The sequence below is a fragment of the Hemibagrus wyckioides genome, linkage group LG08 (genome assembly GCF_019097595.1).
Source record: "Hemibagrus wyckioides isolate EC202008001 linkage group LG08, SWU_Hwy_1.0, whole genome shotgun sequence".
Lineage (NCBI taxonomy): Eukaryota > Metazoa > Chordata > Actinopteri > Siluriformes > Bagridae > Hemibagrus > Hemibagrus wyckioides.
Window position 1 is genome coordinate 18,547,199 of NC_080717.1, and position 51,246 is coordinate 18,598,444.

The 51,246-nt window shown below is 38.4% G+C and overlaps 1 protein-coding gene across 1 annotated transcript; it reads left to right on the forward strand.

The window, feature by feature from the left end:
• Positions 1-1,942: 1,942 nt before the first annotated feature.
• kctd8 (potassium channel tetramerization domain containing 8) lies at positions 1,943-23,912 on the forward strand. The gene is made up of 2 exons (XM_058398048.1): positions 1,943-3,118; positions 20,661-23,912. The coding sequence occupies exons 1-2, from the start codon at positions 2,314-2,316 to the stop codon at positions 21,176-21,178; spliced, it is 1,323 nt and encodes a 440-aa protein (XP_058254031.1). The 5' UTR covers positions 1,943-2,313; the 3' UTR covers positions 21,179-23,912.
• The last annotated feature ends 27,334 nt before the right edge of the window (positions 23,913-51,246 follow it).

Genomic DNA, 51,246 nt, shown 5'->3' on the forward strand with positions numbered 1-51,246 from the left:
AGCTGTGAGAGGGTCAGCCCCTTGCTTTAACTCCAAATGTAAGTAGTGAGAGTGTGGCATGCACAATGGAGTGTGAGAGAGCTGATTGACTGGAGATTGGATGTGTGAAAGGAGGACAATCATCTGGCATAGAAGTGGTGATCACATTCAGTCCTATGATCATACAGTGAACCTGACCAGGGTTGCTTTACTCTCTCCTTTGCTGACAGAATCACTTCATCTTATGCATATAAAGCTATGAGCTATAGATACACCCCCATCTATCTCCCTCCACCTGATTAAATTCACAAAGGATGTGGTAATTAGTGCATCAGTTGAGTGAGGTGTGTAAGAGTGGGGCAACAATTAACAGTGCAGGTGGAGGAGTGCTGATTTAAAATCACCGCAGTATCAGGAGGAGAACAAGAGGGAGGGATAGAGAAATATTTATAGATTCATTCAAAACCTTTCAACATGCTTTTTGTAATATTGATGCCAAGGACAAACTTGCTATTAAAGAGATGTCAGACCATAAGTCGGTAATTAATACCAAGGTGCTTGGTGTGCATGTACGTATTCACTGTCAGAGATTCAGGTCAATTGTCATGCTAGATGTCCTTGCCTATGGACTGAGTCGACACACTGGTTATATTCCAGCAGGAGCCTTGAGGGAATCATTAAGCCTGATCAGTCAACATATTCTCAATTCCAAGGCAGATACTGACCAATGTGTATCACCGTTATTAAAAACGCTGACAGTGTATTGAGCGTTACAATCATCTTGGCACGATTACTACTCTGTGAGTTAACACAGCCTGAGGAGGAGGTAGTGATTAGCAGTTAAAAAAAAAAAAAAGCTTATTATTCCCCCTGTGGAGCATTATCAGACAGGGTAGAATTGCTAATGTGACTCTGATAAATGACACTGAAGTTATTAGTTTTTTATATGGAAAGGTTATGAATGTTCTGATCCAGAACTGGGTATTGAGGCGTCAGGCCTGAACATGGACCTGAAACACCTAACTGATCTGATTTATGTTATTTTCTCATCAAATCCACTGACATATATTATTAAGTAGCATGGTATGTAAGAGAATATCAGCATTTCATCAGTATGTAGTGTTGCTGATAGTCAGAGATGTATTATCAGTATAGAAAAGTGTGATATGTGCCTGGACTCACCAATGCCTGCGAAGTTTATGGAATGAAACAGTTGTGAATCTTAAGGCACCAGCATGAATTTGTAAGAAATTTTAAATAATGAATGTGTTGATCTCTCTGGGAGTCATTAGTGAGATGTTGTGATGTTTACTGTGTTACCTGGTTACAAGGCTCAGGTAGGAGACAGCTTCATGTTGTTATTGTTGCTACAAATAGTAGAACTCTTATATAATAATAATAATCTAATTCAATTGTAAAAGAAGAGAGCCATCTTTAGTGATATGGAAACTTAGATATTGATTTAATTGCATTTGTACATCAGTATTATTTCACTGGTCCAAACCTGGTTCAATGCAGTACACTTTTTGTTGTGACTGTCCATTAGATGGAGCTGTGGTATACTAGAAGCTGTGTGTGTGTGTGTGTGTGTGTGTTTTGTAATGGATTGGCATAGACAATGTGAGAAGCACAGCTAATCTGTCTTTATTCCCCAGAGAATATCAAATTACATGCCTGTTTTTATCACTCCTGTGCCAGAACATGAATAGGAATTCAGCCTGACAACACACCAGCTTTGTGGCAGAGGCTGTCATTTTGCCCTACTTCTACAAACAGACCCTAATGTACGGAAGTCTACTATTAATATTAATCAGGATTTGTGTGATTTTTATTAGTGCTTTTTTTCCCCCAGAAGCTTTACTAATACACTGATGCACCACTGCTCCTTTAAAAGGCAGAGCCATTTGGCTGCTCCTCCCCCTGAACTGTGAATGATGTCATTGTGGCTTCCCCAGACCATGGACAAATGATGTGAAGCCTCTCAGTGAGGCTTTACTCTCTCCCTCTCCCTCTCCCCGTGCCTCTCCCTGTGCCTCTCTCTTCCTCTCTGTTTCTCACTCCTGTGCTTTCTATCTTGAGTTGCTGCAGCTGAAGCAACTTGGCTACCTTCTCTCCATCTCTCTTTTAACTGTCTCTCTCAGCAGAGATGTAGCCCTCTCCATCTCAAACTTTCATACTTCTTTGCTGATGAAGTGCTGAAGCCCTTTCTGAGCTCCATCTTCTCCCAGTCCACTTCAGTCCTCTGCTACTCCATGGATCTCCTCAGTCCTGCTCTCTGACCTTCTGCGTTCTTTCTGCTGTAGCTCTTCTCCTCCTGCTTCTCCAGTCTGGACCATGGCCATGAAGGAGACGGTGCTGCCCATCAGCGAGGTGTGCAGCCCCTTTCCAGAGGTGATCGAGCTGAATGTTGGTGGACAAGTGTATGTGACCAAGCGCACCACCCTGCTCAGCTTTCCCGACACCACACTTCATGCCATGTTTGCACGGCGGGCACCTGGTGAGCTGCCCCGAGATAGCCGTGGCCGCTTCTTCATCGACCGTGATGGTTTCCTGTTCCGCTACGTCCTGGACTTTTTGCGTGACCGGCACGTAGTTTTGCCCGAGCACTTCCCTGAGCGTGAACGCCTGCAGCGTGAAGCTGAGCACTTCCAGCTGAATGAGCTGTTGAGGCTGCTGGGTCCACCACGTATTGCGAAGCAGGGCTCACTCAATGATGAAGGCTGCCACAGTGACATCGAGGAGAGCTCTCAGAGCAGTGAGCTGCCTGGACGCACCCCAAGCCTGGATAAAAGGTCAGGGTTCATCACCCTTGGCTACCGTGGCTCCTATACCACAGTGAGGGACAACCAAGCAGATGCCAAGTTCCGGCGTGTGGCAAGGATCATGGTGTGTGGGCGCATCGCTCTGGCCAAAGAGGTTTTTGGTGAAAGTCTGAACGAGAGCCGTGACCCAGACCGGCCACCTGAGAAATACACTTCCCGCTTCTACCTGAAGTTCACCTATCTAGAGCAGGCCTTCGACAGACTGAGTGAGGCCGGCTTTCATATGGTGGCTTGCAATTCCACAGGGACATCTGCCTTTGTTAACCACTACAGAGACGATAAGATTTGGAGTAGCTACACTGAATACATCTTCTTCAGTAAGTAATAAAGAATTCCTTTGCCAAACATCACAAGCTCTCCTCTCTCTTTTATTTAGTTCTTCACCATGCTTCATCTTTCACATATTGGTACACCTCTCTTTTTACTTTCTATACATTTCTGTGTAAATCCTCTCACTATTCTGCCCATCTTTTTATTTCTCATATATTTCATGTTTAGCACACACCTAGGATGCTAACAAGTTTTCCACCATGCAAATGCATGTGATAATTAGAGTATTTTTGCCAAAGGCTTGAATGAATGAATGTGGATACAAGCCCAAAATTGCATTAGTAGTGTTACCTTGCACTCTAACCAATACTGGTTTTGTGCAATAGTTTGCTCATTACAGCGCTTCCCCTCAGGTATCAAATCAATCAGGTGTGTATGGTGGTGGTGGTGGCGGTGGCATTGCTGGTGGCTTCAGGGGGGGATTGTAATTGTTCATTTTTTTTCATGAAATCAGTTATGTGTTACCATATCCAACTTGATGTTACTACCTAGCAACCACAAACTGTGTTATATTAGTGCCCTCGCTCTCTCTCTCTCTCTCTCTCTCTCTCTCTCTCTCTCTCTCTCTCTCTCTCTCTCTCTCTCTCTCTCGCTCTCTCTCTCTATCTCTATCTCTCTCTCTCTCTCCTTCCCCTGTTCGCTCAGGCCTAACCCAAACTAAAAAAAAACAAAAACACACTTCTAGTATTTTTGTGTGTAGTACATGGTTTGTAAGCACAGCGGATCCAAGCCTGAGTTGATGTTTGACTGAGAGTGAATTGCAGTTCTGTGGTTAAATCTGTGCTGTCAAGCTCTGCAGGATTCAAAGTGTTTCAACAGAGCTGTGTGTCCATATAAAGATATGTGTGTGGGGGGAATTACGGATTGTGTGTGTGTGTGTTGGTCTGCGAGAGTGTGTACGGAGATAAGGCTCAGTGTATGAATAGGCAGCATGGAGGAAACGCACAGATAAAAGGTGCAAGTGATTGACTAGAAGGAGGCATGGCTGTGGTTTTAAGAAAGTTAATAGAACTTCCATGTTAATCCCACCACTGCACAGCACAGATAACCAGACCGTGTGTGTCTTTAGTGTTACATCATGAAGTTACAACATGAGTAAAATCACAAGCATTTTTCTTTCACATAAACACACTCCGCCACTTTCTTTCTGTCGTGCTCAGTCACTCTTTTCTGAGCCTCCAAATAGAGCCTCATTCAAGGCCCCTCACACCCATTACCCTCTCTCCACCTCTGTCAGTCTGCATTGTGAAGGTTCAGTACACTTTATGCAGTCTCAGAGGCAGCACATGGAGTGGAATAAAAAAGAGGAGAGCAGTCACGGTGGTAGAGAGTAGAGGTTTGAAAACATAGGGTCAAGGAGCCCAGTCTCTAATAGAAAAATGGAGGAAACAGCCCTAAAATGGGAAGGCATCGGAGATGGAAGAGGAAGAGAGCGCTAACTAAACATTGCAAGAAGAGAAGTAGACTAGAGACAGCTGGAGTTAAGGGACTGAGAGACTATAGCAGTAGATGGGAAAAAGGGAGTGAGAGAGAGAGAGAAAGTATTTTGGGGAGAGCGGTCACTGGGGGCCATGTGAGTGCTACGCTGTGGACAGCCTTGTCATCTGAGTTTTAAATGATGGGTGTGCCTCATGGGGAGCCCTTTCCCTGCTCCCTTACTCCCTCCTCATCCATACCCGATTAGCATAATGATGGCTGTCCAGGGAGCTCTGAGGAAGGGCACTGACTTGTTTCGGCATGTCAGAGATGGTTACAGCACAGGGAAATGGGTAAATATTCAAAATTGCTGCCTAATGGGGGTCACAGGAACATTAATGTACAGGAACTGAAGCTGGATAATCAACCAGAGTGGCCAGTTTAAAGATTAATTCATATTAGGGACGGACATTGTAATAATATTGTCATAAATCATTCATTATTCTAAATTATAATGCCAAATTATAACACTTTGAGAAGACAGGTATTGCCAGTACAGACCCATTCTATTTTAGTAAGTAGTCTAAGCAATGATTGTCAGACTGAATGATAAAATATATTGTTGTCAGTCCATTGCCATTTTATTTAATTAGACAATAAATGAACTGTTTTGCTGTTTCTCACAGCTAAATATCATGATTTATGAAATATCAATGAATAGTATTGTGATATTTTTGCTATGTTGCCCATGCTCATACAAATGAATTATTAAGCAAACCCAGGTCTTGCACATTTCTGTACATTTTTTGTGTAGTTTCTTCATGTCTTAAGGCAGTGTATTGCATATTCTCCTTAATCTCCTGGCTTTACCCAATTTACACTTGTTTTAAATGGTTTAAATATGTGTCCATCTGCTATCTTGTTAATGCTCTCTTTATTCTTTATTCTAATGCTACTGCACCAGTACTGGCTGGACAGTAAGCCTGAAAAATCCCTCACTGCTTGAAGTTTAGCTAAATTAATACCAGACATGAGTTTGCACTCTTGTGGAAAATACAGTGCCTCATAATAAAGCTTTTTTTTCTAATAGTTTACACTTACAATTACACTTCAATATACAATTTGATAATTAAGGCCTTACACTTCTGTGCAATATTGTATATTATGTTATATTGTTGTATATTATATTATGTTATTTTACAGTTTACTCTCTTTATTTATTTATTCTTAATTCTTCTTAATTTCAATTCCTTACAGTGTTCTGTTTAAATGTCCTAATTTCTGTCTAAATTTCTTTGTATTTTATACAAGGACAATACAACACAATACCTTTCTTACTTTAACTTAATAGCACATGACCAAATTCATACCTCTGAGTTACCTAGGTTTGATTTACTGTAAGTAGAGCACAAACGTTAATTGCAAAAGACCAACAATCACTACATTTTGTATAAAATGTCTGCACTTACCCTAGCTTTCAAGTGCAGCACTCTGAATAGGTAGCAGTAATGTTCATGCAGCTTTAAATGTGCATTACGGTTTCAATTATTGGTAGCTTTTAGGGGGGACTGAAAGATCTGCCAATCATCACAGAGAGAAGCTGAGCTTCGTAGTGGAATAAAATACATCTACTTTATATGCAAAAGTACTCTTGATCGGCTTATTGCAGCAGTTGGTCCGAGCATGATAAAAAAAATTTACATGAGTAATGCAGTCCTGCTGTTCAACATTTCCTTGTGGCATTTTTTAACTGAATATCTGGGGCAGCTGTGCAATTGGCGTTATACTGCATATATCCGAAAGGTCATCTTTAGATGCAAAGACAGGTGCCAAGCATCTGTTAGCTTAGGCACTGCATATTTGTTAGGAGTGTGTATTCGTGAGTGAGTGTGTAATAGGGTGGGCCTTTCCCCAGTGGCATATCGTCATGTCTCATTATTATTCCACTGAATGAGTGACTGATATGCATGGGTGAGCGCTTCGTCTCTGTGGGTGAACGTAAACTCTGATTGCATCTCTGTCAGCGAGGAGATGGCACAGACACATACACAGGAGGCTGACAAATAAATCCTTGTCATCTGCCAGACGTACTCATCCTCCAGGTACCTTCACACACCCTTATGATTAAGACAGCAGTTGTTCTTCCAGTTTCATCCCGGGTGGTGGGAGCTGGGTCCTCATCAGCCGTAACTGTCCACAAAAGTAAATGACCGTGCCTGTTTTCATCACACTCACTGCTGGAGTGCTTTTGTCAACATCTCCTACCTGACAAAACAAATTGAAATGTATGAAGAATGTTGACGATGAATCGTTTCATTCGCCACCAAAAAAAAGGAATGGTGGCTGTTTAGAACTTCAGTCACAACAACATTCATGTCATACCAACCTAAATGATAGCAGAAATTAGAACAAACAGCTCAATTCTTTTGTAACTGTGATCTTAAGATCCAGAAGCATGGGTCGGTCAAGGCTTAGTGAATATAAAAAAAGAAGAATCAATCATCCTTGATAAAGAGCATTAATGGAAGGTGTGAACACTTGATATAGAGGCTAAGTTATTTATAGACATAAGTAGTGTATTGACATATCCATTAAATGCAGTCTGGACATCATCCTCTTCACAGCATATCAGTGCTATAGTGTGTATAGTGTGTAGTGATGATGCCAGGACTATCTGCTTGCCTGCTGCGAAGATTTTTCATTCAATTTTATATTGGTTACAGAATGATAAAATTATATGCATTTCTTTTCCCCAAGCTGCAGTGTTGGCTGAGCTCTAGTACAGGCAGAAGGGTCCATAAAATAGCTTGATTGCCTGTTTCACAAAATATAGACCCTTTCATCAGAAATGATTGTTTTGATAAAAACAAGGTCACATTCATTATTCTATTCATATATCTGTCTATGTTTTGCAAAAGTCTTTGCCTATGGAACTATGAATATTTTTCTATCTGGATGCACATAATAAAAAGTTCCAGGGGTATAAATTCCACAGCATAGTATGTTGTTTAACAAAACAGCTGAAACATAGTTATAGTATAGGATAGTTAAGACTGTTGATGCGGGTCACATACGACTGAAAACGTGCAAACGTAATTTGTCCACCTAAGGACAATATAATGGACAATCAGGTGCATATACATTTAACTAAAGCTTGCTTTATATATTATTTAATGATTCCTCAGAGGTTTTTCTTTCTCACACGGCAATTTAGGCATAATGAAATAGTGTTCCACCGTTTTTTATACATGGTTCATGTCCTCCTTTATATTAGATGTTATTCAATGCAAAATGTAATTTATATGCATCCAAATGGGTCATATAATATCTTTAAAATGTTTTCCGCAATTAGCAGGAAAGAACTGTAACTGTATCTGATATTGATTTTGTATCAGCAATTTTTATTTATTTATTTATTTCGGTTTTTAAATGCTTCTCCCGAGGCACTACATAACGATAGCACAAAATGAATACAGTACAGTAATCCATGTTTATTTATAATGTGTGTATGTGTGTAAAATTAGCACATCCGTACCCATGATTATATTTATATGATCTTCATTCATTCCGTTCAGTTTTATTATAGTTTCAGCAACAGGCGTTGACAATGAAGCTTTAGAAAAATGCAGATGAGTTAGATCTTCAGTGAGCAAGCCAGACGTGATCATGGCCTACCTGAGATGACTATTCAGTGCTGTAAAGGTCATTAGTAGTATTTACAGTGTACACAGTGTTTTTGTAGATTTTTATTCCACCCACGTGAAAAATAATAATAAAACCGGCCATTGTTCGCTCAACCTTTTCACACTATCCAGAATTTTTAGCAGATTCAAAGCGCAACCATATGGCGAGTAGTTACTCTAAACTTCCGTATACTCTGCGTTACATCTTCCACTGTTGTTGGCTTGACCACAGTCTGAAACGCGAGTTAAAAATCAATGTCTGTGTGCAGTATTTGATGTAAGTTACACTTGTGTGTCCAAACAATTCAGCAGCCTGTTGTGTGTTGTGCTGGCAGTCTTGTAACCAGAAATCAATTCAGGGGTTGGTTGATGAAATATACAACATAAAATCATGATTGTTGGTAAGCGTGATGCGCTCATGTAGTAAGAGCGATGATAACAGTAATGTGTTATTTAATCACAATTAATTATGTAAGGCCCAATTTACAATCTTTCCATATTAATAGCGTCATAAAACACCTTTATGACTGTTCTGCTGGAAAAGATTCAAATAACATCTTAATAATGGAGGAAAATTAAGCCTTATATTATAAAACTTGATCTCCGTATCTCTGTGCTGTAATAATGTAGTTATCTGTCTAGTAGCTTTCAAACAGAAACAGGAAGAACACATAATTGCAATTAGCTGATCCTGTTTCTCATTACAGCAGCTGGCATTAAATAAATAAATAAATAAATAAGGGAGGCATTGTATTCATTAAAAATACATCATAATAATTATGTTATTTCCTACTAGTGCATAAACCTAAATAAATATATAAATATATATATATATATATGTATAGTTTCTGTCAGGCCTTGGTGTTAAAAAGAATATGTTAAGTGTGTGTGTATGTGTGTGTGCGTGCATGTGTGTGTGTGTGTGTGTGTGTGTGTATTTTCTGTCTAATATTTTCAATTTTGACTTTGAACAATAGTCATAAAGACATCCTTCACTGTGATAAATTTATAATCACACTTTCCAGCATCACCCAGATGAGGATGGGTTCCAAATGTTTCTTATTAATATCATCTTGAAGAGTTTTTCCTTGCCAGTCGCCCCTGCCATGCTGATTGGGAATAAAATTATACATTTAAAATGTATATCCCAAATTTAGGTATATCTGTAAAGCTGCTTTGTGACAATATCCATTGTAAATGTAGAATTGAATTGTTCCTAATTATCTTTGTACTGAATAAGAAATCTAGGACTATTTTCATTGTCTTTTATAACAGATCAACTGATCTAACAACACTAAGAGCCTTTCTAAAGTTTGTAATCATGTCAGTGTATTTCGACACCATTTATGATCGAACCTGGTCTGTTTTTCTAAGGGTGATTATTATACCAGGATGATAGTTAACCCCTCCCCCCTTCCTTAATGATTTTCATCCTGCTAAAATTTGTGACTAGGTTGAGTGCAAAAACTGCCTGGAAATACCTTATCACTCAGAGGCCAGAGCACCACCATGAAACAGTAATCACCCGTTGTTATTTAGTGTTAGTATAAAGTAGTGTTATTGAAGACATAAGAAAGCATATTTTGAGTTAGTGTGATGGCTAAAAAGAGGCTGACTTATTTTGAAAGCTCTGGTCTAAAGTTTCTGTAGGTTCATCATCATAAAAAGAGAACAAGCCTCTTTTATTGCCACACATATATTACAGCACAGTGGAATTTCTTTTCTTCACATATCCCAGCTTCCGAGGTTGGGGTCAGAGCACAGGGGTAGCTATGATGCACCACTCTTAGAGCAGAGAGGGCTAAGAACCCACTCAATTACCCAACAGTGGCAGTTTAGCAGTGCTGGGGCTTGAACCGCAACCTTCTGATCAACATCCCAAAGCCTTAGCTGCTTGAGCCAAGAGTTAATAAGATTCGCTGAATCTCATGCAGAGAACCTAATAAAGTGGTAAATCTGTACCCAATGCATTTAGGCACATTTCTATAAACTGATATGCCATTTTTATATTATATGATGATTTATTATCATGGCATATTAGTGAATTATTAAATATCTTTTTTAACATTAAAATCTTTTTGCTTTTGCTGTTCACTATACAATTATTGTTCTCATTGAGAAAGTAGGAAGCATCAGATGGGAAAAGTGTTGAGAGAGAGAGAGAGAGAAAAAATGTCAGTGTCAAGGTAGTTAGATGCATCAGCATGATTCCATCACACCAGATGCTATAAACAGTCTATGATCTGGCATTCAGGTTCCACTTTGTAGGCCTGCTTTTAGTAACAATTTAAATTTCTGAGAATTTCAGTGGACAGGGCTTGAGCAAGGATGTGCTGCTGATACATTAATCATGCATACTGACCCCATAGAGAATGTGTTCACCCAGTACTCTAGGACCTGTCAGCATGTGACATCTGATTGCTCATCCATGGAATCTACTTGGTACTTGTACGCCACCATGGTACTCATCAGCATTCAAACAGAGATGGATGTGCTTTTCTAACCGTGGAACAAAATGACAGAGTGCCATCAAGCAGATAACAAGCCTGCAAGTTTCCTCCTGCAATTTTGTGCTGTAAGTTTTATCAGTTAAACAAAGTTTGCAATTATTTCATTCATTTAGATAAGCAGTGCTGGCAGAAAGGCAGGGACTGGTAATGAAATGGCTGTGCAAAACAAATATTCTTAGCTGTGGATTGTATGTTTTCCATTTTGTTTCTCCAGGTTATTCCAAATAGCAAAAGAAGATTAAACAGGACAGTAGGTGATGAGGTAATGCTAACAATAGTGGACTATCTCTATTTTAGATTACATCTCTCTTCTAGATTAAAATCTTATATGTATTATGATTGTAAAAGAGTCAAACGTCAAGCCAAGAAGCTTTTATAGTCATTTGGACCGTATATAGCTGATGCAGTACATAGTGAAATGAAACGTTCCTACAGGACCACAGTGCTACATTAAGACATAGAGCTAGATAAGACAACGCAGAACTATGGGTTAAAAAGTAAAATTAACCTATTTACATAAAGTGCATGTGTGCAACCTTGTTTAAATGGTGTAAGTCTGTTAGGGTTAGGGTTTAGGGTTAGGGTTAGGGTTAGACAGATACATAAAAAAAGCACTGACCAATATACAGTCTGTGTGGTTCTTAGTGCAAATAAGGATGTTTTGTTTTGTAAACATAGAGGGTTTATTGAAAGAATTATGTATGCTAATCTAAAAATACAAGTTATATTTTACTGACATTCTTCATTGCCGGATTTTTAACCACTGTGTGGTTCTTCATCATTATGTTTTGAACCTCTAGGGCAGCTTTCATTCTCAACTAATGGATATTTCCTGTGTGCTAATTCCTGTACCAAGTACCAAGAGCAACTATGACCTCACACATGTAGTGAGTGTGGGTAAGCGTTGACTCGTATTATTGGTGACAGTATTTCTAGTTTTTACCTTATTACTATTCTAGCCACATTTGACTGTGTCATTAGAACAGACACGTGGCCTATAATTTCAGTTCATAATTTCTGCTCAGCAGCAGCAGTGAATGTGGTGCCGACTAGTATTAAGGCTGCCTGTTCAAAATAAAGCTGTAATCAACACTTGACGATTGATGAGCAGATAATTCACTTTCTAATACATCTACCCAAGAGAGGGACTGGGCTACTCTACAATTAACCAGTTTAATTAAAGATCTCTTATGTGCATTTGAAAGTGCATTGAAGCTGCATCGGATTAAAGATCAGCCATACAACCTGCAGTGACTGATGCAAAAGCCCTTGAGTTGCGATCAATGCTTCTCGCAGTGTGACCAGTGGCTTCACTAGTGGTAAAGTCTAATGAGGTTTTGTGCATTAATACATGCATACAGACAAATATAAAAAGAGCTGACATGCTGGTTTGAAAAGTTTATGATAACCTGTTGAGTATACTTTAGATCTTAATGAGATAATGCCCACAACAGGATATGCAATGGATACAGAGATCATACAGGCAGCACTCCCTAGCTGTGGGATCCATAGCAACAGGATGTAGTAAATTACAGAAAGTGCTAGGAGATCCTGGCATTATTTCTGAAAAGATGAGGTTAATGGTGGATTTGTTTTCCTCTCTGCATCTGTATACGATCTACAAGCAAAATGACTCCCCATAGGGTTGCAAAATTGCTTTGATTCGTTATTGCTACGGTCAACAAACTGTTATCATATTAATCACTGACAAAGGCAACACAGCTTTTGAGGCTTGTAATATAGAAATATTCACACAAATATACAATTATTAAGAAATGACTAAGTGAAACGAAGTCTAATTTCAAATTAACATGCGTGGGCTAAATTGGACTCGGTATCTTTAGTGTTAATTAACTGAAAAAGGGCAGATGGAACAATGCTAGAATCCATTTATCCACACTACAATGCCTTATTAGATGGAGGAATGGCTTTACAGATTTGAACAGAACGGTCCTAGGTGAGCCAAAACTGTAGCTTGGAGAAATATAAAGGCAGGGTTGGTACAAGCGCAAAAGGTTAGTGATGTAATCTTTTTTCAACATGGGCACAATTTTTGGTCTTTGTACATTCCAAGATAGAAAAGAAATTTCGCTCTAAGGTTCTTCTTATATATTTTATCTTCTACTAAGTTCTGCTATACAGACTTGTGGCTTACCTTTATACTCATTGTCACATCCAAAAGCCACAAAAACTTTCACACACCTTGAGAATCCTTTCTGTCTTGAAGATGGCACATTTTCAGCCTGATTGGGAAAAGAGCCTCAATCTGACAGCTAAATGATTAGCTCATCTATTAATGCAATACAAAAAAAAAGCAATTAGATGACTCTATTCAATAATTTATACTGCAATGCTTGTCTAAATTCCTTTTAAGGTATGGATACATTTCTGTGTGTTTATTTGTTAGCCCGAAATAGCCTGAGGGGGTCATTTGTTATGCAAATGACCTCTTCATCTCAGATGTCTTTTGTTTGCTAAATGGTGTCTAATCTCTACTCATATATATGTTTACGGCTGCCAACAAAAATTCTTCAATTATGACTCAAACCAGCTCTTCAGATAATTGCTATTTTCTACCATTTAATTTGATCTGTGAAAATAATAGTGTTTAAACTGTAACAATACATAAGAAACTGCAGGTATTCAAAAACCTCATTTGTATGCTACTTTGTAAAGAAAAAAATACATAAAATCACAAGAAAGCAAAAAGACTTTGGTTGTATGTCTGGGTATCTGTTAGTTATGTTCTTGTTTTTCTCTAAAGCTTATCTTGTTAGGGTTATTTATTTGTTCATTAACAGCTAATCCAATAAAACTCAAGTTGGCTGGTGCTTAATCTTTTGTACTTATTGTCTATTCAACAAATCATTGTAAAAGTTATTGATACAAAGTTCTCAGTAGTTTATAGGTGGTTGTACCGTGATTCTAAGCCACTTCCTTCATTTCTATTCATTTTTCATTTGAAGTAATTCTATGTTGAAGCCTACTATAGAGAATTTCTCACATTTACAGATGTTATTATTGTATTTCAGAAGTTTTTCTGTGACAAACTTTTCATAGTGGGTAGAATTTAGTCCATATTTCCAGGTGCGAGTGCATTAAGCGGTTCACCACAGGTGAGCTGAAAAAAGACAACATAATTGAGTGTTGCGCTGGGCTTTAAAAGAGAGAATGCGAGGCCTCAATCAGTATCTGTCTTAATATAAAAGAATCAGGAGATGGAAATGATACTCAGCAGTGCAGAAGAGGAAATGAGAGTCGTTAAAGGACAGCATTTCCTAGTTTAGCCCAGGCGTGAATGTGGCCACAGATGGAGCTTTCTATGGGTTTGATTACTGTGAAAGCATGAGAGAACACATTATGTTTACACAGTTTTGCTGCACACTATTTATAGGACACAGTTTTGGCCCTTAGAGAGAATTATTCTGTTAAGGACATCTGCTGCTCCTAAGCACAGGTGATCGGCCTGCAGCACACCATTAGACATGACATAAGAGTAATACACTAAACAATGATTTAATATATAAAACATTCCATTAAAATAGGCAAACATTTATATGTATACATGTGTAGTATGCTAAAGTATGTTTTTTTGCTATATTCAACTGCTATTGAAAGGTCCAAGAGTAATAAATATCCCTCCAATCGACCTAGAGACATTTCAGCATGGATTGTCCTAGATACGTATCAGTAAATGGTCTCATGGTCTCAAATTAGCTCCATCGTAGATTTAAAATTTACAGTCTACTTTCAGATGAATCAATGCCATGGAGATCAGCATGTTTATACATTTACATTTCTTCATATTTTCATATTCATGTGTCTCTCAGAGAAATTACCACTATATTGAAATATATCTGATTTCTTTCTCATTTTTTTCATTTTTCTTTCCTCTTTTGTTTTTTTTCCCTCAAGGTTTCATAAGAAACGTTTTCTGCATTATAGGTATCTCATTTCACCTACCTCTAACCCCCGTATCTAGTAATTTAGGGCTTTTATGTCTCCAGACTAGCTGTGGTGAAAATGATGAGCAGCTTAGTATTCAGATGGAATAGCATTCTGTGTTTTCATTTCTTCTTGTGGTCTGATTTAGACAAACGGTGAAAGCATTCTGGCCCTCACTACGGTGCCAGATATTTCAGTCGTCAGTTAAGATTCAAAACGGTGCATTGACTTAATTTATGCTAGACAATGATCATATTGTTGGATTGATTCCATGTTTGTAGCGCGACAGTATTAATAAGCAGTGCCTCTACTGTCCTGCTGTCAGCATACTGATACAGGCACAGCAGGACAAAAAGCTAGCAGCTTTTCTCAGGATTTTTTATTTTTTTTTGGAAAGTGTTCTAAATAGCACCTCTGTCGAGGCTAATTGGACTTCTCACAGAGATTAGATGGGCGCTAATTCTGTGCCTGCCCGCTAACACATTTCTGACAGCTGTGCCGATAATTACCATTTTCATTAGTCATTATCATTCTCTTAGTGGATTAGAGAGTTTGTTTTTCATATTCTGCGTTAACAACTAGGGCTGTAGAATTCAAATCCAGTCTCGGTATGGTCTTGCTTTCGACCACATTTGTGAAAGGAATGTTCAATCCTCTACTGTCTAAAACATTTTCGCTAATTATATGAAACTGATGTATAGGTTTGACCTCAAAAAGAATTCAATGGTTTTCAGTTTCTGTCTTGATTCAGTTGGACTTGATCTTGACTTGCCCTTTAGATTTATTTGGACTCGACCATGGAGGTATTAACCTATCAACAAGGAATTTGTTTTCTGCTCATCATGCTTGGTTTATACCAAGTTTAGGCTTTTCTTTAAAAGTAATGGACAATTTGACTACAGATGTAAACTCACCATAGTATTTTTTACAAGTCTGATGTGTAAAAGAACATCTGTTAACAGGTTCTAAAGGATGCATCCATCCCCTAATATTTTGTTTATGCTAAGTGATCCGAACAGTTTATGAGTATGATCCTATAGCCAGGAGTCCGAAATAGCAGATCTGAATGCATCACACACGCCACCGTTGAGCAGACTGACTCTGACCAATCACAGAGCCTGTGAGCTTATTTATACAAAATAGCTAACATTCTCCTCCAGATGTGTTCTGTCACCCAGTAATGTTACATGAGCAACAGTTTAGAAAGCTGAGGTGGTGTGAAAGGAAGCTCATGTTAGCCTTCACAGCCTCAACACATCTAGAGGGTGGGAATTGGCAAGAGGAACGTTGGGAGAATATTAAAACAACACAGTTAAAGCTGGCTTAATAAAGGTGTCAGCCATAATCCATAACACTAAATTTAAGCCTAGTTAAGCATGTGGTAAAAGGTAAGATGTAAGATTTCAAATTAATTCTTAGAAGATCTTAAAACTGTAGGATTTATGTCTTTTGTCTAGAAACGCATTTAAATTGAGCTCTGTAAATGTGTGGGAATGATGTGAATGTTTCAATAATGTGAATGGATCAATAAATTGCATTTGCCCTGGGTTATCATGCTTGAGACAAAATCCAACCAAAATCCAAGTGCTTGATAATAAGAAACTGAGAAAATAAATCAATATTCATTTAATGTCTTGAAATAAGTTTACTTCATTTTCCATTGATACTAGAATTGAAAACTCTAGAAATCAGTTTGATGTTTGGTGAACAAAACAAAGAGCGTGGTGTGAATATACAGGTGAATTTGATATGTTTGGCTAGCTCTACATTTCTGTATGCTCATATGGAGTAGATTTTCAGCTGTACATGATTCCTCTATCCCTTGGTATGACTTTGTCCCCGTGGACAAATGTGCATTGCACAGCACTGAGAGATAAATGGTGTGTGTGTGAGAGAGAGAGAGAGAGAGAGAGAGAGAGACAGCTGCTCAACAGCGACTGAGGCATGGACATTTATACTAATGGAGACAATAAAGCTAAGAGAAGTTATATGTTATGTTACCTCTGAGGTTTAAAGTTCAAACTCACTCTGTGTTTGCTAAGAGAAGACTCAGTAAATGAAAGCTAATGGCAAAAATTTCACACTGAAAGCAGATTAACCCCTCACTTTTTGTTCACATTAAGGGTCTGTCTACGTAGCATATGATCAAAATCTTACAGTGTGTGTATTACAAATGTAATTGCGATGCTATGTACCTCTCTGCATACTAGAATGTGTTTTAGTGTCCTTTGTTGGCTTCTTTATTTATTGTACACTGATCGGGCATAACATAATGACCACATCCCTAATATTGGGTTGGTCCCCATTTGGCTGCCAAAACAGGGCTCCTGAATGTGTGCTGTAGTATTTGGCACCAAGATGTTATCAGCAGAACCTTTAAATCCTGTAAGTTGCAAGGTGGGGTCTACCAGGGATTGGACTTGTTTGTCCAGCACATCCCACAGATGCTTGATTGGATTGAGATCTGGGGAATTTGGAGGCCAAGTCAACACCTTAAACTTGTTGTTGTGCTCATCAAACCATTCCTGAACCATATTTGCCTTGTGACACATGTGGTAGGTGTCAAAGTAGCGTCCACATGGATGGCAGGATCCAAGGTTTCCCAGGAGAACATTGCCCAAAGCATGACAGCTTGCCTTCTTCCCATAGTGCATCCTGGTGCCATGTGTTCCCCTGGTAAGCCCCACGCACCCAGGCATCCATGTGATGTAAAAGAAAATGTGATAAATCAGACCAGGCCACTTTCTTCCATTGTTCGGTGATCCAGTTCTGATTCTCACATGCCCATTGTTGGTGCCTTTGGTGGTGCACAGGGGTCAGCATTGGCATCCTGACTGGTCTGCATCTATGCAGCCCCATACTCAACAAACTGTGATGCACTGTGCATTCTGACACCTTTCTATCAGAACCAGCATTAACTTCTTCAGCAATTTGAGCAACAGTAGCTCATCTGTTAGCAAACGGGCCAGCCTTCTCAACCTACATGCTTCAATGAGTCTTGCCCCCCCCATGACCCTGTTGGTTAACCACTGTTCCTTCCTTGGACCACTTTTGATAGATACTGACCACTTGATAGATACTGAACACCCCACAAGAGCTACAGTTTTGGAGATGCTCTGATCCAGTGGTCTAACCATCACAATTTGGCCCTTGTCAAACTCGCTCAAATCCTTACGCTTGTCCATTTTTCCTGCTTCTAACACATCAACTTTGAGTACAAAATGTTCACTTGCTGCCTAATATATCCCACTCACTAACAGGAGGAGATAATCAGTGTTATTCACTTCACCTGTCACTGTTCATAATGTTATGCAGATCAGCGTTTGTGGATACATGAGTTTTGTTTATTTGTTAACATTATTACAGCAGTTTTCAGTAGATTTATGGCTAACCCTTACCCTAATTGCACTGCTTTTATGTCATTTCTTGAGCCAAATTGTTCCAGTATGATGGCATTCCAATGAGGCTGTTTGCTCAGTATATCATAACAGTAAGGTTTACTTTGGCTAATAGGCTTTTGCCAAAGGACAGAATGGTCCTTTTTTCCCACTATCTATGAGTGTCCTCTTATCTGTGTCCAGTATATATATATAATAAATACTGTACATACAGTATGAACTCAGTGTAGTGTTTGCTGCACAGGAAGGTTGGTTGGCATATTATACATACAATTCCTTCTTGAATATTCTATCATCACAGTGCCAGTGGATACTTAAACAGGACACAGGACTGGACTTCCAGCTGTCAGACATTATATGATACTCTGAAAAGACACCTCGCTTCCTCCTTACTTCCACCAACACTGACAAAAGTTTGCCTGTGATGCAGCACCAATTGCTGTAGGAGCAGCTACAGAATGGATTTAAAAATTTTGCTTTGTCTCCCACATTCTTGGTCCAACTGAACAAAAGAATACGAAGCTTTTTGCTTCATGCCCAATGGTGAGAGCACCATTGTTGAAGCCACAGACACAGTATTACTGCAGGATATGCCATTCAGACATGGGTGACTGTGTTGGGTAGCAGCAGAAATGCATCCATTCTCACAATATGAGCTGAAGTGCTAGTGCATATTGCATGTGGCCATTATGTCCTCAAAACTCAGGGGGTATGTGCTGGTCATGGCACACGAGGGTGTAGCAGTGGGGGCGTTGTCAAGCGTCGGCTATGGATGGAGAAGAGGCAGGTCAAACAGGCAGAAGGCACGTGGTGATTCTCATCTGTGTCTTATTAGACTGAGATTATTTATGTGTTACTCTTTGTGCCTTTAAGTGTGCCTCTTTAACAGATAGAGAGAGAGAGAGAGAGAGAGAGAGAGAGAGAGAGCAGCACAGAGCCAGAATGTGTGTATCTGCCTAGTAACAGACTCTCTGAAAAGCCAAATTAAAGGAAAAGAAAAATAAAGTTTGAGTTGTCCCGTTTAAGTTGTCCCAAGCCTGCCTCCTGTCTCTTCGTTCCAAACCCAACCAAACCAGTTGACTGCTGGATTTCACTGCTGTGTCAGATGTCTTTAGAAATTCCCTATATTCTTGCTGGAACTGTCAGTGTCACAGACCCAGGCGAAGGAGTGTGTCAGTGATACATCTGGGTTACTCTGTCCTCCTGCTGCTTTCAAAAACCCAGCTTTAAATGTTACTGTCACTGCTTGGTAAGAAAGAAGGGTTTATGACAAGCATTTATGATAGAATTATTATTTTTCACTGAATACTGGCCTACACATGAGCCAGCTGTCTAGCAACACTTGGCAAAGGGATAGGAATGTCATAGCCACATTGTTCAGTCGCTTAGTTTAGGGTGGTTATTTAAAATAAATAAATCACAGCAACACAATTACTATAAGAGCTGAAAGACAAAAGTGCGATTTTAAAACATGGACAAATAACATGCAGAAAAAATGCTACATGTCATCTAATTGGAAAAGTGTATTAGACATGTGCACAGATGTTGCAAATTTCATTAAAAATATGTGTGTGGGTGCCTACCTTTTATACAGCATATGTTTTGTTTTTTTTGTTTTTTGGGGGGGAAAAAAACATTAAAATAAGGTTTATTAAGGTGTATGTGATTTGTGTGGGAACTGATGCTGTGAAAAAAAGAACAGACCCTTATGCCATAAGGCAGTGCACCACTTGGAAATAATCACTGAATACCAAAACATGGCTTTATTTTTAGGAAATGGCTGGAATGGTTGTTGGGATGGATATAATGGCAGTCTTGTAAAATGAAGATAGACAGGGTAGGGCATGCATTAGTGTGTGTGTGTGTGTGTGTGTGTGTGTGTGTGTGTGTGAAAACGTCTGTTTACAGGCATGCCTCCAGGTATAATTAGCCTGGGGAGAGTGGATCTCTGCTTCCCTGGTGCCTCAGTATCAGCGTCTGATCACCAATTAGCACTTGCATATGGCATTCAAGGGCTCAGTAAGGTTAAAACGTCTTCTGCCAAAAACAGTGCCATATAATGGAGTAACAAGAGAAATAGATTATAGAGAATTTTTTTTAAAAAAAACCTTTGAGCCTGTAAAAATAACACCTTCTTTCTTTGAAAATGTAGGTTGCCTCATTTAAGTTTTTTTTTTATTCGTAGGATCCATTCCCACACCTCGGTTTCCCCACACAGCATTTATTTCTCTGCTTCTTTGTGTAAGAGCTTACAGCAATTTAAGATTTCCCCAGAACTAATTTATCGGTCATTCAGTTCAGTCAGTGTGTCTCAGCAATGCAGCTTACGAGATATGATTCATAGCTTAATAATGGAGTTTTGTAGTCCTGCATGATTGATCCTGTGAGGGATATGATAATTGGATGAGGAAGTGATGTGTTAAGAAAGAAAAAGAAAAAACACAACAGAGTGCAGTACTGTAGCTTTAATTCCTTGTGATTGGACCTACAAATATTCTGCATATGTACTGTATGTATCTTGTGTTAAGAAATGATTAAATCTTTATTTTCTCAATAATGTTCTTGTTTGTGTGTCAGGGCCTGCCTGCAGGACTGTGTCTCAGAGAGCAGAGTGTGAGGAACCCAAGCCTGAGAAGCTGGCTGACAAGGGCAGTGAAAGTGGAGCTTCCTTGAACGAATTGTCTACCTCCAGCTCAGAGACCCACTCAGAAGCCACATCACCCCAGGATGGAAGCGCCATCTTGGTGCCTCGTGAGGAGGTAGTCGGAGGCTCCCTAGCACCCTGTGGAGCCCTGCATTCAGTATCACGTCCCCCCAGTACCCTGACCCTTGGCAGGCCTCCCAAGAAGGGTGCCTCCGTGCAGTGGATGGAGCTTCCAGACAAAAGGCGCAACAGTGAGCTATTCCAGTCGTTGACCAGTGGCGTAGGGATACGCGAGGGTGGACTCGTGCGCAGAAAGACTCTAGAAAGACCCAATGCTCAAGAAGAGATGAAGCAGTGCATTCAGGATTTCCGCAAGATCAGGATTCCTCAGGCATTCCCAGAACGGAAGCGCCAGTGGCAGTCAGAATTGCTCCAGAAATATGGACTCTAGAAAAGCACGTAGGCTAGAATTTATGTGACACGGCATTTTTGTTTTCTTATATTTTTGTCTTCTGATTTTCTGATTTATTTATTTGTTTATTTATTTATTAGCAGCTCTTTAAAAAAGGTGCAATATTTCTCAAAAGGAAAGCAACAAAGCTGTTAAAAATGGTTGTAATCATGGGTGAAATAATGGTTTTGTAGCCCTATAATCAAACTTGAAGCAAAACAAAAGAAAAGGATAGAAAAGAAATCAAGCATCCTCAGCAGAATAAGACGCCATTATTGATGCGAAGGACTGTTTTTTTTCCTCAGCAGCCTATTTAGCAGACATTGTTGCTAGTAAATCAGTCAAACTGAAAACACCTTAAATATTCACTTATGTTGCTTTGTCTATAGAAAATCTTTGAGCACTTGCATCAGTATAGAGTTTATGTCTTGTACAGTTCCATTGTGCAAACGTGGGCATTTTATACCTCACAATGGCGTACAAATTTTTAGTATCATGAAGCCAGCATGGGATGAATACATACATTTAATGACGTTTCTCTAAAAGACCTAAAATTCACATGCTACGTACTGCAGTGATTTTAATGTTGAACTTTTTATTGAACTGCTACGAGTGGACCGGATGATATCTGAAGCCGAAGATCCATATGGCTCACTGTTTAATATGTGGTTTTAGTTTGTAAAGTGGTCTGTGCATAACAATGTTTGTGTATATTTCTAAAGGAATAACTTCAGACATGAAATAGTAACACAGCAACCATACAAAATGTTAGTTTTAATAAAATACCGCAAAAAGTCTTAAATTCTAGGGCTTTTGTTAGATGCCAAATCTACTTAACAGTATGCTTAGAGTGCAATTTACAGTAAATGCTGGATTGGGATGCTGAAATGTCTCTTTCCAGAGCACAGGTTTGAGAAGCACAATGACACTGCTGTCTCTGTGAAACCTTAGTTACAGTGTTTCCCGGTAAATTTCCAACAAGAGCTAGTGTTAGTTTATTGTAACGTGAAATACAAGAAATGGCGATTTTCTTCTGTAATAAAAATGTGTCGTGTAAATGGGAAGAGAGAAATCAGTTCGTCTGCTTCGTGTATGATTTCTTAAATGTGTGGTAAGTTAAAATAAACAAGGGCTGATTAAATGTTTCTGAAAGTAATTCATAATTGTTCTAAGTATGTTATAGTAATTGTGTAATTAATGCACTTTTAAAGACAACTCTGGCCAAAATAAAAAGTTTGATGATCACATGATCGATCACCATGGTGATGAAGTAGACACAGTAAGGAGATTTGCCCACCCCACCCCCGATTCCATTTTTCCAAATAAAAATGGAATAAGGACTTTGTGGAGGATTTTGACATGTCAGTCTCAAAAAGCTAGCATAGAATTTAGCTAATAAGTAGAATTGATAAGAGTGGTTAAGGACTGCTGGTTCAGGACTACTTGTTGGACTACTGAAGGTTGTAAGTTCAAATCCCAAGTCCAACAAGCTGCCGCTTCTGGGCTCCTGAGCAATAACTCTCAGTTGTATAAAATGAGTTAAAATTTAAGTCGCTCTGGATAAGGGCGTCTGCCAAATGCCAGAAATGTATTGGTTAGCGTGTTTGCTTTGGGGCTGTGGGTTTGTTTCCTACCTCCATCATGTTTGTTCATGAGTTTCTATTTTCTCCCTGTATTTCAAGGGGTTTCCTCTAGGTACCATAACTCTGTGTGGTATAAGCGGTACAGAAAATGGATGGCTTGATGGACAGATTTTATGCGTGATCATCCTTAAAGACCTCATCTGGCTCAGTGAGGCTGAAAAGTTATTTCTAAGATGTTGCGTTTTAGCTAGCTCTAAGGTTCTATTAAATCTCAGACATTACATTGTTTGAAACCTTTGTCCCTGGATGAACCATGTAGATCATATGAACAGACTGAGGTTAAATGAGGTGCATGTGTAGCTGTTTATTAAGCTATTTTAATTAGTACGCTTGAGGCTGCGACTTCTAATGGTAAGAGTAGTGCATTATGGTGAACAGTATGTCAAAACACCATCCTTGTGTACAGTATATAATACCTTTCCCTGGATAAAATGCAGGCAGGTAATACGAGATAATAACCTGGTTTGTTTCTTGAAAAAGTCCTAGCGTGAAAGTCTTGCTATCTGTAAATCTGTGAAAATGCTGCTCACACACTAATTCCTGTTCCGAAGACAAAGAGCTTCATCCAAACAGTAGTGCCAAATGGAAATGAAGAAGATGAATTGGAGAATTCAAGAAGTTCAAGTCTGCCAAAATGAATCGCATGACAATTCACAGAAAATCTGTGCCTATCACAGTGAAAAACACATCTGATTGAACAATGTAGGGTAGAAACATGTGAAATATATTTTTCTGTTAACTCTCTGGCCACATAAGGTGCATACACTTATACAAAAGTCGAAGTTTTATCACACTGAATGAAGCAGATGCCAGATGTTGCAGGATAAATTGCATCTCTCTCTCTCTCTCTCTCCATCATTCACACCTAATTAGGGCTATTCAAGGACTGTCGTCAGCTAAAGAAGAGAGTGTCCTGGCATTATGTTGCTCAGAGGACGCAGCAGAACACAGCAGATCCAGAGTAAGAGTGCACATGAGGGGGGTTTTATTTGTGCTTATTCTCTTGGCAAAGTAGTCAGTCAGTAGCCTGTCAGTAACATTGTTTTTTTTTGGGTTTTTTTCAAAAACAAATAAAACAAATAACATTGCAACTTTCCAGTTTGCTTGCTGCTGTCTACACAGCTTTAGCTTTGCAGCATCCCACCTGCCAACACACACAAACACACAAATGCTTCCTGAGCTCACATTTATTTAGATCCCCAATGAGGAAGCCAGAGGCTACAGTGGCAGGGAAAACCTCCTTGAGGTGACATGAGGAAGAAAAATTGATAGGATCCAAGCTCACAAAGAAACCTCTACTAGCTAGACACTGGACAGTGGGATTGTACATCATTACTCTTCCACAAATCCATAAAATCAAACCGTTGTTTCAAATGTGTTCTGTATAAACACAATTGTTTTAATAGTTACGGCAGGAGTTCTGCTTAGATACAGTAGGTTTACAGTATCCAAGTAAGATCCAGATAATCTGTTTTGGGAAGTTGAAGGCATCCAAGTTCTATGCAGATGTATCAGGATGAATCACACGCATTCTCTGGCTCAGTGCATCTCTAGTCCTGTTCTATTAAAGACACATCCAGTGGTGTTTCACACAATAAAATCTCATGACTGGTCCACATGGCTGAGTAGCAGATATTATGAACCACTTAAGAATGCATTCCATATAATACAAGACTGACAGGATGAGAAGTCCATTGATAGGCTGTAAAATACTCCTTATGCATAGTTTACAGGCAGCTCAGAGAAGCCTGACATTTACAATTGCCTGCAAATCTATCAGACACAGGCAGTGTATAGATAGAAGAATTTCAAATGTTGCCCTGCTGGACTGATATAAATATATATATATATATATATATATATATATATATATAATAAACTGTCATGTGAGAAATGAAATGATAACCTACTGATAATAAAGACTCCATCTTATCATTTCAAATTGATCTACATTTACATTAGTGTGATATTTTGATAGACACCAAAATTCAAGAGCATCAAATTTGAGCCTTTATCTTAATCTCAGCATTATTACTTCCTGGGATATTTTAATTACAACAGCTATATTTTGTCCTCCAGCATGAAATTAAGTGTAGAATTTGCTGCAATTTTGTCCTGAGAAACATCTACAGCCTTGCTCTGTCAAACCTCATTAAGTTATAGAAACTTATTGCTTCTCCTATGGCAAGTTTTATATTTTCAACTCAAAAATGAATGAATCCATTGCCTTGACTATTTGTGAGTTGAACCAAAGGTCATCTTGAATATGAGTTTACTTACTTGCTTCTTATGAGTTTTAAGGCAGCAGGTGAACTTTCATTTCTGTTTCACCATCTTAAAATGTCTTATAGTGTGGGAAAATGTTTTCATCTCAGTTTAGGAATAGAGATTGGCACATCTATGCCTATGATTGAGTAGTAATCAATAGAGAATTCCTTATCTGATTGGTCAGCCTAATAGGGGCAGTGGTGGCTCAAGTGTTTAAGGCTCTAGGTCGTTGACCGGGAAGATTGGGAGTTCAAACCCCAGCTCTGCCAAGTTGCCTCTACTGGCCCCTTGAGCAAGGCCCTTAACCCTCTCTGACCCTGCGCCCTGACCCCAACCTCCAAGGCTGGGATAGGTGAAGAAAGAATTTCACTGTGCTGTAGTGTATATGTGACAAATAAAGGCTATTTCTGAAATGTCTGTCTTGTTATCTTATTGTCATGATAAGAAAAGTGGTACTGAAATGCAGACTCTAGTATAAAACCTCTCCTGAAGCTTTAGTCTGAAGCGACGCAACACTTTTTTTCCTGGTGCAAATGTATTCATATTCTTAGGACGTCCAGTTTTCTTGCAGCCTCAGAGATGATACACAGAGATGTCAAATGGAGGAGATTTATGAATCTTCCTGTCCACTGTTGCTATTATGTAAATGTGGACAGTGTGGGTGTGTGGGCTGAGTGTCATTCTTGAGGCATTAGAACTTGAGGCATTAGAACTTGAGGCATTAGAACTTGAGGCATTAGAGGGGAAAAACACCAGTGGTATAGAATAATAAAAAAAAAATATTGCAGAAAAAAGGTACAGAATCTTGTCAGGTATAGGTGTTACGGCTTGAGAGGATGTCACCAGATTCTTCAGCTGTAAGCAATAAATACGAGATAGAAATCAAGTGTGTTGCAGTGCAGTGAAATTCCCTTTCACCGAATGAGACTTTAATCAAGTGACTTTTCTGAGCCAGCATCATTAGTGTACACCGAAGTCAGCACTTTTCCATATTGTACTGATTCTTTCTGCTGAATAAATATTCACATAATGACAGGTGTAGATTAGCAAACAAACATTTTAACTGACGTTGCCGGACTAAAAGTTAAGTAATGTTTATAGAAATTTCTCTCACACGTCATGGCTGTAATGCGTTAATGTGAGTCATGGCATCATTTAGCACGAACCAAACTGGGGCACCTGAACTGAGAGAAAGTGTGAAGAGAAGATTCCCATCTCACTTTAGAACAGATATTAAAAATTCTCCTTCAATGCTGGTAATAATATAGAAATGGCATATTAGTCACAAGACAATAATAATAATAAGTATTATTAGCAAGAACACAGAGGATTCAATTTCATGAAGAAGCCTATCGTCATAAGAACCGGAGCAGTCAAAGGGTTGGATGGATTATTATGCAAAATGATTGAATACATGAATAATTATAATACATTCATAAATGCTGTTTAATCAAAACTTTTATTAGAAACTTTTAAGTAGTTATTTCATTATAAATTCATACTGGTAAAATCTCTATTAGTGGTGAATTGAGACTCATTATTCATATTATTCATTTCGGTATAGTATTATGCACTATGAGGTCCAGTGGCCAGATCTTGTGTTCTCACTGCCACAGTTCGGGTTCATATCCTAAGCAGGGATCCAACTCAGCTCCTGAGGGGTTAACTCTCAGTGCCGGTCCCAAGCCTGGATAAAATGGAAGGGTTGCATTAGGAAGGGCATCCAGCGTAAAACCTGTGCCACATCGAAAATATGAGGATCTGCTGTGGTGACCCTGAGCAGAGAGCAGCCGAAGGACAACAACAACAACATCCATTATTAAAACTAAATATTCTACATTTTACATTATTCTGAAAGGGGGGATATGATTTACTTGTCCAACAAAAAACAAAACAAAAATTTCTCTAATCCATATTGCTGTCTCTTGTTATTATTATTATTATTATTATTATTATTATTATTATTATTATTATTATTATTTCCCAATAAAGTAATGTTTATTTCAAAGTGATTAATAAATGACAAATCATATTTTTTAAATAAACTATTTATAGTTACTTTTAGCGTTGTGGCATGTCTGCAAGACAAGCTAGTTCTTGTTGCTTTGTTGTCAGTTCGATGTTGTCAGTCATTTAAACAGCTATATTTAACATCCATCGTTCCATCACCAGCCTGTCTCTTGAAATTAACGACAAAGCAAATGCAGTTTGTCATGTTACTGAGAAGCCCGAACGCACAATATGCCTTAGATTATGTGTAGTGTCTGCAATACAAGTGTCTCTAAATGGCCAGTTACCATAGAAACAAAAGCATGTTAGAGTAAGGCCATTAAAATAAACCAGCGATTGGAATTACAGCTGGAGCTACAATCAGAGCCGTGCTCTTATAGAAAATTCATCAGCACCTTCTGACTAGTCACATCTGAGTATAATGAGCTGTGGCAGCGTGGGCGTGGCTGGGTGTCAGCTGGGAACAGAGAGGAGGCGGGTTGAATCAGACGGTAAAACATGATTCTCATCTGTGTGTGATTACCACCAGCTTACTTATATGATTGCATTTTCAAGAATGTTATGAACCAGAGTAAGGGAGATAGAGCTGACAGAGGTCACACACAACATAAGCGTTGTTGAAAGCATGCTGAAAGGCACTATTTGGAAAATTAAGCGATACACAAAGCTATGTCAAAGTTCGCCTGTCTCCTGAGTCCTCCTTCCTACAGATATTCAAATACACCAGGTTTTACAGTAATGCTGAAGTGCAAGAGACAAGCTTATATTATATGTGACCTATTTCAGCTTTGCCTCATTCTGCCTGGTTCATAGCATTCTTTTCTGGCAGAATTTATAAGCAACCTGCCTGTAATCATACACAAGTGAGAATCATCACGTTTTACCTGCTGGTTCATCCCTGATTCTCTCCAACCGCAGCTGACGCTTGACAAAATACCTGCTGTAAAATGAGTCTTTAGCTAGAACATCAGATCTGAGCTCAAAAGTGGTGTTCAAAAAGGGTAGCATTTTCACCTCACAGTTTCATAGTATAGTGTTCAATCCTGAGCTCCAAATATATCTAGGTACGTCTATGCTAGATTGTCCTTAGGAGTGAATGAATGTGTGAATGTGTATGAATGCTGTTCTGAAAGCCTGATCTGGATAAAGTGGTTACTGAAGATGAAAACACTCCACATGTGTCCCAAATACACACAGACACTTCCAAAATGGGTTGTTGAGATTGGATGTTCAGAATACATTTTGCACCTCAGTGCTACTCCATGACTGGCATTAAAAAATAAAAAAAAAAGCCAAACCGAGGTGTAGAGGTTTGCAGGATCATCAGGCTTTTGGAGGAATGAAAGTCTTTGAGCATCATTTGACCATCCCAAGTCTCTGATCTGAATCCCTTAGAAGATTTGTGGACTTAAGATGTATGTTTGAGCAAGGAGATGCAGAATCCTGACTAAGTTACACTAGTTGTGTCAGGAGAAATGAGTAAAAAGTCTGTTGAAGTATTGTGAGAAGCTTCAGAGAGGCTAGCCCAGGGGTTTGATTCATGTAAAATATTCATAAATAAGAAAAAATGTATATAATTATACCTATCTCTCCAAGCTATGAAAATGCATGATTGGGCATGTTTAAAACTGTCATAGACAGTCATAAATAATGTTCCAATGTGTGTAAGAATGTGCAGTTACACTATATAAAACTTTCTTGAGCAATTTGCATTGTAGTGATTGGTTATGTAAAATCATGCTATAATCCATCATCTCCAATGTCCACATAACTTCCCAGTCTCATGGATTCACTGTGGAGTCACATAGCAGTGGGCAAGCTGCCGTAGTCTACTGGAGAAGCAGCTCTGTTGTGAGGCCAGTATTGCATGGAGGGGGCGTTTGCTATTGTCCATGTCCTTTAATGTTAAATCCTGTAAGCCTGTTTACCTTGTAACCTGTGTTAACGTTACCTTCCACAAAGGCCTATAACAGGGGTAAATTTGAAAATGCATCTTTTCGAGGCAGATCTCCTGTGAGGATACAGATCTGAAAATGCCAAGTGTGGCAAACACTATAGTTTAGGTGATAAAAAAACAAACGCTGATGTATGATTGCCACATCACATGATCATCACAATTCCAAAATGGTAGAACATTTTGAATTGCTGTTTTCTAAAATAAGTCATTCAGTTTTATTTGTTTTGTTAGCAAACCTGGGGTGATACCCAGTGCATAAGCCCAGCAATTTTCTATTGTTTTCACAGTTCAGTATAGATGGAAAAAAAAAAAAAACCCTTAATAATACTAGAGTGGTAAAATGGTTGATATTTCTAACCTGTGCTGGTTACACATCACATGAGAAAGCATCACATAGATTTTGTTGTTTTGCATGATTGTGTCTAGAATAAACTATATGACGTGTATAATTTCCAAAATAACTTACAGGCTTTGTGCAGTTGAATTCTCTTCAAGTTGCCTTGTGAAACTCACATGACATGAACAGTTTATTCATTTAAACAGGAATCAGAGTAATAGGCTTGATTGCAGATCCTGTATCAGACCAATTGTTTTTAATCATGTTTAGCACAAAAATCTAAAATAAAGGGGATGAAATGTGTAGTGAAATAATGAGAGCATGCATGATTAACTCAAGGCTATGGATGATGCCATTGGCTTGATTCTCTGAAACATTCTACAGCATGTTAACAGCTCTCACGATGACAGTGCAATCTGTTTTCTGACTTCAACTCCACTTTCAACATCCTCGACCTACTTGTGGATAAACGGAGGCAGCTCCATATCTCCAATTTCCTATCTCAGACCTTCTCTTTCCTCAGCACTGGCACTCCACACATGTGCACTGTGGTGTAGCAATGGCACTCTCAATATAATTGCACAAAACACTCATTGCTCAGATGTGCTTTTTCTTCCCACAAACAGATTTTTGTAAATAATCACCACGATTTCATTTTTTTTTACCACTACCTATTTATTATTTATGCACTATACTGTATTATTTCTGTACTATTTTTCTTTATTATAAATAGTATTTATTACATTGTGTTTTCACACTATTGTACTGTATTGCCATATTTCATCATCCCAATGTATTTCATTTATATGAAACCTCACTAAAGGAAAATCTTTGTACGATACAAGATTCTGATTCTGATTCAGTAACTATTTATGTGGTATTTGTAGATTTGATCACGCTGTAAGTTATTCTGGGACACTGATCAATTGTTTGATTAAAGAAATTCATATACAAAATGCTTGAAGGCAATGTGATATAACCAAAAAAATAGTAATTTATTTATGCATACAAAATAACCTTTTTGGAATAATTTACAAGCATTTTTTAATTTTAATATTGTAAACATTTTCCCATTAATTGTGTGTCATTTTCATCTGTGTTGAATTGCTTTGTTTTGTTATGACAGTGCATGATTACCAGCCCTGGAAGGTCCATTTCCGACAAACACACATCTCCTGCTGTTGCTTTTCTGTCTGTTTTTTTTTTTTCTTTCATATTATCTTTCCATTTGCTTTGACCTGAGATGAGAACCCTGTCTTTAGTCCATATGACATCCTTGCAAACCATGCAGTCTCTGTATGAGTCAACATTGTCTGGGGAAATAAGTACACTGCATATTTGATTCTCTCATATAACAAGACACAAACAGACTCAAAGCATTTCTTGGTCCCCAGTGAAGCCATTTGAAATGCCATTTCATCTAAACACCTGTCTCCTTTGATACTGATGGAAAGTTCACCCCTTTCTCCCACCTCCTTCTCTGTTTTGGACATGATTTACTGCCATGTTGTCACTTTTGTCCTCTTCCATCAGCATCCACTCATTCTGTCATTATTGAATCCACTCTACTGACAAATGTTTTTCAGTTCAGAATGAAAGAGTGTTTCCTTTAATGTGTATTTTAATGGAGTTGGCTGTGCATGTTTATGAGAGAACATGTTTAGAATGTTTATGCTACCATATCTATAAGCCAAGAAGCAAATTTTTATCTGCAAAGTTTTTCACCATGAGCTCATGCCCCATTTCACAGCACCTGATCCTGATTGTTGTACGTCTAGGGAATATGAATGACTGAATAACAAAGCATGTCAACATATTTTATCCAACAAACTGACAAACGGTTGGTGACGTTAAGATTTGACAGTATGTGAAAAATATTTAGGTTGTTTTCACACTGGTTACTTTTGCTGAGGTCTGACTCTGAATGTGTTTGATCCTGGAACCCCTGCAGCGTTGGTCTGGTTTCAGCCTCACTTGATTCTATCAAACTTCAGTGCATTTGGGTTCATCTTTCTTTATCATAAATGTGCATAAACACAACATAACCCATATTTTTTTGTTTCATTATTTTGTTGCTATTATGCACAATAAGGCATCTCACCTCTTCTGTATCCCACAGTGTCCCCATGTCAGACATGGCACACAAGTGTTCTGGAAACTATTGATGTTGGCTAAAACACATGCACTTTACCTTCTAAACAAATGCAGAGCCAAGTACGAGTTGCATTCACAATCATGGGACTCACATTATAGTTCCACTGCAACCGAAGTCACTAACCTCCACCTACAGATAGACCCACAGGTTTAGTACCACAGTGTCTTCCTGGTCCAGTGACAGCTTTCACGTTACCAATTATTCGTTTGAACTGTGCTCTGTTTCAGACTGAATCGACAGTGTGGAAACCCCCTAAGAATGAATGAAAAGTAAAGGATGGAAATACAAAATATGCAAAATAAAAGTTTGATTTAGTTTTCTTGGTAAATATGAAAAACAGTACTGTGGCTCCTCTGATGTTGCTGTTCATTTTGTTGTTGAGTCCTAAAGCAAAATAGTTGTACATTCCACTGATCAAACTCGCTTCAAGCACACAGTCCATAAAAAAGATTCTAATAAACAAGACACATTCTTTCTCTCTGTCTCATTTTATCCTCCCACTTTCGCTTTCATTCTTCTTCCTCTTCCAGGAGGACACTGACACGACACACAAACCCATCTGTCCTTCTATCTTCTGCAGTAGATGCCATATTGCTATTCCAAATCACTACCCTTGAAATGCTTGCTTGTCTTAACGTTATTTCCTATTTATCATTCCAAATACAGAGGTGTTCTCAAGGCCGTCCACGCAATCACCCAACACTACTGTGCAACACCTAGCATAGTGCTGTATGGAAAGCCAAATCTCAATCCATTCCAGTCCCCATAGGAGTAACTCTCAGTTGCTAGTGCAGGAAAAGCCCATCTGGAGCCCACTTGGCCTTAATTACAAAGTTAATTGATCAGCAACAAACTCATTAATGCAGTAACAATACAAACGAACAACATCTGTCAAAACCTGTATATACTTTCTGGATGTCTTCAGTTATTCTAGCTGAATCTAACACTAGTACTGTTACATTTTGTCCTAAGATTGTTTATCTCTGCCATGTTAGTGTCGATTTTTGGCAGTAAATGAACAATTTTATTGTCTAAATCAAAGCTTCTCTGAAGCAGCACAGAAATCTGAGCAAATATCTATATGAGTTTCCAAACTGTCTGTGGCATAGGAGTGTGTTATTTGGCAGTAGATAACATCTTTCTGGAAATAAATTCCAATTTCTAGCTTGAGTTTAGTAAAAATTGGTTCCCTAAGGGTTCTCAGCTTCCAAAAAATAACAAAAAAAAACAAAAACATTTTCTGATGAGGGAACATTCTTCACTAACTCAAACATTTTAGGGAGTAATTCACAGATACCAGAAGAATCCACTTCAGTTATGTGAGTAAAATGCCTTAGAAAATAAGAAAGGATCTTTGGATTATAGTGTGAGGATGTGGTTCTTAATTCAGCTGCTCGCATTAGGGGTCACCCCAGAGTATCATCTGACCTGCTTATATGATTAGGAATAGGTTTTATGTCTTACATCTTTCCTGATGCAACCCTTCTGTTTTTATCCACCCCAGTGGCTGGCTTTGTTCCCTGCCTGGCATTGAGAGCATGAGATCCTTAGCCAATAAACCACCAGGGAATTTATTGCATGGAATGCTCTGTTACTTGGTAACTACTGTATCTTTAAAATTGTTACCACTTATAATAATTTTACAAACATCTCTTTCAAAGTGTTCTTCATACACATTCATCAATCAGGCATAACATTATGAGCCGTGACAGGTGAAGTGAATAACACTGATTATCTCCTCATCATGGCACCTGTTAGTGGGTGGGATATATTAGGCAGCAAGTGAACATTTTGCCCTCAACGTTGATGTGTTAGAAGCAGGAAAAATGGGCATGAGCAAGGTGTTTGAGCGAGTTTGACAAGGGCCAAATTTGACATAGCCACAGACCAGCCAGGGTGCCCATGATGACCCCTGTGCACCACCAAAATTGCCAACAATGAGCATGTGAGCATCAGAACTGGACCACGGAACAATGTAAGAAGGTGGCCTGGTCTGATGAATCATTTTTTCTTTTACATCACGTGGATGGCCGGGTGCGTGTGTGTTGATTACCAGGGGAACACTTGGTACCAGGATGCACTATGGGAAGAAGGCAAGCCGAGGAGGCAGTGTCAAGCAATGTTCCTCTGAGAAACCTTGGGTCCTGCCATCCATGTGGATGTTACTTTGACACCACCACCTACCTAAGCATTGTTGCAGACCATGTACACCCTTTCATGGAAACAGTATTCCCTGATGGCTGTGGCCTCTTTCAGCAGGAGAATGTGCCGTGCCACAAAGCAAAAATGGTTCAGGAATGGTTTGATGAGCACAACAACGAGTTGGAGATGTTGTCTTAGCCTCCAAATTCCCCAGATCGCAATTCAGTCAAGCATCTGTGGAATGTGTTGGACAAACAAGTCCAATCCATGGAGACCCCACCTCACCTCATAAATCCTTAAAGGATTTAAAGGATCTCCTGCTAACATCTTGGTGCCAGATACTACAGAACACCTTCAGGGATTTAGTGGAGTCCATGCCTCGATGGGTCAGGGCTGTTTTGGCAGCAAAAGGACGAACAATAAAATATTAGGGAGGTGGTCATAATGTTATGCCTGATCAGTGTATAGCTTTATAGGGTTATACTCAACAAGCTTGTTAAATAAAGTCTTTTTTATTTTGAGAAAAGTTTATCTCTAGGTATGTTTGTAAATGGTTGCAAATAGTATGTCATTTATGCAAGCAAGGTTTTATCAGGACACTGAAGGCATTGTCAATTCCAAGGAAGCAATATATTTCAGTCTTACTCATACTGCAGAAATGTTATTGTAGATTCAGAGCGCACTGTCTCTGCTGCCTGTAGCATACGGTCATTTCAGATCACACAGACTTAGCAGCGCTAGAACTTTGACAGCTTTGAGTCCAGGCTAATTATTAGAACCGACTATAGCTCAGGTTAAAACCTGCAGCAAAATCAGTTACTGAATCATTGACTTGGCCAAATTATATTAACCTCTCTGATTTAAAAAACAAAAAAGAGTCACAATAAGTGACAAAGGGAATATGGATATTTTGTTTCTGAAACTAATTTGAAGTCTGCTATTAATACTTAATAACAACAGAAACAAAGTACATATCCCAGAATTCAGTGCAGCATAGCCACTGAGAACTACAATACCCAAACTCTCTTACGTTCATGCTCACCAGATTGATTGCACCCACCTGGACTCAGTCACCTTCATGACACACACACACACACACACACACTCTCAATCTCTCTCACACTCACTCTTAGTGACTCAGTGTTCTGCACCTGTCTATACCTTGAAAGTTATAAGCCTTTGAAAGTCTCTCTGGTGTTTTGATCTAGTTCTGGTTTCCCTATTCTGTGATACTCTGTCTATCCCACTTCATATTTGTGCATCACATGACCTTTGCCTGTTTTTTCACTTCATTTTTGGATTACGTCTCTCTTGTTTTCTACAGTTCAAAAAACCCATTGCGGACCTGCACTTGCATCCTCAACTGATTCCTGACAACATGATCACCTTATTCTTGAAGAACTGTGTGAGTCCATTAGGTCTCAACAATGATTGGTCCGTGCTGAAACCTGAAAACAAGGCTGATCTTTCTAACAGCTCACTAATCAAGTGTGAAATTACTAGTGAATCAACACTGCAAAATGAACTCAGTCCTCTTAGTAACAGTTGGTTTGCTGTCACTACTACTATCAAGAGCCAAAAAGTTGGAAATGAACAGCTGGACTTTACAGATCACATAGCAGTTTTGTCCTAATCATGAAGAATCAGGTTGTATTATCGGGAAATTAACACAGTGCCTCTGAGAATACAGTTCAATTCAATTCAATTTCCTTTGTATTGTGTTTTTTTTTACAGTGGATATTGTCTCCAAAAATGCTTTACAGGAATATAAAAATCCAGAAAACATTTCAAATTGAAATGTGTATTTATCTCTAATGAGCAAATCAGACGGCAAGAAAAAAACTCCCTGAGATGATATGAATACAAGAATAACAGCATTTCATATCCATGTAATTATCACATGGCTCAACTACTTCAAATCACTGCTGTTGCTAACAATCACTGGACATTGTCCTTGGGGTAATTATTCGAACTACATGAAATCGCTCATCAGGGATTGCATTAGATTTCAATCACTTCAGTGTGAGAATGAACAATACATGGAGGCACCGGACTCACTGGAAAGAATTCCAAAAAGTCTTCATATCACAGCTTTGCTCAGCAGGTAACCCATCCATATCATGCTTAGATTACAACAATGTAAGTAATTCTTGGTCAATTGAAACTAAATTTCAAATACCCAGTCTAGATCTCTGTCAAGTACACTATAAAAAGGGCTGTTTTCTGCATCACAATATTACCAGATGTGGCTTGTCTTTTTCATATTTTCTCCAGAACTTCATGAAGAGCACATCAAATAGCCAGTATTTCAATACTGGTGCCTTAAGCAGTTACCCATGCACATTCCTAGATGATATTACTCATGTTGACAGTAAAACATACCCTGACTGAATCTTTACCTGATAGGATTTTTTGGTTTTATGAAGGAGTAACATTAATTGCATATGTAACTTGTGGTTTTAAGAACTCCAGCCTGGTCGAATTGTTTGAAGTAGCTTGTTGAGCAAGTCTAACTTGATCAGATACATGGTCTTTTTCCATCCACCTGTAGTGCTTGTCCTACACAAGGTCATGTGGACCTGTATAGGCTCCAACCTGGAGCCTATCCAATGGGACTCTAGGGTACACCCTGGAATGGGTAGCAACCCATCAGAGTGCACAATTCCGCACACAATCACACACTATAGAAAATCCTGAGCTGCCAGTCAGCCGGCAATGAATGTCTTTAGACTGGGGGAGGAAGCTAGAGTACCCGTATGAAACCCGTGAAGCATGAGCAAAATGTGCACACATCTCCGCACACAGGGTGGAGGCAGGAATCAAACCCCCAAACTTGAAGGTGTAAGACAAGCATACTAACCACTAAGTCACTGTGTCCTCGATTGTTAACTTTTATTGACATGACATATGGTATGCTTTTCGAAACATATTTCTTGACATACAAAAATGTCTCTATTCTAAAACTGCTTTATTCTTTGCTGAATTTATATTCATATATTATCATTTCTAAGCTGTTTTTATTGTCTTGTACTTTGATGTGACATCATATTGCAAATAACAGTCAAGAGGGAAATGTTCAATATGTTCAGTTCGTTCTAAAAGAAAATGCTTGTACTGAACAGTGGTGGTCTAAAACTGTCCCGAATTCTTTATACAAAAAATAAATAAATAAATAAATAAAAGCACAGTGACAGCCTGCATGAAATGCATGCAGGTAATTTTACTAATCCGAATGGGCTGGCTTGAACTTCAAGTTCAGGGACCTGCATAGTGAGCATGGTGAATAGTGTGTTATTCCGAATAAATACCTACAGATTTGACTGTGCATTTTTACTGTCATAGATATTTTGATGAGCAGGAAGACAGAACTTTTTCCTTATACAGTTAAACTTTGTAAACAGCATTTTGCTTCCTCAGGTAAACAGCTGAGACAGTAAGCTGTGAGACATTACAAGGTAAACCAAAATAGAGATTTTTGCATGGTGAGCATTTCCCTGATAACCCGAGTTGAACTGCTAATTTCCTTTGCAATTATTATAACAGGAAGGTGTATTCCCTTTAGTTTTTGGCTCTTATACTGTATATGAAAATAAGGTAAAATCTAGAACTGTGGCTGAATTTACTTGTTTTTACCAACTTGTCTCAAACTTCCATTCTTTAACCTTCTGTTGTCATTTTAGACTCAAAGTAGAGAACGTGTTTAATAAACTTGGTTTTAAAAAAAGGATGCCCTAAATTTAAGAATAAGATAAGATAAGATAAGATAAGATAAGATAAGATAAGATAAGATAAGATAAGATAAGATAAGATAAGATAAGATGGAAAATATTGCACAGTACAAATAATAATAAACTAAATAACAATACAAATAGTAAAAGAAAGTAAGATTATATAAAATTATAAACATATCAAAAATTATAAACATATAAATTTATAAAGTGGTAAAATATCATTGACCTCAATTGACCTGTTGAAGACATTGACCTGTAGAAGATATTGGCGCAATCAATTGACTGCTTCATACATAAGATGTTATGTTAAAATGAAACTGGGGAGTTAGCGAGTCGGTATATACCCCTTGTTGCAATTCATTATGCGCTAAGAAGAAAAACTGTAAAGGGAATTTAGTTTTTGTTTACCTCAGAAAGGCCAAGGTACAGACCATAACCTTTAACAACCAAAATAATTACAAATCTCATATAAACTAATATGGCTAATGATGACAGGGTGCAAACCGAGACTAATTACACAATGCTAATGTGAGCTCACTACCTTTTAATTAAATAGACAAGGCCAGTGAAATGCCCCCTTTAATCTTTAAAGACCAGTAGGCTGTAACGGTCATGTGTCTGTCTGGAAGTCTGGAAGTAATTCCACAAACTTCATCTCTAAAACTGTTCATTTTTTCAATATGTTATCAAACTGGATCAGTGCTTATGTTTTGCTAGGATTTTATGCATGGAAATGCATTAGTGTCTCTGACTTATTTCTCTAGAGAATTCGGAAAGACTTACAGATTCAACCTATAATGAGCTTCCTCCAACTCCTTCATCCTTAGTAATGGAAGAGCAAATAAGCAGTGCATTTATCAGAGCATGTTTATGTGATTATTGTCAGAAGGCTTGGCTGACTGATTTAAGCACAGGTTTATTCTGTCACAGAGGACATATTGATTTTTTTTTTTTTTAATGAATTTAATCATTTCTTACCTTAGATCAGAGGAAGTGAGGAAGACTTATCAAGACGTAGTTGGAGAAAGCACTAACACTGGTATTTTATCCATTTTGCTAGTATTCTGTGACCACTCGGTGTTCTGAATTTAAATGTAAAATAGATTGATATTATGCTAATGTGTATGGTTAACACAGTATTCTGCTAAACAGTGAAGCACAACTGTAAATTATCGTGGTATAAAATGGAGGAACTGGGAGAACACGCTCTTCAATGTTTTAGTCCTTTGTTGAAGACATGTAGGATTTGCCTATCTATTAAAATTTCCAGTAATCTAATCTTTTCCTCAGAAACCTGCTATTCAGACCAGTCCAACCATTTCAAGGCATTTCCTATTCTAGGAGAGCTGAACTTCCAGTGCTTAGGCTTTTATCTGTCAGCAATAATTGGCAGAAAATTGTGTATGCTATGTGCTGTATTTTTTTTTTTTTCATCAAAGAGAAAAAAGGGCCAGCAATTACAGTTCCCCTTATCTCGCCCCTCCCCGATATAGGACTCATGCTCTGCAAGGCAACAGAACGAGTTAAGCAACATCTTCTCTCTTCATTCTGTGAAATCTGCCATACTGCAGCAAATTGTTTCAGTCAGTCTTGCACTTGCTTCGCCTTCATGTACAGGCACTTTTACAGTACAGTGTTGTACGTATTTACTTCTATAAACTTGGTCCAAACATCCAATATGATTATTGTAATAACCAAACTGGGCTTAATTTCAAGAACTTAAAAACACTTACAGTACAGCTATCAATACACAATGTATACAGACTGCAGATATAATCATTGTTTCAAGTGCAAATGTGTTATTAACAATTAAAATGGACTTGAAATGCAGTCACAATACAATCAGTCTGTTGGAAGTACCAGGGGATACGCAGGAAGGCAACTTCCTCGTCCTGCCAGTCTAAATTCTCGTAGTGTTGGAGTTTCCAGCAGACGCTGTGAATAAACATAGGCATGCTCTGTGTAGCGTATAGGATTAAAGAGAGGTAGGATTAGCAGCTGTTTCACGGCTACAGGGAGATGGCTAATCTCCTGTCAACAGATTGACGGAAAAACTGCTCCAGCCTGAGAAGCAAATCTGTTTTCCTCTTTCCGGCAAATTCCCAGTCTCCACCATCTCCATCTTACCTGCCTACAGAATGAAAACACTAGACATATATATATATAAAGTGTTTTGCCTATGTGCTGTTATATTGAGGACAATTTTTTGTAACACTTGTTAATAACTTGGCAATTTTGGTTGATTATTATTAATTTGGCAAATTTACAAATTGTTATTAATGATAGTTTGCCCCAATGTTAATAATTAATCAGTCACTATTCATTTAATATTGATAAACAAATAATTTGCTATAATCCTTTCAGATTCTGACTATGGGATTTTTTTCTGCACCATTTTGGGTAGACTCTAGAGACTGCTGTGTATGAAAATCCCAGGAGATCAGCACTTTCTGAAATACTCAAAATGGTCCATCTGGCACCAACAACCATGCCAAGGTGAACGTCACTGAGATGTGAACGTTAACTGGAGCTCGTGACCTGTATCTGCATGACTTTATGTACTGTGCTGCTGCCACAGTTAATCTGACTGGGTTTCCTATTAGAAATAGTATGAGCATGTCCCATGCTTTCCTAACACTTACTGATTTACTGAATTTAAGAAAGAAATGTTAAGGTACAGTAAAACAAGCATATTATCATATGTGCAGCCAGATCAATTGTCAGTTATCCATTTTTCCTGGTTTTGACTAAATTGTTTTGTTGTTATTAATGATTTAATAATATCCAATGATTCAACGATTTGTTCCAGCCTATTAATGATGCATTAATGAATGTGCTGCCTCAATAGAATAGACAGCACAGTGTTCAATCTGCAGAGAGGTTCCTTACATATTAAATCAATACAAATACAGATTCATGGCTGCCAAATACAAAATCCATTTTGTATAAAATTACTGCAGTGTGCTTATTCTCTTTTTCCAATTTTTGCTATAGTGAGGATTGACCTTTCCCTATGACTGAGCAACAGTATGTTTCACAGTATATTACAGCACATTAAGTTCATTCACTGGACAGTGGCCTTCATCCAAAATCATCTGCCAAATTGATACAGGATACAAATATATGATTCAAGCACACAGCTGAGCAGTTGAAGGTTAAGGACTCAAGGCCCCAGTAGTGTCTATGGTAGTTATGGGATTTTAACTAAATCTTATTGATCACTAAATCCGAACACTAAACATTGAGCCACAGATCCACTTGTGTATGCAGTGCGAACATGCAGGTAGAATTTAGAGAGCGTGCAACAAAATAGTCAAGAGAGAAGGAGGCTTTTATTTTCATGCTGCTGGGAGCAGGCTGTTAGATATTAAGCTTGCAGGATGCAAAAAGGCCATGTTCATTAACATAGGAGCGTACTGGGTGTTCATGCAGTGCTGTGTAACACATTTACAACGTTTATTTATTCATCTTCAGTAACTGCTTTATCCTGCTCATGGTCAGGGTCATGCTGCTTTTAATTATTTTGTAGAACCAACTAATTTTGTAGAAAAATGCAGGGGCAAGCAGGATTGGTCAAAATAATCTACAGGAGTAGGTGGGGGTGGGATTAAAAAATAGTCTGATAGACACCTTTCTTAGATATGTTCTTCAATGATGTCACTATATGGTTAAAATAATAAGATGGTCAATTGCAATGACTTTCTTTATAGTGTCCAGGAAGGGCAAATCTTCCCAAGTTTTGATTTTACTAACAAGTCAAACTCAAATGGCTAACATCCCAATGATGGTCCACATTTACCATTTCATCTCCACCACATAACTCTGTGGAATGAAAGCTCAGCTTGATCTTTCACACATTTGCCTCACACCTCCAGGACAGGGGGTTCAGTTCCTGCCTCTGATCATGGATCTCCCTGTACTTCAGGGGTTTCCTCTGGGTAATCAGGTTTCCTCATGTGTTGTAGTTCATATAGTCTATAAGGAGCATGTGCACAATTGTGCCCTGTGATGGAAGTCCTCTGGCTTGTCCTGAGTTCATGTGTCCCCACAACAATGTGAAGGATAAGCATCACAAACATTGGATGGATGGCTTAAGCTGCAGTCCTGCTATAAACTTTTTTGCCAAGAAATTGAGTTAGCTAAAGTTAACTCAATAGCTAAAGATTGATAGCTGGTACTGTCATGTCTAATCTAAAGCCAGTTAAGAAGCTGCTTTGCTACAGTAAAAATGCTTTCTCCTAAAAAGTTTATCAAAGAAACTTGGTAGAAAGTGGTAAAGAAGTGTCCAAAGAAGGAGGGTTTCCACCTGTACCAGAGCGTTGAATTGCTGAGTGGCTCAGTTCTGCTTCATGCTCATCTTCCCTAACTGAGAGCTCTACAGAGCAAAGCCAAGGGAAATCAGAGTAAACCATGGATTAGTACCTAATGCCCAGAGAAGGAGCAGATCCCCCCCCCCACTTCCCCCATATAAAGATGTGTCTAAGATGTATGAATATTCAGAAAAACACTTCTTCATGCCTCTTAGGTACCGTGAACACTATTAAGTAACCATTGTTCTCTGCTCACTGAGCAAAACAATCAGTAATTCAGAAAGCGTTCAGCCACTCAATTTCAACTGCCTCACTCAGTTACTTAGCATTCCCAGTGGAACACTGTGATTTTCTCACCCTCTCTCTCTCAGGTGCGCTCACTCTCTCTCTCTCTCTCTCTCTCTCTCTCACACACACACACACACACACTCAGATATCCACAAAGTGATTTCACAGGCCTGTGGTCCAGACTCTGCTCAGTCGCTGTTCAAGATTAAGACGAGTTGACTGACAGGAGCTCTTGAGTATAGAAGACAGGAAAAATGGCAAGAAATGTGCCACTTCATTCTCCTTCTCAGTCTCTTTTTTTGTGTGATAGCTCATTTCTATTATTTATTCTAACAGAGGGGCTGAGCATCTGTGGTGTCATTCTGTTGTTATTTCTCATACTGTCTAAAATTCTATCACATAAACAGCATTTTTACATTTTGCTTCACAAATGCACCCTAAACACCAAACCCAGCAACACTGATCTCAGGGAAATGATTGAGGAATTGTGGGTGGCTCAGATGCCTCTACACATTGTTTAAGTTACTGTCATTAATTACATTGTCGTTGTAATCAAACAACTTGACAACAATGGAAATGATAGCAATTATCTTTCATAAATAAAATCTGTTCATGCTTCATTATGGCTTTGGCTTTTTGCTGTGTGAACCATATCACATGACATCAAAAGTTGGAATATTCATCAATGGGGAAACATATCAGGCTCTATATGTCATCACACACAAAACTGGAAGTGAAACACAAGCATTTTGGAACTCATGACCAATGACCAATGGTTTTATCAAAACTCAGACCAGTTATAAAAAGCTTTCAAACATCCAAAGTGATGAAAATCTCCAATATTCCTATTTATGCCTGATTTTGAACAATACTCCAATTTTTTTTACTCACCCAATACAATACAACTGATGATTTATACCTTTTCATTTGTTATTTGTTATCTATACCATAAAATATCCTCAAACCTTTGTACTGCTACTTCTTCAGACTCAATTCTTTCTTCAGTATATTCATCATGTTCTATGCCCTACAGAATGAAGAGTAAGCAGAGCTCGAGAAGCCTGTCAGATGATCTTGTTTATTATCTTTAACAGTCACTTCAGTCGTTTAGAGAAACCATAAATCATTTCATTTAGAAATCAGTAGTGGAAAAGAACACTTTATCATTGTCTGTCAGCTGTGGGTAGCACTGCCGCCTCATAGCTCCAGGATCCGATTCAATTCCCGAGCTCGTGTTGCGGTCCATGTGGAGTTTCTGTGCATATTCGCCATAATGTCCGCATGTGTTGCTTCTGGATTCTCAGTTTTCCACCCACCTCCCAAAACCACACCAGTAGGTGTATTGGCTCAGTGAAAGCACCCATAAGTGTGAATGAGTGTGTGAATATGTGTGTGCCTGATGCCCTGAGATCGACTGGCATTCCTTCCGGAGTGTATTCCCACCTGACACCCGGTGTTCCTGGGATAGGCTCCAGATCCACTACAACTGTTTTGCTATGATGGCTGAGGACTACAATAGCTATGACAGCTTCAGGACTGCAACTGCCACAAACAGTTGTGCATTCCAGTCTTCATCAGTGAACAGTTGATCAACAAAATAGCTTTCATTTTAAAACTAGAATGAAGTTCCTGGTTACATAATAGAACTTTTTGATCATATAGTATACCATTATAGAAAGGAAATTGCACTATCCAGTGTCACCCAGATGAAGGTTCCCTTTTAAGTGTGGGTCCTATCAAGGTATCTTCCTCATATCACATTGGCACACACACTAGGGACAATTTAGAAATGCTGATCAGCTTACAGTGCTCCAGTCTTTGGACTTAGGACTTGGAAGAAATCTCACATGAGGTGGGAACTGATCCCTCAATGCTGGAGGTGTGAGAAAGCATTCTAACCATCAAGCCACTGATTAGAGATACATTTATAAATTTTACATTGTCCTGATTTATATATTTCTGTAAAGTTGCTTTGTGGAAATATCCATTAGCCTTACAGTAATAAAACTGAATTGAATTGAACAATGGTCAGGACAAAAGTGAATAATGAAGACGAATGAATTCATTAATTGCAGGATTTTTTATTTTACTGAAACAGCTTTTCAGAATCCTGCCCATACTATATTGCTCCAACAAAATCAAAAATCCATACTGTTAGCAGGAAATGGTCAAACCCAATGATGGCACTAGTCATCACATCAAGAGGGCAATTTAAATTGTAGTCAGACATGAAATTGTGAAACAATCACAACAGCAGACTGAACAAAACACACCTCAGAAAGAAAACAATGTACTTATATAATGTTTAATTAGAAAGTAAAGAGGAAATGAACTTCTGATTAGAACTCACCTCTCCAGGCAGGTACACAGAGGGGTTATCCTGGGCTGCAGGAGACTACACTAAAGGATTTCCCCTTCATTGAGGGTTCCAGGTAGAACCTGTTTAGAGAAATTAAATCTTCGATTATCCAAATAAGCCCTGAGATGAATTTTTTTTTTTAAATGTCGTAGCTGTATTATTCCTCTACCCCTCATACATTAATGTAATGAAACACTTCTATGTAGAAACAATCCTAAAATATAGGGTGTAGTTGAATTCTTTCAATATTTCTTCAATATCGGCATAGTCAATCATATAAAATGATTACTACGGTAGATAAAATGCATAAAAACCAGCCCGCTCTCCTTTGCCAGGGATCACATTGCTTGGTATCTGAGCATCAGACATCTTCCTCACAGCAGAGAGTGCAAGACTTCATTTCAAATGGGCCCTGTGCCATTCTCCTGCTGCTAACTGAGCTCCGGCAGAGAGAGATAGAGTGAGATGGGGAGAGGGAGAGAGGGATCATTTAAGGGTTGAGTATCCAAGGACAAATGTGAGGGCACCAGTCACGTATCACATATACAATAGTGTAAAGATGCTTCAGCTCAGCTAAAATATAATGCTACACCTGACATTGTTCTATCCTTCTGTCCTGTATAAATTAGGTGTGGCATCATTTTGCAAGCTGGGAGCATTTGCAGCATTACATATATCACAAATTTTTGACTCCAGAAGCAAATTTTGCCCTTACCGTGTTTTTAATATCCAACCAGAACTTGAAGTAGAAAATATTGAATAAACAGCCCCAGCATCCTTCTCTTGCCACTATGCCACTTTCAGATTCCTAAGAGCCCCCAGGTGTCTTATCTATTCTCCCCAGCTTTCAATTCTTCCATATTACTCTCTGAGGTCAGACAGGCCATGCACACAGAATTAAAATGCTAAATATTGATCACAGGGTGACAAAGGCCACAGAAGCTGGGTTTGCAGGGTGCTTCAAACCCCCTCTAATGAAGCTGGCATTTTCTGCCTGCTACAGGATGCATGAGACTGCCGGCTGTGCGTTTGTCATCCTGTTTTGAAGTTAAACAGCCCATCCCTCTTGCTTTTCAGATGGGGGAAAGCATGTGGGTGAGTCAAGGAGTAATCTTTTGGCTTTAGGTGCAGATAAAGAGTGTTAAATTGAAATGGGGAAACAGGATGGGTTTTTTTAAACATGTCAAGGGGAGGGAAGAGGAGGAGGAGAATTTCATCAATGCACTAAGGAAATTAACTATAGGGCAATTGTGAGCCCGAATGTGCATTCCAGATCTTAATGATAACTAACTTCTTTATTTCACAGTCTCTACATGTTGCCCTGAATGTGGGAGTTGATTTATTATAGCTATTTCACACAATGTTTAGATGATCTGTCCAGCTGAGATAAAGATGTTTCTTTGTAAGTCTTCGTATATCGTTTGTTTTTCCAGAGTGCCTACTGTCTCATAATAATAAGAATATTACTGCACTGTTCTGTATATGTGAGAAAGGCTACTTGCTCCTCTCCTTCTTCTTCTTCTTCTTCTTCTTCTTCTTCCTAAATATTATATTACTGTCTGATACTTTGACCTTTCTATATCCAGTTAGACAACCAGTACACCTCTAAAAAATAGCCCCAGTGTGAATGACTGCTAGTGAGAGGAAATAAATCTCCTGTGTGTGATGATCTCTGATTACAACTACATTCTGAAGGACATCTTGTGCGATTTGGCAGCCATTTTGTGCTCATTTTGGGGGAGATGACGAGCAGGAGGTGTCTGTACTCATCTACAGAGAATTATAGGAGTGAACCTATTCATATAAAATCAAGTCAGCTTTGCAGGTATAAACAAGAAAATAAATACAAATTCCATCTGATGGATATGTAAGCAGCTTCTTTTTGGTATAACAAAGGGTGCTGCATGAAAACTTAAAATGATCTCATAAATAAATGGATGCAGTTGGGGTTATTGTTGCATTATTTAATTCATTTTTAAAGTGTTTTGTGCTTTTTGAATGGTTTATATACTGATTTTTCAAGTAAATCCTGGAGCATCTCCCTATAATATACAATATTTGTATTTGTTAATATATAGAAAATGTATACAAATGATGATGGTGAATAATCATACTGGCTAAGCATCTTACATCCAAGGGTTAACTAGTCTTTCTGTCTTTCCCCTCCACCTGAATGTCAGCCGGTAGATATCCTGCTAAAGCAAGACGAGTGTAATACTTTACACAGCCATGAGTTAAATTCAAAGGCTTGAGGGAGCTGAGCTTCCCCACCTCAGCTTTTCGCCTTCGCATGAACGGAAAAATCCAATACTACACTTTGATTGAAGCGTAAAACATAACATGGCATAATTCTGATTATGTTAATAATGATGTAACTCAGAGTCAAAGCTCTTTATTGCCATGTGCACAGAAAGTACAATGAAATTATTACTTGCATGTTGCACCTCAAGCCCTTACATAATAATGCAGGTATATTCAAAGCCAATACTACACCTCTCCTTCCTTTAAACCACAAAAGACTGCATTCAAATTTTGGCACAGAATACATGCCGGGCTTCTCTTGTGGTGTGAAAGGAATAAAAACATTAAAACATTAATAGCTATGTAAGATAACGTTAAAGAAGCATTGATGCATGTTGAAGTGTTTGTATTGATCTGATAAACGCACTATACACTGGTAAACTGGTAAAAAAAAAAAAAAAAGCTTAATAATTAATATGATTTCCTCAATTTGTCCCATTCCCTGCTTCTGTTTTCTGTGTTTTAATAAAAAAATGGTGCTAACTATCGAGTCTAAGAAGTTACTATTACCTCATTGCAACTAGCTGTGACAGCAGTAGCTTATTAACTAAGACAATCAACACTCAGCTGGTTAAAATATCAATCACCTGCAGAACTATAGAAAATAAACCAATCACAACAAATGAAATAATAGGGTTCACCATGTACTGTAGTACAAGTACTGTAACGCTAATTTTGCTATCAAGTGCTAGGAAATATTTTGGGGGTGAAATAAGCACTAGAATTGACTAATAATGATGCAGGAACATTTCAAGCCAAATCTTTTAATTACTTCTGTAATTTGACTTTTTGTTGTTTATTAAACCTTCCCTCATCAATGATCACTAATTCTGTTCATTCTTGCATATAAAATAAAATGATTGGTATGGGTGAGGTGCCAGATACCCAAACAGCCCTGCTTTTTCATAATTGCAAGTGTGCTTTCAAACAGAAGAATTACAACTACACGTTTTTGTGAAAATGGTAGGCAGCAGCTTCTTCTGTTTATTTCTTTTCCTTAGCAGTGTAGAAGAGCACATTCTGGATGCATGGCATTTACTTTTACGGGTAGATTTTTATCCATGCACCACACCACAAAGGCGAGTTGAATAGAGAGGTCCACTACTATAAAAGTGTGGTTTTGTATGGTTTTCTGTCTCCTACACTGACCATAAAAACCCTCTTCCTACCAGCATGAAAGTTGGAAAGGTAGAAATGTTCAAGTTCATTTTCAAGTAGACCAAGGATCAGTTCTCTGGACCACTACTGCGCTGGAAAACAGCTTTTTACACTTGTACCAAACAGACATGTGATCGGCATACAAGATTTACCCTTTCAAAATTTTCACCTTTATTTTGTGGGTAACACTTTATGCAATAATAGTGTGTGAATAATCACTATAATGATAAATTAATGCATGTACTAATCACAAACTATTGATAGCTGTAATAAGGAGCTAACCTTAGCCATGGTATGAGTCTTAAGAATTCATGTGTGAATAACAGCCACCATAATTACATTTCAGTACATATTTGTAAGTTAATTAGCATATTAATTAGCAAATCGGAATAAACTAAAACAAACATGCTCTATCTAAGACTAAAACACCAGAAAATAATCTTATTGCACTATACTAAATGTCTTTTTATTCATTTGCAAACTGATTTGTTTATTTAGAACAAATTCAGACCTAGTCCTGCCAAGAGAATTGCTTCGTTTCTAACTCATCTGACTGAACTAACTTCTGAGCTAATTATCTAGTCATCTGTGAGCTGAATCAAGTGTTTTAAAGTGGGAAACACATTAAACCAGCCAAAACTAAACTCTTCTGTTATTGGCATTAGTGAATATGGCCAGATACCCATGAAAATATTAAATCGACATGACTACTTGGAAGTTGTATATTTATGGCCTGCCCTAAACAAGGACAGGTTCTGGCCAGCAGCTGATAAAATCCATACAACATGCTATCCATAAATACTCCATCCCTGAGGTTTTCCTTCTAAAAGAGAGCTCTATCTGATTGTGTATGATCGAACCAGCTCAACTGTCATCACAGAGTGATAATCTGTAGATGTTGCTTCATTTCTCTTTGTCCCTTTTCCCAACTAACCTTTCTTTTCTTTGTGTAGCCTTTAATCTATAGGTTGATCTTGGGAGACTTCTGCAGGATTAGTTGTTTCCAAAGGATCACTTTCAGATCTTTTTCCATTATACATTTCATTCAGAAATACTAGCCTTTTCCACAAGTGTTTGATCAGGTTGCATTCTTTTCACAGTTCTACTGCTCAAAGAGAAATACAACTTAGGCAGAACAGCTTTTTAGTAATTATTACCTTGCAATTAATCCACCAAAGTCGCCACAGCAGGATTGAGCACAAAGAAGACAAACCTTGCCTGTCTCTGAAATGCTGCACCTTATTAAATGTAAGGATTTTCCCAAGATTATTGCATTGAAGCACATAGAGACTGACTGTATCACTGAAAATTCATATTTTGGTTAAGTCTACGAAGAGCTCTTAATATTAAACAGCAAATGATCGACTCTTATAAGAGATATACAACCTGACTTTTTTAATCATCTACCTTTTCTTATTTTATCTTTCTCCTCCATCACTTCACGTCCTGCACTATATTCAGCCCCTTCAGGACCTATTCATATTTCAAATGTAAATGCCCACTTATGGGGTTCGTTCTAATCAGATGATTGCATGTCATACATATGTGATGAATTCATGTGCAAAAGCGGATTGGCACTAAAAATATTGCATTTTAATATTTTCCTCTGATGTATTTCAATAAGGCCATTATAGCCAAAGCAACAGATCCTTGTGTGTCCTTTGAATGGCTTTGTTGAGGTTCTAATGTGAATATATAAATAAACATGAAGCCATTCTCCTTCACTCTCTAGTAATGTCGGTCTAGCGTTTTCTTCCCCATTTATTTGATTTGCATTCGTCCTCTTTCTCTGAGAGGGCTTGACCTACGAGGAAATAAAGCAGTACTGAAATGTCTATCACAGAGTGAAAACTCTATCACCTTTCTTCATTCTTTTGGGGTCTTTGCTGGCTACGCTTGGCTGGAACACCAAAGCTGGGATCATGGCTGAGAATTTTTGTGTTATTCAATGCAGCTTCCTTCATCAGCAACCATGATGAACCTTAAACAGCTGGTGACAAAGGAATACAGCAACATACAGTAGCAACAGATCCCTTCATCCGTTCCCATCTGTTCCAGCCCATTAGCCCAGGAGATGGGCTTGGGCCTCCAATAAATGCCTTCCAGAATGGTCTAATCCCACTCAGCTCTCCCCAGCTCCCTCCACATGATGACAAACACAACATGGCAACTTCCAGGCTCCAAATTTCAATCCAGCCAGACCAAGTGCAATGGAAACAGGAGTGAAGATCCAAATGCCCAGTTTATTAGCAACTGATCTAAAAATCACAAAACCAAAAAGTGAAAACTAGGCAAATATTAACATTTGAGCAATGCAGGAAATGAAGAAAGAAAAGGGTAGAGGCAAACTTCATATTTAGGACAAAAATGGCCATAGAGAGAAAATGAGAATAATGGAATGCAATAATGGAAGGTGGAAATTAAGATGAGATATGTGTGAGAGCCCTGGGAGTAAATGTGGGGAGTCTGGAAGACCAACACTGTTCAAATGTCCTGAATGTGCAAATAAGTCATCTTGTGACAACATGACCTGGGACAATTTAGGATTCATTTATTCACAGAAACAGTCATTCTGGGAACAGAGTGAAGGATGCAAATAAGAAAAAGCACAACATTGCATGTGTGACTTGCATTAGAATGTTCACAATGGCTCACAGTCACCTAAAGTCAAATCAGAGTCAAGCTTAAATGCTGGGAAAATTTGAGATTTACCAATATTAGCTCAAACTGGGCACCCAACACTCAGCCAGAAGGCAGCGATCCATAAAATTGGATTGTCTATTGTGCAAAATGCTCTACACTTCTATCATATGGGAAGGAAGTATATTTTATCATGATCTGGTGCCCCTCAACTGGTGTGTCATGGTTCCCAGGGTGACCGTGCCATATGCCTGTGTTGTCTTCTGGGATTCATTCTGTTCTCCACCATCTATCAGGGACTGAACAATTACTATCACTGTATACACCTGCACCTTGCTAATGAGAGTACTTAAACAGTCCACATTCATAAAGTTATTGGAACATTGTTGGATTCTTGTCTTTCTTTTCTCCCTGCCATTTGGACTCACTGTTTTGTCCTATTTATATTGCATGGATAATGTGTGTGCCTTTGGATTTGTGGAGTTTTGTTAAAGCTCTGCCAAGTGTGTAAACTTTCGTCATTTGAATGAATCCAGTACTCATCACAGTATTATTCGTAATCCACAAACTGGGTCAAATCACAAACAGGCAACATCAAACAAGTACAATCCATAATTGTAATACATGAAAAACAAGCATGGGTCTAAAGCAGGAAGGAATGGGTACACAGGACTAAGAAAACAAGGCACAGAAATGCATGATAGCAATCAACACAACTTAGCATCAATACTGGAATGCTGAAACGAGGAAATAAATATATTTACTTTGT

Bases quoted from the DNA above. Each gene is read 5' to 3' on its own strand.
- kctd8 (XM_058398048.1), top strand. From the start codon at position 2,314: ATGGCCATGAAGGAGACGGTGCTGCCCATCAGCGAGGTGTGCAGCCCC. The intron at 3,119-20,660 runs GTAAGTAATAAA...TTTGTGTGTCAG, and splicing joins CACTGAATACATCTTCTTCA to GGCCTGCCTGCAGGACTGTG.